The sequence below is a fragment of the Marmota flaviventris genome, chromosome 2, assembly GCF_047511675.1.
Source record: "Marmota flaviventris isolate mMarFla1 chromosome 2, mMarFla1.hap1, whole genome shotgun sequence".
Lineage (NCBI taxonomy): Eukaryota > Metazoa > Chordata > Mammalia > Rodentia > Sciuridae > Marmota > Marmota flaviventris.
Genome location: NC_092499.1, coordinates 106,154,631 through 106,226,719, shown reverse-complemented (window position 1 = coordinate 106,226,719; position 72,089 = coordinate 106,154,631). Strand labels below are relative to the sequence as shown.

Sequence of the window (72,089 nt, the reverse complement as noted above, 5' to 3'; positions counted from 1 at the left end):
GGAGTGGGATGGGGATGTGGCTCACGCGGTAGCGCACTCGCCTGGCATGCGCGGGGCGCTGGGTTCCATCCTCAGCACCACATATAAATAAAATAAAGATGTTGTGTCCACCGAAAACTAAAAAATAAATATTTAAAATTCTCTCTCCCTCTCTCTCTTAAAAAAAATGTTTTTAAAAAAAAGCAGTGGGAGTAAAGAAGCGCCACGGGACAAAAAAAATGGTAGAGAGCGGAGCAGATCACACTGGACCTGGTAGATTGTTTCAGGTACTGCAGAGGACACCATTGGAGGGTTTTGAGTGGAGAAATGGCCTCGCTTATTTTAGGTATTGAAAGGACTGCTCTGGCTGCTGGGTGCAGTGTGAGGTCTGCTAAGAGACTGTGGCCATCATCTACTAATTTAGGATGATGGCCACAGTACCTAAATATTCTTTTTTTTTTTTCCTTTGGTACTGGGCATTGAATCCAGGGGTGCTTTGCCACTGAGCTATACCCCCAGTGCTTTTTATTTTGAAACAGGGTCGTGCTGTTGTTAAATCGCTGAGGCTGTCCTCAAACTTGTGATCCTCCTGCTTTAGCCTCCCAAGTCCCTGGGAATACAAGCATGCACCATCAGGCCTGGCTGAAGTAACTGATTTTTTTTTTTTTTTTTTTTTGATACCAGGTATTGAACCCAGGGGTGCTTAACCACTGGGCCATATCCTCAGCCCCTTTTTAAAAAATATTTTATTTAGAGATAGTTGCTTAGGGCCTCACTAAGTTGCTAAGTGGCTTTGAACTTGCGATTCTACTGCCTCAGCTTCCAGAGCTATGCCACCACACCCAGCCTGACTACCCTTTAAGAAGTTCTCCATAATCATGTTTTCTTGCAGACTTTGTGTTGGTGCTGCTAGAAAATAGCAGTTGTGGAGGCAGCTCAGAGTGTCCTAGGGTTGAATTGTCCACAGAGCTGAGAGGATGAGCTGAGGGAGCTACCAAGACCAGAGACCATGGAAACAACACACCCCCACTAGGCAGAGTGGAGCAGAGAAATCAGGTTCATACTGCTCTAAAAGATGGAAGGAGGGTGAAGAACATCTCTGGGGTGGGGCTGCAGCGCCTGTTGCTGAAGCTATGCACATAGCAAATATAAAAAAAACTTTTATCTCAGCTTTTCCATTTCAGTTACTCATGGAACACATGGTTCTGAGAAAAGTTATTTCCTCATGAGCCCTCCAAGACAAACTAGCACCTGAAATCAAAAACTGGTTTCCTGAGATTATGATAATCAACTTAAAAGAGATTAAAGGACAAGGAACTGTGAACGTGGTAAGGGCTTGGAGAATAATAGCTCTTTTCTTCTGTCCTGAAGCCAAATGTCTCCAAGTGTGCCAGCTGTTAAGGCAGCTGTATAGGAAGTGCCCCCCACAGGTGACAGGTGACCCAAGTTTCTGGGCACAGTGTGGAATGGAAGAGAGCCTCAACTTTGCTGCTCCCTGGGTGGCTAACCTGGGACAAGTCACTCCTCCTCCGAGGGACATACTCATCTCTAAAATGGGAGTTTTCTGAGGATTGGAGGAGATTAATAATGTAAGAAACACAACCAAGTTTACCATAGGAACTCCCTTATTCATAGTGGTTGCTTTGGCTTTGGTGCACAGAGATTAACTGGGACAAGGCCACATCAAGTCCCTCTCCATCTCCAGCACAATTGACTGCTTTGTTTTCTGACTCCTCTCTCCCCAGGGCTGGTTATGAAAGTCTGAATCATTTCTGAGAGCAAGGCCCATGAATCCCACTCCATGACTTAATCAGTTTGTGTCTAAGGCAGGTCAGGTAGATCCCTGGCCCATTCCTCCTCTGACCAACACTCCTCCATGCACTGCCATTTCCCACATATACCCCAACCAAGGAGAAAGCAGGCAGGCAGAAAAAGCTCCCAAGAGAGGTGTGGCCCCTCTGAGTTCTCAGGAAAACCCAGATGCCTGGAAACTTGATAAAAATAATTGTCTTGAGTTTTTCTCTCTGCCAAATTGAAAAAAAAAAAAAAAAGTGCAGGTTGCCTGAAAAGTTTCATGTTTCAAGCAAAATAGAAAATGGAAAATTCCTTTGTGGAAGAAAAGCACTTCCCTGGGTATTTAATACACAAAATGAAGCATTTAAGCCTGAAAGAATGTGACTTGCCTAATGTCTAAGAGCAAGGGGAATGAGGTCATCTCCTCCAGTGCAAAGAGACTCTCTACATGCTGGCCTCACTGTGCCAGCTGCAAAGAGGCTGCGGAGCCAACTGACCGAGAGAAGATGCAGAGGCACAGAGAGGAGCTGAGTCACAAGATGGACCCAAGAAGAAAGATGTGTTCATCATTTCTAGCAATCAGAAAAATGCAAGATATCATCTAAGATATCATCTCACTCCAGTCAGAGTGGCAGTTCCAAGGATACAAATAATAATAAGTGTTGGTGAGGATGTGTGGGTAAAAGGTACACTCATGCATTGCTGGTGGGACTGCAAATTGGTGCAACCACTCTGGAAAGCCATATGGAGATTCCTCAGAAAACTTGGAATGGAACCACCATTTGACCCAGCTATCCCACTCCCCAGTTTATACCCAAAGACTTAAAAATCAGCATACTGCAGTGACGCAACCACATCAGTGTTTATAGCAGTTCAGTTCGCAATAGCTAAACTATGGAACCAACCTAGATGCCCTTCAACAGATGAATGGATAAAGAAAATGTGGTACATATACACAATGTTATATTGCTTATCCTTAAAGAAGAATGAAATTATGGCATTTGTAGATAAATAGATGAAACTGGAGAATATCTAAGCTAAGCTAAGTGAAATAAGTCAATCCCAAAAAATCAAAGGCCCAGTGTTTTCTCTGATAAGTGGATACTGATCCATAGTGAGGGAGTGAGTAGGGAAAAGTGAAGGAACTTTGGATTGTGCAGAGAGGAGTGAGGGGAGGTGTGTGGCTGTAGGAACAGGAAGGACAGTGGAATGAGATGGACATTATTACCCTATACATATGTATGATTACACTACTGGAGTGACTCAGCACCATGTACAGCCGAGGATTGAGAAGTTATGCTCCATTTGTGTACAATATGTCAAAATGCATTCTATCGTCATGTATAACTAATTAGATCAAATTTTTTTAAAAAGTCATGCTATTGACACGTGTGAGCCCAGATCTCTCCTTGAAGTCTCGTCACAATGAACCTGTATTGCTTGAAATACTTTACTCTAATCCTTCCACCCCAGGAAGTCATGGTACTTCTGCTCACCCTCTCTATTCAGGTTTCTGTTCAAGGCACCATCACAGGCCACAGAATCAGAGCCCTCTGTTTGGTGCAGGAGAAAAGCTCTACCGCAGTTCTTGGCCTCCTGTCTCCTCCCTTGTCATTCATTACCTAAGATTCAGAATGCAGCAGGACAGGTAAGGGCCTTTGGGGTCACTTCTGCTAGATCTGGGGGTGTGCAGTCTCCTCCCACATACCTTTGAGTAAGGCACTTTGCTCTCCTCCTTGGACATCTCCTCCCATGAGGTTGGTTTTCGCTGTTTCAGTCCTAAACACTGTGCTTTCCGTGACCTCACACCCAATTCAAGCACATCTTACCTCATCTCCAATAGCACAGGCTGCATCTCCAGGTGACCTTCCAGCCTGTGCTTGAGAATTCAGAATAAGGAGGAAGCATAAAAGCCATGGAATCCTTGCAATGCAGTCAGCAAATTCGGTCCTTTAGTACGAGTATAGGTCCCACAGCACTAGGGAGGCCATCGCCACCACTGTGAGTGGGGTATGACAAGAAATCCTCCTGCCCTTCTGGTCCCCCCCTGGGGTTGTTTGGACCTTAAGTGTCCCTCAAAGGTGTTGTGTTAAAGGCTTGGACCCTAGCTGATGGGGCTATTGGGAGGTGGTGGAACCTCTAGGAGGTGGGGCCTAGTGAGAGACAGCTAGGTCACTGCCGTGCACCCTTGAGGGATATTAGAACCTTGGCCTCCCCTCTCTTTTGGCTTCCCAGCCGCCATGTGGTGACTAGTTTCCTCTGCCATGTGCTCCCACCATGATGTACTCCCTTGCCATAGGCAATCGTTCCAAGTGACCACAGGTGGAAATCTCTGAAACTGGGAGCCAAAAGAAACCTTTCCTTCTTTAGGTTGATTTCTCAGAAATGTTATCACAGTGACAGAAAGCTGATCGACACCTTAGAAGCTACAAAGTCAGTCCCTTCTTCCTTCCCCTCCCAGGGCTAAGGGACATTTGCATGCCTCCCTTTGCTCTTTCTTCCCTCTGCTGAGCTGACCATCTTCAATTCCTTCCATCTAGGCTCAGATGCTTCATTTTCAAGTCCTACTCCCTCTTCCCTAAAGGTGCCCTAAGCTCACAGTGCTTGTCACACTTCAAGGGGCACAAAGCCACCCAGCCTCTCGTTAGTGTTCATTTCTGGATCCCACAGGTCTGGGCTGGAGCCTATGCGTCTGAGTTTCTAATAAGCTCCCAGGGGATGTTGATGCCACTGGTCCACCACTCAAAGTAGTGACTTCCACTGGGGTCGCCTTTCCACCTGGAATCACCTGGAGTTTATTAGAAACAGGACTGTTGCACCCTAAAGCATATCTCCTGCATCAAGTCTTGAAATTTTTTTTAGTTGTAGTTGGATACAATATCTTTATTTTAATTATTTTTATGTGGTGCTGAGGATTGAACTCAGTGCCTCACACATGCTAGGCAAGCGCTCTACCACTGAGCCACAACCTCAGCCCCAATCTTGAATTTTAATAAGATCCTCAGATGCATAGGATGCCCCTTGAAGTTGGAAAAACTGGAGCAGAGGGTGGCAACAGGGACTGCCCATTAGAATAACCTAGGACTCTAGGCGTGCTGGTGCACACCCATAATCCCAGTGGCTCAGGAGGCTGAGGCAGGAGAATTGCAAGTTCAAAGCCAGTCTCAGCAATTTAGCAAGGCCCTAAGCAACTCAGCAAGACCCTGTCTCTAAATACAGAAGGGGACTGGGGATGTAGCCCAGTAGTTAAGTGCCCCTGGGTTCAATCCCCAGTGCCAAAAAATAAAATAAAATAAAACCCTCAGGAAACTGGAAAACAATTCCAATGTCCAGCAGCACCCCAGACACATGACATCAGGACGTATGAGAAAGGCATCAACAGTTTTAAAAACCCCCTCCCTCAGTGATTTCAATGAGCTGAGTCTTAGCATGCAGGCTTTACATTTGAGGGCACTGCCTTAAAGACAGTGACCTCTGACAGGCAGCTCTATGACCCTGAACTTCAGGAGTCATGGTCACAAGTCCCTTTCACTCTGGCATTGGCCCACACTGCTGGCTCTTCAGGCAGGTCAGAATAGTAGTTGGGAGCTCTCTTCTGGAGTTCAGCAGAGCTGGATTTGAATCCTAATTCCTACATCTATTAGCTGTACCCTCTCAGAAAACATACCTGATTTCTCTATGCCTCAGTTCCCTGTGTGTAAAATGGAGACAATGTATCTATCTCTCCAAGTCTTCCAGAGGGTTGAATTAAATGAGCAGAAACACAGGCAGTGCTTAGAATAGCGCCAGCCCTGTGGAAGTGCTCAATGATGTTTAGTTACCGCTCATTAATATTGATGCTAAAGCTCCATGGGGTGTGCGTGGCTGCTGTCTGTGCTCTTGCTGAGCCACAAGGACTCACTATCAGCTAAGGTTTACAAGCAATTCCTGTATAACCAGTCCTGGGGAACGATTCTAATACAATCTACAAGGTGGCCAAGTCACAGAAGGACCACTGAGAGTGAATTTTGTGATAATAACTAGTGTTCTATATAGTTTAATGTCACCTGCTGATTCACTAATGCTTCAAATAGAAACAATATCACCCGTTCCTGTTTCAGTGTATTTTCAGTAAAACAATCCCACCCTCATCCAAGGTTTTGTTTTCCCTGTCAGTTACTCAAGGTCAACCAGGTCTGAAAATATTAAGTGGAAAATTCCAGAAATAAACAAGTCTTAAGTTTGAAATCAATTTTATTCCAGTATGTTGTTATAGTTGTTCCATTTTATTATTAGTTATTGCTGGTGATCTCTTACCATGTCTAACTTATAAATTAAACTTTATCGTATATTTGCACAGGAAAACCAACATAGTGTATGTGGGGCTCAGGCATTCTATTGGGAGTCTTGGAATGTATCCCTCATGAGTTAATAATCATCTATTTAACGATGCTCATTAATTATCTATCTATCTCTTCTAGGTATTAGAATAGGATTTGTATTCTGAGAGGAATTCAGGGTATAGACAGGGAACTTCTTGCCATCAAGGAACATTTTCAGTGAGGGAAACCCAAGAATAAAGAACTGCCTGGCCGGGTGCAGTGGCACAAGCCTATAATCCCAGCGGCTAGGGAGGCTGAGGCAGGAGGATTGCGAGTACAAAGCCAGCCTCAGCAATGGCGAGGTGCTTAGCAACTCAGTAAGACCTGTGTCTAAATAAAATACAAATAGGGCTGGGGATGGGGCTCAGTGGTTGAGTGCCTCTGAGTTCAATCCCTGGTACCAAAAAAAAAAAAAAAAAAAAAAAGAAAGAAAGAAAAAAAAAAGAAGAAGAACAGCCTGGAGGCTTTCTTCAAAGGCCAGCCACCCAACTCCTTGCAGTGGACTCAGAGAACAACAAGGCAGTCTGAAGAAGGGATCTTAGGAGCAGGGTAGAGGACAGTGAGGTGAGAGGGATTTCTCAGGCTGGAACGAGTGAGTGTCACACAAGGATGCTCTTTTCTCATCCTCCCTCTTACTTTCTGCAGCTCTCAAATTTGGGAAAGGCAGACCTAAGGGGACCTGGCCACATGGCAAGGCTCCCACACAGGCCTTTCCTCCTGGGAGCTTTGAGAATATCCAGGTACAGTAGGAAACCTGGCAGGCCTGGGGTCAAAGGAGCTGGGTGCCCAACCTTGGTTTACCCATTCAATGGCCTGAACTAGATTTCCTTGAGATTTCTTTTTCCTATTTGTGAAATGGGAATGATAATATCTTACTCATTTGGCTGTTATCCAAATTAAATGAGATGCATATTTGAGAGTGTCTGACACATAGAAGACGTCCCTCTAAAATTAGTAACTTTGCTTTCTTCCTCTGAGAATGAGGTTAAATAATACTATCACAGTGTTATAAAAGCTACTTATTTTAGGTAGAAGTGTTTTGTGAACTACAAAGTTCTGCACACATATCAGATCATCATTATTTAAGATATTTATAGGAGGGGCAGTGGACAGTAGGTTCTTAAAACTTTAGCTGATTGCTCCCTCTAGTGACAGATTCTGGGTGCATTTTAGAAAAAGCTGAGATGAAGTTCAACTGAAATGATTTCTGCTTATTGAGTCTTACAAACTAGATAAGTCTACACTCTCTAGCTTTCAGAACACATGCATATGGGGGGCGGGACATGGGGGCATTTCACCACCTGCATATGGTGGAATGAGATGGACATCATTCCCCTAGGTACATGTATGACTGCATATATGGTGCTCCTCTACATCTTGTACAACCAGAGAAAGGAAAAGTTGTGCCGCAGTTGTGTACAATAATCAAAATGCATTCTGATGTCATATATACCTAGTTAAAGTAAATTAATTAATTTTAAAAAGGAACGCATGCATAAGAGAGACCTGTGAGAAAATTTATTTTTCATATCGCCCAGAAATAACGTGTAGATTGGGTGCATAATAACGTGTAGATTGGGTGCAGTGGCACACACCTGTAATCCCAGCAGCTCAGGAGGCTGAGGCTGGAGGAGCATGAGTTCAAGGCGAGCCTCAGCAACTTAGTGAGGCTGTAAATAACTCAGTGAGATGCTGTCTCTAAATAAAATATTTAAAAGGGGGCTGGGGATGTGGCTCAGTGGTTAAGCGCCCCTGGGTTCAATTCCTGGTACCAAAAAAAAAAAAAAAGAAAGAAAGAAAGAAAAGAGGCAATGTAGATGTACACAAAAGCACTTTGCATGGATAAGTGCTCACTGAGGGATTTAGCGGTCCTCAAGATTTTTACCTTATTTTTTAGAAGATTAGTTAGTAAATTGTCTAGGTTAATTCATTTTATTTTACTCAAAGACCCTAACCCATTAGTCAAAGATTTTAATCCATCTGGAACTACTGATTGTAGCTTCTAATGAGTATGGGACAAAAAGTTTCAACACAAAGAGCCATCATGTGAGACGCTTAGGACACGTGAGATCTTAGTTGAGCTTCAAGTCTTTCAGTGGTGTATGTCTGACTTCTGTTAGACATTTCAAGAAATTTGGGGAAATGTGGCCTCACCTTCAAGTAGATCAGTGTAGGGAGAGGACACTCGCACGCACACTCGTGTGTGTGTGTGTGTGTGTGTGTGTGTGTCTGTGTGAAAAACAAGGATGATGGTTTTGAAATATATCAATTTGCTTGTGTTATTTGCCTTTTCTTTCCCTATTCAGTGAACACATTTGTTTGCCCAAAAGGAAACTAGGATTGCTATGGCAGGAATGCAAGGAGAAGTCATTCCACATTCAGGATGAAACACCAGGCTTCATGGGGTGGGGCGGAGGCTCAGTGGTAGAGCACTTGCCTAGCAACCGAGTCACTCAGTTCTGTCCCCAGTCCTACAACAAAACAAAACAAAAATCAGGCTTTGTCATGAGAGAATTTTCTAAATTCCTTCATCTGTCAAGAACACAAATTCAAGTTTAAACCAGTTCATAGCCCCATGCCCATGAAAGAACACACTCCCAGTGTGAAGGGGCCCAGGTCATCCTCACCCCAGGAAGGAGGAAGAGCAGAAGGCCATTCCAGAAAGGAAGCACAAACAGAATCCCAACTCTCTTCCACCACAGGAGAAGTGGGGAGGAGAGAGGATAATGGAAGAACATGTCCCCCCTCTCCTTTCTCTTGAGGGGACTGAGGTAGAGAAACTGGCCCAAATGCCCAAATAGGCCTGAGGTAGTGAGGTGGGATGTGAGGAGTGGAAAGGCTGCAGATGTATTGGGTGTGCATTTGATAATCTGTGCATGGAGCTGTGATGTGGAAATCATTTCCCCTCAGGATTTTTGAGGCCTCATTTTATTTATTTATTTATTTATTTATTTTGTGTGTGTGTGTGTGTGTGTGTGTATGTTTATGTTTTAGTTGTAGATGGACACAATACCTTTACTTTGTTTTTATGCAGTGCCAGGGATTGAATCCAGTGCCTCAAGCGCTCTACCACTGAGCCACAACCCCAGCCCCTTCATTCAGTTTTTCCACTTCCAGGGTCACTGTTGAGAAGTCTGGCCCGCACGGGAATCCTGGTCCTTTGTACATGATCTGTTTGTTTCTCACTAGAAACTGTTAGCATTTTCTGTTTATCCCTCCTGTGTGAAATATCAAATGGTGTGCTTTCACGTGAAGTTATTTCACTGGGTATTAGGTGGGCTGTTTCAATCTGGAGACTAGTCTTTCAATTCTGAGGAAATACCTTAAAATAACATAAGAGAATTTTTTTTCCTCCTCAAATCTCTCTTCTGGAATGTTCACCCTTCTTGACTGATCCTTATTCCCCTGTTTCAACCGCTCTACTTTTTTATTCTAACTTCAGAGAGCCTCCTTAACTTCATCTTCCAATCCTTATCCTGAATTGTTTAATTTGGGCTTTTCCTTTCATGCAAGATTTTTTCCTCCAGAGCCTGGCAATTCACAGCTGTCTACTTTTTAAAGAGCAGGACACTGAAAGAATGGTCTTAGTTGATAAAACTGCTCTTCTGGACAGAAGAATACAGCTGATAGAGAAATAAATGATGAAATGATAGTGTTTCTATCATTTCATCATTTATTATTATGATGTTTCCAGATAGGATCAACAAAAGTAACCGTTGAATAGCAGACGGAATCAATGGTACAAGAAATCACCCCTGGACCTTTGCTGATAGATAACAAGGGAACAGCTATAACTTCACAACGGCTAGACCAGGCTGCCGCCTCCTTAACCTAGAGGTCGGGGTGCATAGCATCATTAAGGGTGAGATTCAAGACATGGTGTATTTCCCCATCTGATGCAAACTGATGAGAATACTTAGTGCAGCCATTAGATGTAATTCTAGCTTGCAGGAGGAGCGAATTGCAAGATAGCACAGAAAAGCAATCACACAAAGCCAAAAGGTGGGACACCAAGAGGACAAGTGCTCGAGGTCTTTAACATTCCAGATCAGGGGGAAGAAGTGACAGACTTTTCTAGATCAAAAAAGACTTAAGAAACATAGTCACCAGATGCAATATCTGGCCCTTGATCATATCTTAGATGCAACAAACCAGCTCTACAAGACATTAGGGATGCCTGGTAGCATTAGACAATATTTTGTGAGAGACGTTAAGAGAAATATTTTGAGATGAAATGTCATAATAATTACAATTTACTTTAAAATATTTCAGCAAAATAAAAATAGATCAAAATGATGATAAAGGTTAAATCTAGGTGAGGGGTATATTGGTATTTATTGTACTAATCTCTTTAGGTTGTCTGTTTGACATGATCATATAAACAACAGTTGTTTTAAAGGACTGAGAGGAAGGGAGCAGTGTGCCCTGTAAGGGACAGAATGTATCCATCTTGTCTGTCACAGAAAACAGCTCCTAGCACAGAGCCTGGCATACAAGAAGTTGCTCAACAACTATTGCTTAAGTGGTACATGGTGATTTGACCACAGGGAGATAGGGGGACGTTGGCAAGAACAATTTCACTGGAGTCGTGAGGGTGGAAAGCAGGTTGAGGTGGCTTGAAGGATTAGTGAGAAAGGAGGAGGAGGGAGAATAAACAAGATTGAGCAATGGCAAGAAGAAACACCCATGTCCATGTGCAGACATTGACATTAACTCTTAGGGGTGTGAAAAAGGAAGAAAATTGGTTGGTTGCCAGGTTCAGGCCCCATCCTTCCCTCATTCTTCTTTGTGTATTTCTTTCATGGGGGGGGGGTGTTTGTGGCTTTATATGCCTGTGTCTCTATCTAGAAAGGCAGTTCCTTAAGGATTTATCATTGTGCTCAGCACGTATCACAGTGTCGGGCACAAAGTAGGTGTACAAAGTTTAAGGCAAGCTGAGGATGACCCAGAGGGAGAATACGGGTTAGCAGGCATGAGGCACTGGGTTTGATCCCCAGCACACGGGAACACATACTCTTCCAAAATAAGTTTGTGGCACAAATGAAGGAACAAGGTGAATAGTGACTACTTCATTTCTAAAGGAATTTGCTGGAATGCAGAGACTCTTTTAGGTGTTAGAGGCTGTAAAACACCAAAACTGGACACAGTTCCTGGAGGTGAATAAAGAAAGCTGGTACGGTGGCTGGTGGAGAAGTGACATGCAGAACAGATCCTCTACACCTCACTGCCCCAAAGATGAGGAGAAAGTGAAGGAAAATTGGGTCCACACTTATCAGCAAAAATATCCTTTCACAGGCAGCCCAACACCAATTTCCTGCTTATCCTTCTCTCTCTATTGTATAATTCTGAAGGGGGTAAAAATTGATCTGCAGACCGATTCACTCTTCCCATTAGCTTCCATCAGAGACAACTCCTACAGAAACTCTTCCACCCATTATCACATAGAAAGTACCCTTCAGAATATGTTTATGGAAACTTTGGAGGCAGCTCAGTGGTGTGGCAGGGATATGGGTGCTGGGCCAGGCCTCCTCTCAGGGAAGTAAATAAGTAAAATCCTCCTCTGAGGAAGTAAATCCCTTCAGCTCCTCATCTGTAAAATGTAATTAATCAATCTTGCTCAGTTTTGTTGTTGTTGTTGTTTGGTTGTTAAATGAAATCATACTTTTCCCAGGGCCTTTGTCTTGTTCCTGCTGCCTGGAAGTATTTTCCAACAGATTCCTGCCTGGCTTCCCTTCCATCTTCACAGGTCTTTGCTTCCAAGTCCCCTTCTCAGCAAGGACTTCCTGACCATCCTGCCTTGACTTCCACCTCCTCTCCTGGAACTCCTTCCCTACTCTGCTTTGCTTTCCTCCAAAAGAGTGACCATCACCCACCACACCTGGGCTTCACTTCCCCTTTGTTTTCTCTCCTGCCCCCACTTCTGCCCAGGTGAAAACCCCATAAGGGCAGATTTTTTTGTCATTTGGTTCAGATTTGTCTGTTTTGCTCAGATTTGTCTGTTTTGCAGATTTGGTACTAAGTCGGCATTATGGGTGCAGCCTGTTTCTCCTACGATCCAGCCTTTCTGTTTCAAACTTCTCTGATACTTAGTTTCCTGTTCTAGAAAATGAGAGTTGAGCCTACTAATCTCCAAGCGCGCCTCACTGAGGCAGTCTGGTTCTTGCTTCTCTCAGTGAAACAGAGAAGTAGTTCCCATTCTCTCCATGTGGGGGCAGAAAAGGCCAGTGAACCCCAGAGAGCCTGGTGGGGTTGGGGAGGTCGCATACTTCTCACAGTGGCCCGGTGTGAGTGATGAAATGAGCAAACATATTCGCTCTCCTCCCTCTTTCCTCCACATCTTTCAAAGAGGAGTCAACACAATTTAGAGTCAGATCTTTGCTCTATTTGTGGCCCAGCCTAATTTCAAGAAAAGTCACAGATTAACATTAAACAGAGATGAGAGGTGGGAGGGAAAGGGAGAGAAAAGGGGAAATTGCATGGAAATGGAAGGAGACCCTCAGGGTTATACAAAAGTACATACAAGAGGAAGTGAGGGGAAAGGGAAAAAGAATACAAGGGGGAGAAATGAATGACAGTAGAGGGGGTAGAGAGAGAAGAGGGGAGGGGAGGGGAGGGGGGATAGTAGAGGATAGGAAAGGTAGCAGAACACAACAGTCACTAGTATGGCAATATGTAAACCAATGGATGTGTAATTGATGTGATTCTGCAATCTGTATATGGGCTAAAAATGGGAGTTCATAACCCACTTGAAGCAAAGTGTGAAAGATGATATATCAAGAACTATGTAATGTTTTGAACAACCAACAATAAAAAAAAAAAAAGAAAAGTCACTGAGTTTGAAAATTAAACAAAGCATAGCAATTAGGGATAAAAACAGACCAGAGACCATCTAAAGCAATCGGATAACCCCCCAAATAAGCTAATTACAATAACTGAGCCCTGAATTTAGCTTCAAATTTCTAGGCATCGTGGCAGGACCAGGATTAGAGAAAGGCAAGTAACGCATTCACCTCCAATGCAGAATGTAAGGAAGGGTCAGTCAGCCCAAATCCACAGTGATCAAGTTAAATAACAGTTCATTGTAATATTACTAAAAGCCAAAATCAACAACAACAAAATAATAAACAAAATGTTCAGTTTTTACATAAAATTGCATAAAAACATAATAGGGGCAGACATTTCTCTTTTATCTCACTTCCAAAATGACACTATGCAGAATTGTTGGATCTGGCCTTTAAATAAGATTTGATATTTTGCTCATGCATTTTTGGTGTTAATTTTGATCTTTAAAATATTGCATTAAAATATTAATCTTAATTATGGCATCTTTTTGGTGCACCTCTCAATTTTCCAAGATAAATGCCTCACTTTGCTTCACTCTAATCTCAGACCTACCAGGTAACATCAGAATCACTCAAGGGTCCCCCCAAAAAACACCCTTTTCCAACACACCTAGAATGTTCTGGGGTAAAGTTGCAGACAGACTGCGGACAGGAAGGTGCCCTTCTGTCCCTCCGTGTGGCTGGTACACCTTGGATACTACCCTACTTTGATGCCAGCCACCAGGTCCTTCTCAATGAAGTCTCCGGGCACCTCTATCTACTGATCACAACTGACAGATGAGATTAAAAAAATCACTTTTTAAATTTTATTTTATTATGCTAAGAACCCAGAACATGAAATCTACCTTCTTAACAGATGTTTATGTGTACAATCCATGACTGTTGACTCTAGGTACAATGTCATATTGGAGATCTGTAGAGCTTATTCATCTTGCTTAAATATAAATCTTACACATAAAGCCCTGCAAAATTATCTCTAAAGGGGAAAGTTAGCATCACATTTCAGGAATGAGGAGGCAGCAAAGGCCAGTGGAAGTTCCAGGTCCAAAGCTCATTTTAGGCTGACAAAAGTTGCAAAGTTGTGGGTAGGGTTATAAGTTGAAAGAATGAGAAACCAAAGCTCTAGACCAGGACAGTCTGATAGAACTTCCTGTGGTCATAGAAATGTTCCATATTTGCACAGGATGATACCTCAACCTCTAACCATATATGACTAGTGAGAGCTTGACATGTGGCTAGTGCAACTGAATAATTGAATTTTCAAATTTATTTAACTCTGATTAATTTATATTTTAGTTTAAATGGCCATGTGTTTCCTTTTGGCCAGCAATGACGTTTTATAGTGATTCACCAAAATGACTAACGTAAAAAACAGGAAAGGTGCTTGTTATATGTTCTCTCGGCCTTTTAGAGAGCAAATTGTTCCTTTGGCCACATGCATACAAATATACAAGAAAAGTGATATTGCAGACATTCAGGGAATGGGTGATTTTTTTTAAAGGAATGCCCCACAATTGTTTCATGGCAAAACTGGAGTCTGCAATGGTATCCCTCACGCTGTTAGCATTGTAAACAAACACAGTAAGGGCAAGATTTCTGCCAAGAGGACTAGAGTGCATGTTGAGAATATTAAGCACTCTAAGAGCTAACTTCCTAAAATCTGTGAAGGAAAATTATCAGGGGTGGGGGAGGAAGCCAGAGAAATGGATCCTTGCTTCACACAGAGAAGCACACTTCATGAGAACCAATGGAAAGGAGCCCAAACTGATGGAACCTATTCCCTATGAGTTCATGGCATCATAAGTATAAAAATAAATAAATAGCCTCTGGATTAGGGAGGAAAAATAAAGGCCACCCGTGACTACTGTCTGTAGACAGGGTACCCTAGATCAGCAATGCTCAAATTGTACCTAATGTTGGGATCATCTGCAAGACTTGTTGAAACAGACTGCTAAGTCCTTCCTCAGAGCCTCTCTCTGTCTAGGAGGTCTGGGCTGGCACTGAGAGTTTACATTTCTAACAAGCTCCCAGGTGATCATGGCACTACTGCTGGTCTTAGGACACTTGGAGAACCATTCATCTAGACACTCTTCTGACACCAAAGAGCAGTGGGACATTGGACAAATCACTTTATGTTTCAGGTGCTGGTTTTCTTATCTTGAAACAAAATGGCTTCAGAGACATAGATATGGATTCAAATCTCTTATCCACCATTAATTGTTTGTCCTTGAATAACTGTTTAACCTCTCTCTCTGTTCTAGCTGCAAATTGAAAATAACAGTACATACCAAATAGGCTAAATGCAAACATTAAATGTGATTATATGCCACTTAATGTGTTTGTGAAGGTCATTTCCTGCCTCAAAAGTGTATTGGATGAGATTGTAAATGTGAACAAATGGGCTAGGGATATAGCTCAGTTGATAGAATACTTGCCTTGCGTGCTCAAGGCCCTCGGTTCAAACCCCAGCATCCCACCCCAAAAGAGTGAACATGTAACTTGCAGTACATCTAGAAAGAGATATTTTTACAACAAATTCTATCAAGTTTCCCCAGTGCCAGCAAATTGGTTATTGTTGTGATGACAAATTACCCCAAAATTGAGTGACTTAAAACAAATATTTATTATCTCAGTGTATGTGGGTCAGAAATGTGGTCAGAATGTGCACAGAATCTGTGACTCAGTTTCCCCCATCATAGTGAAAGTCCTGGATCTGCAGCTCATCAGAAGGGACAGGAGGCCCACTGCTTTTCCCTTTTTCTTTTTCTTTTTTAAATTTTTTTACTTGTTCTTTTTAGTTACACATGACAGTAGAATATATTCTGATATATTATACATACATAGAGTATAGCTTCCCATTCTTACAGTTGAACATGATGTGGAGTTACAATGGTCATGTATTCATATATGAACATAGGAAAATTATATTTGATTCATTCTACTGTCTCCCTTTTTCTTTTGTTTTTTAATTTGGGTAACATATACATGAAATTACCACATTGGCTATTTTTGAGTGTACAGTTAAGTGACATTAAGTACATGCACATTGTTGTAAAACCACACCCATCTCAGAATGTTTTCATCTTCCCCACTCGAAACTCCAACCTCATTAAACACTAACTCCCCATATCTCCCTTCCCATCTCCTAGAAACTGCCACAATCCTGTCTGTCTCTTCAAATTTTGCTATCCTAGGTACTTCATATAAGTAGAATCACAATATTTGTCCTTTTGTGATGCACTTCTTTCACGTAGCATAATGGCCACAAAGTTTTCCATGTTGTACCCAGATCAAAATTCCCCCCCCCCCACAGTATGGGGATTGAACCCAGGGGTACTTAACCACTGAGCCACTTCCTCAGCCCTTTTTATTATTTTTTTTTTTGAGACAGGTCTCTCTAAGTTGCTCCACTGGCCTCAAACTCACCTTCCTCCTGCTTCAGCCTCCTGAGTACTTGTGACTACAGACATATGCATGGTGCCCAGGTAGAATGCCTTCCTTTTTAATGATCTTGTATGTACATACCACATTTTATTTATCTGTTCACCAGTTAATGAACCTTTGACTATTGCAAATAATGGTGTTATGAACATGTGTGTACATATATGTTTGAGTACCTGCTTTCAATTCCTTTTGTGGGTAGAGATCCATTTCTAAGCTCACTCACGTAATTGTTGGAAAGTGTCAATTCCTCTTGGGCTGTTGAACCAAGGGCTTCAGTCCCTTGCCACAGCATATGGCGCCCCCCTAGAGATTGCTTACAAAATGGCAATTTGCATCCAGTAATGCCAGGAATGACAAAAAGTGAAAACAAGAATCAAGCCACTATCTTTGTATAACCTAGTCGCAGACGTGACACACCATCACTTCTGCCATTTTCTCCATGAGAAGCAAATCTAGCACATCCTCCAGATTACACAGAGGATGAATACCAGGAGGGAGCCCATTGGGAGACATTGTAGAGATTGCCAGATCCTGACTGTAATAGTTAGGTGGGTCTGTGGCATAGGGTCTATATAAAAGGATATCTAGAAAGGCCCTTGAATTTTGGATTCAAAGTAATATGTATAACAAAATTCTGAAACTAACTGCACCAAAAACCCAGAATGAGAATATAATCTACCATACATTTTAATAGGTATAATTCTGCACAGGTAATGCCACTATTCAGTGGGACTGCCAGTTTTTTTTAAGGGCTGATGTAGCTACAAGCTGACAACACACACACCTGTCAGTCCAACAAGGCCCTACAGCCTCCTCCTGTTTGTATTGGCTGGCCATTTGAGCCTCAGTACCACTTGTTCTGGCTGTCATTTCCCAAATTGAGCTCTGGGTTCTACACCCCTACCTCTATCCATATGAGCCCTTGCCCCTCCTGTTGGGGCCTACCTTTACCCCACAGCTGACCCCACTGGATGCTCTACTTATGAGACTAACTAGCCCAGCTCTTTCCCATATTCGGGGATTGCTACAATCTGGTCCAGACTATTTCTCTTCATCCAGGCCCTACTGCTTTCCTATGTCTCAGATGGGGATATCACTTTCTTGGAGATAAGATCACTTCCCAGATTTGATTCCAGCAGATAATGGAATATTTTGAACCAAAATATGAACCCCATATACTTTTTATGTCACATCACTGATATCTCCCCTCCCAAACTCCACTTTTCAATATTTGATGCTAATATTGCATAAACTAGCATTTTGAAAAATCACAAATCAGTTCTCTCTTTTTTTTATATTTATTTTTTCGTTTTCGGTGGACACAACATCTTTATTTTATTTTTATATGGTGCTGAGGATCAAACCCAGCGCCCCATGCATGCCATGTGAGCGTGCTACCGCTTGAGCGACATCCCCAGCCCAAAAGACTTGTAATTACTTTTTTTTTTTTTTTTTTTGCCATGCTGGGGATTGAACCCAGGACCTTGCGCATGCAAGGCAAGCACTTTACAACTGAGCTACATCCTCAGCAAAAGGAACTCTTTTTGGGGGCAGTGCTGGGGATTGAACCCAGAGGCTTATGCATGCAAGGCAAGCACTGTACCAACTGAGCTACATCCCCAGCCCAGCCCTCTCTCTTTTAATTATATTCTCCATTGTGCAGATGATTAAGACTCACAGAGATTTAGATTTTTTTTTTTTTTTTGGTATTGGGGATTGAACTCAGGGGCACTCTGTCACTGAGCCACATCCCCAGCCCTATTTTGCATTTTATTTAAAGACAGGGTCTCAGTGAGTTGCTTAGTGCCTTGCCATTGCTGAGGCTGGCTTTGAACTCAAGATCCTCCTGCCTCAGCCTCCCGAGCCACTGGGATTACAAGCATGTGCCATGGCACCCGGCTAAGACTCACATTTAGAGAATCACCCAAGTTACACAGCTAGAAGAGGACTGTGTCAGAAAAACTTTATATACTTACTATTGATATCATGAATGGTGTGTGTGTGTGTGTGTTTCCAATTTGAAATCCTAATGGGATAATCACAAATTTGAATGGAGGCTTTTTTCCCGTTCTACCCAATACCACCCATGTCCCAAAGGATGGAGCCACATTCCACTCCCTAGCTTAGTCTAAGCACAGGAGATGAAATGTCTATGATGATTCTACAGTCTGTGGCACCATCTTACCCCACTTCCTGTGTTCCCATAAATACAACAAAAGAACTCAGACCCAAGGAAAGCTAGAAAGATTGCCAATCTCTTTATTTGGATTTGGGGCATTAAAAAGCTAAGGTAGGGCTGGGGTTGTGGCTCAGTGGTAAAGCACTTGCCTAGCATGTGTGAGCACTGGGTTCCATTCTTGGCAGTGCATATAAATAAATGAATAAAATAAAGGTCCATCAACAATTTTAAAAAATGGGGAAAAAAAGGCAAGGTAGTCAGAAGCTGACTGTAAAGGTAACAGAGAAGGAGCTGGAGTTGGTGGCCTGGCAAGTCAGTCATGGGGACATTAGCAGGTATCTTTTGATAGTGTGGTACACTGGTTAAAAGTGCAGGCTGTGGAAGTAGGTGCCTGGTTTGACTTGTGGCTCCCACTTATTAGCTGTAGGATTAGGGGCAAATTGTTTAGTTAGGTAACTCAGTTTTCCTGTCAGTAAAACAGGTAAATGATCAGTATGAAACCCAACTAGTTGTTAAAATGAAATGAACTAGTACACATGGGACGCTGCACAAGCACAAGGCGTATGCCTGGCATCTGGGGTGTGAATGAGTCAGGGAGACTCTAGAGGCCAGAAGGCAGCAGAGAAGGCCCCTTGTCCTGGGACCCACAGGTGGAGCAGGTCCAGTTCCCATAGGGCCTGCCAGGCCTTCAGCACTTTAACCATCAAAGGTTTTCCAAAGAAAGCACAGAGGGTATTTCCTAAAACATTTTACCTAATTTTTTCACCTCAAACTAAAAGACTTTTTTAAATTTAAAAATCATACACCACATTTATTTGGAAATTTTATTCTTTTTATTGCAAATTTCGGGTAAAGGAAAGAACACGGAAGCTGATTCTCATTTAAACTTTGGTGAGAAAAGTACTCTGCTGTCACCGGTGGCTCATCATCCCTGACGCCACTGAATAACCAGGGGGTTTGATATACACTGATGCCTGCCTCGCGCCTCCCAGAGGTGCTGACTTTACCTGGTCTGGGGCACAGCTCAGCATCAATAGCTTTTTAAACTCCCTCAGGTGAGTCCAACAAACAGCCAAGGTGGAGGGTCCCTGTGATACTTCATCTTTGGGGGCTGGCAACATCAGAAGCACCTGAGAAAATTCAGCTGACAGCCAAAAATCACCTGCTTACATCAGCCCCTCAACCAGAATCAAACTGGATGTCCCCTGCCCCCACCCTTCCCAGGTGTCGGATGTGCCTACCCTCTCTCTTGAGAGACCCTGGGGGGGAGGATGCTGGAGAGGGTGGTGGCTCACTGTCCTGTGCCTTGTGCTTAATCATGGAGAATTCCATGAAACATGGCTACTCTATTACAAAAAGAAAGTAATTTTCTGATTGCAAAAGAATATTGATCTTATTTTTAAGTGGAATTAGTCTTCCTATATAGATATGAAAAGACTTGTGGCAAAAAAGAAAAAAAAAAAGGAAAAGGAAATATATTGTTGAATGACAGATTCCTTATATAACCTCTCATGTCCGAATTAAAAAAAAAAAAAATTTGTCAAGCCATTGAGAGTAGAATATCATGTACTTTAGCAGCATATTTTATATGGGTAAACAGTAATAGCCAGTTTGATACTTCATTTGTGACTTATTCTAAAAATAGAAAATGTTTTTATTTTCCTGAGTCCTTGGTGAACGGAAAAAAAGTGGGGGATGGTGAAAAATCTTTTTAAGTATTCCTATTCTTTTTCCTAGGGCACCCTCACAGTTTAGAACGGTGTGTCTCGCTGTCAGTTTTTACATATACAGGTGAACAAACGGCACTCATTTGAATTTTCAACGATTAATCAAATATGGCATTTGAAAATAAAACACCCGTCATCTACAAAGTTACTCAAGATGAAAGTTTCTTGACCATATTATAAATGCAATATCAATTTGATTATTTGTCCATACAAAAGTATGAATTTCTATTCCATTAATAATACTGAATGATTCATGTCTTAACAGTGATAAAATTTTTAGAACATTTAAAAAATACATAGGATCCCATTTTTACATCATAATTCTGATGTATTATCATGCCTTCTATTTTGTTGGCAAAACTTTTATAGGGTACAGTGCATTGACATGATAAAACCAAGGCACAAGATTACAGTTACAATATGTATATATAAACCTTAGCACTTTGTGCCAATTTTGGAAACATTTAGAGAGACCATAAAGTCTGAAAAATTCTCACATCTTATTATGATTTAATGAGCAATTAATTGTGCAATAAACAGACTGCTAACCACTATTCCATTATGATATGGCTATCGCTATACAAGTTATGGATAATTCAAAAAGTTTTAAATATTAAAACCTGATATATCTAGGTGGATATAAATATTGTGCCTTGTATTATCTAGATAATTGTCTTATGTTTCCATTTAATTTGCAAATTGTATGGCAGTTATCAGTTCTTAGCTATTTTCATTACATAAATAAAGAGTTAGGTATTTTCCAAATGTTAGATTTCTTCCCCCTACAAAAGACAGAGATTTACAGGAAGATAACCAATATAAGAAATGTACAGACAACGTAATAAAATCCAAATATGGACTCAAAGGTTGATTTCTAATCTATTGGGACATTCTCTTACTTTAGGGTGAGGAGCAACACATTCTTGTGAGAATTCAGTTTCTTAATTTAAAAAAATCACCATGACATTTTTCAGAATAGTAAATAGTGTTGGTAGAGCATCAAGCATTGGGGAAAATCTAAGTCTTTTCATTCATAAAATGGAGAAAAGCATTTCAAAATCTTGAGGGGTAGGTTTCCACTGAATTTAGAGAAGTGGTAAAAACTGTGTTTTTCATATTTTTAAAGAGTGTTTTCAAGACTCAAGGTAAACATTTAGACCCATGAAAACACGTTTCTTGGCACATGCACGCCATAGATAGAACAATCCAGAATGCAGCACTGGCCTGGCTACAGAGGTATCTAGCTCCCAGTCCCACTGGCAAGACCTTCTTTCAGGTCCTTGTCCCAGCTCCCTTCACACGGGAGCTTCTGCCTTCTGCATTTGTTGGATCTGCTTCTGCAGCTGGTCCTTGTCCAGCTTCATCTTGGCCTCGAGAACTTGCCTGAGGGATCCTATGCTTTCATAGATGGCCGTAAACCCTTTAAGAAGAGGTAAATTTCAAAAGTTAATATTTAAAAAAATAATACTGTATCAGATTCTATAGTATATGCAATAGTTACTTCTGACAAACATAAATATATGATTAAACTCTGGGGGTAAAAGTTGGATGGGGAACATGAGTTACATAGTTACCTAGTATCACCCTAGATATTACTCCTAAATTACAAAGGGGGAAAAGGACCAATTACAATGGACCAATCTGGCAGATAACACTTTAACCAAGTGATACAGTAACACTGGGAGAAACCAATGTCATGTACCTCTGATAAGATGCCCCTTTAGAACACAACATTCCCTCCTGGGGCATTTCTGTCCCAAATCATATCACAAGGAAGCAAAAAACAAGTAAAGGACTTTCTACAAAATACTGGCCTACATTCTTTTGAAATCTCAAGATTGCTGAGGAACTGCTCTAGCTTAAAAAGACTAAGAAACATGGTAACTACATATGATATATAATTCTGGATCAAAACCCAAATGCTATATGAAAAGGTGCTCAACATCACTAATCATCAGGGAAATACAATCAAAACCACAATGAAATATCACCCCTTACTTGTTAGGATGGCTACTATTAAACTGACAAGAGATGGCCAGTGTGAAGAAAAGAGAACCCTGTATACTGTTGGTGGGAGTATAAAATGGTGCAGCCCTAGTGGAAAAGAATTCAGAGGAGCCTGGAGAAATTAAAAAATAGAATTACCAGATGACCCAGCAACCCACTACTGGGTATCTAACCCAAAGAAAGGAAATCATCATCTCATAGACATCTGCACTCCCACGATCATTGCAGCATTATTCTCAATAGACAACATACGGAAACAACCAAAATGTCTGTCAGACTGTAGGACACAATAAGTGAAATAAGCCAGACATAGAAAGAAAAATACTGCATGATTTCCTATGTGGGATCAAAAAGAAAAGGAAGTCAAATACACAAAGAATAAAACGGTTGTTACCAGGGGCATGGAGCCAAAAAATAAGGAGGATAGGAGATGCAGGTCAAAGGATACAGACTGCAAATATGTAGGATAACAAATCTAGAGATCCAATATACAATATAGAAGGAACATAATAATATTGTATAGACTTCAGGATTTTTGCCAAAGGTGTGGATTTTAGGTGCCCTTCACACACACACACACACACACACACACTTATGGGAGATGATGGTTTGAATATGGAAACCATCATTAAATTTGCTTGAATATAAAAAACAATTTCACTATGTATGTATGCATTAAAACATCATACACACCTTAAATATGTATAGCTAATTTTTTTATTTAAAGAAACATTTGAGAAGCCCAGGTTGTATCTCAGTGGTAGAGTGCTTGCCTAGCATGCATGAGACACTGGGTTTGATCCCCAGCACCACATAAAAATAAAAGTGAATAAAATAAAAGTATTGTGTCCATCTACAACTAAATATATATTTATCTATTTAGTTGTAGATGGACATAATACTTTTATTTTATATATATATGTAATATATATAAAATAAAATATATATATAATAAAAGTATTGTGTCCATTTGCGTGTGTGTGTGTGTGTGTGTGTATATATATATATATATATATATATATATATATATATATATATATGAAACATTTGATTAGAAAAATAAATTCAAAGAAAGAACCCGACTGGTGAAGGTTTGTTGTAAAGGAATCAATGGTGAAATTTGAATATTGAAAACACCTCAACAATATTGTGTGGTACTGTAGTCATGTAGGAGAATGTCCTTGTTTTTAGGACATATATATTGAAACAATAAAGGGGTAAAAAAGAAACAGCATGACTACTTCAATGCCCAGATGATTCAGAGAAGAAAGTTATTATAGTCATACACAGAGATATTAAGTATATTTCCAAAATGTCAACAATTGTTAAGTGTAGGACTTATAGAATTTTGGGATTATTCTCAGTTTTCCTAAATTTGAAATTATCTCTTTTTAAAATGAAAAACTTTTTAAAGAAAAAAAATCACCATTGGAAGCATTTCAAGCCAGGTACAGTGACATACACCTATAAACCCAACTACTCAGGAAACTTAAGGCAGGAGGATTACAAGTTCAAGATCAGCCTCAACAGTTTAGGGAGAGTCTGTTCCAAAATAAAAAATTAAAAGGGGCTGTAGCTGTAGTCAGTGGTAAAGTGCTCCTGAGTTCAATTCTTGTACCACAAAAAAAATCCTATTATTCTATATTCCTATTGGTTTTTACATTTTTAAAATTTAAGTTTTAACTTCATTAGTAAATTTAAAATTTTCATGTAAAAATTCATAAAAATTATAAATTCATAAAAATTATCATTAAAATATTTTTGACGTGAAAAGACAGAACATATTACTAACTAAATAAAATAGCAAGTTATAAACCAGCATGTGTAGTATGTGCTTTTATTTGGAAAAGAGCACATAAATGTCCTACATGTATAGAAATATATACATAAGAAATAACCTCTGGGTGAGAGAAGGTCCGAGTATTTTAAAAATATCTTGTGTTTTATTATTTTCCATTAAGAAATGTATTATATGGAGGTGGGATTGTGACTCAGTGGTAGAGTGCTTGCCTACCATGCATGAGGCACTGGATTCAATCCTCAGCACCACATAAATGTAAGATAAAGATATTGTGTCCACCTAAAGCTAAAAAAATAATTATTTAAAAAAATAATCCTTGTTATTACATTAAAAAAATAAATATAATTATAATTAAAAATATTTTTTTAATTTAAAAAAGACTCACATATGTTTCTTATTAGGAACCAAATATTAACAACCTCAATGGTAGGGTAAGTAGATGGCAATAAATTCATTCTGGAAATGATACAAAGTTAAACATTCAGTTTAACTGAATGAAACATTCAGTTGCCATGTTCTAATAGCCCAAAAGCCTAAAAATAAAATTAATTTTTATCTGCATAAATTCTCCCATTCTTAAGTTTAATTGTACTTTCTACTTAAATAAAATAATAAACTTTTGGTGGAAACAAAATCATCTTTGAAATAACTATTTTTATTTCCATGTGGCCAAAATAGAACAATTCCAGAAAAGAAAATACAGAGTCACAGAACTAGAAGGAGCTAGGAGATAAATTAGTCCCACTCTTACACAGGACTTGTCTTCTCTTTCCTAACCAGGGTCCACCAGCCTCTGCTTGACAATTTCAGTAACAAAATGCTCTCAAACTCGTAAAGCCACTAGTGTCTTTAGGACCATGAATTCCAAAACAGTGTTGCCTCATATTGAGTTAAAATCTGTCCTTGGGTCACTTCCACTTATTGGTCCCAGTTCTGTATTCCTGAGTTCAGAGTGTAAATCTAACCACTCTGCTGATTTGAATGTCCTCTCCAAAACTCATGTTGAAATTTAATTGCCATTGTGACAGTATTAAGAGGTGAGACCTTTAAGATGTGATTGGATTAAGGCCATGATCATGGGAATGGGTTCCTGCTATAAGGGTGAATTCAGCCTCATTTTTCTCTCTGTCTTGTGTGTGTGCTTCCCCATCATGTGATGACCTCCACTATGATATGATACAGCAGAAAGGCCCTTGCCTCATGCTAGCACCATGCTCTTGGACTTCCTGGCCTCCAGAACTGTAAGAAATAAACCTCTGTTCTTTAGAAATTATGCAATGTCTCAGGTATTCTGTGGAAATGAACAGGTGCCAGTGGAAAATGAACTGACACCTCCCTTTACAAAGTAGCACTAGGACCTTGAAACCAGCTCTGAGAGTCACCTGTAAACAAGGTGTATTCATGGGCCTTGTTGACATCTGAGTGGAGGGAAGTCATTACCAAGTTAGTATATGGTCAGCAGTATAAAATAAACCCTCACAAGCCTCTCAAAGATATATGCTTATTTCTGAGATATGTTGAACTTGATTAGAAACAGAAAAGAGTCAGCAGATGGCATTGAAGAAAACATCTCAGCTGCAAGCATGTACAGTTTTGTTTGCCTGTGCCTCAGGGTGGCTCTTCATATTTGGAGTCTTTAGTTCAATACAGTACAGCTACTCAGAAAAGCAACCAAGAACATCTCACCGTTATTACATTTAGCAAGGTTCATAAGTAGTTGTAAGGAGTTACTAATTAAAAGATTTTCAGATAAAATGGAAAATAAGCCATATGAGCTGTTGGTTTTGGCCTACCAGCATTAACTTCTGCTTTCATTTCCTTCATGTCCTCATTCATCTGCAACTCCAGCTTGCTGATTCGCCCGTGCACCTTCTCTTCTTCTTGCTTTGTTCTCTGCCCTTCCATGTTCTTCTTTTGACTCTCTTCTATTTTGTCAAGTCTGGCTGACATCTGGCTGAGCTTCTTTTCCATGTCCCTTTCATTGGCTCCCTAAGATCCATGATAAGAATTGTACTTTATTACTCTGAAAAGAAAGTCTGCATTGCATTCATATCATTCATAATAATCTGCTGGGACAGAACTGCAATGGCTACTTGCTGCCTATTCTAATATCCATTCTCAGTTGTTTCTTCTTTAACAGACCCCCAATTTTTAGTTCAGTACCAGGTCATCCAGAACACAAACTACATCTTCCTCTATCTCCTGACTTTGTGATTAAGTCTCAGCTAATGCAATGTAACTACAAGTATGTGTGATAGTTTCCAGACAATGTTACAAGGCAGTTGATACTTATCCTTATTTCTTCCTTTCCCCTCTGTTTCTATAATTCAGACAATTCCTGGAGCTCTAACAGATCTCTTGAATTATAAAAAATGAGGATCATTTTCTGGGATTGGCAGAAAGTTAATATAAAAGGATCCTGAGTATCAATAAGTAACAGGCCATAACATCAGTATGGCCTAGCCTACGTCCCTATGTCTTTTTTGTAAAAGAGAAATAAGCTTCTATCTTATTAGAGTCACCATTATTCCAGAGTTTACTGTTAGTTATTAAATCAATCCACATGTAAAAATAATAATAAAAGTAATCCAAAGACCCAGAAACCTACAAATGTATTAGCATGAATCTAAGTAAAACATTCAGTAGATCTGATGAAAATACAAGAAAATACTAAAAGAAGATATTTGAAATATTAAATATTTTCTTTCCTTTCCTTTCCACCATGCTTGGATTTGGGAGGAATCTTTGTCTGCTGGTGAGCTTTGGAGGTCCAGACTACAAAGACCAAGCTGTAAGTTGCTACAGCATGATAAAGCTCTCTTGATGTTACTCACTGCAAAAGTCTGCAATTCAGCAGCTGTGCAACTGGAGAAAGCACAGTCAGAGATGCAAACTGTGCTCACTGTTTCTGGCCAGTTAAAGCCCAACAGGAGGAGGAAGTGCAAGAAAAGAGAAGGGAAAAGGAAATGGTCATGCTAACTAAAACCAACAAAAATTTGTTTGTCAAGTACTGGTTTCAGAGTCTACTGGTTTTGAACACCATGTACACAACACTTTCTTGATATGGTTTTGGAGCAGTTCTGCAAACCTCAGCTTTGTGAGAGATTGGGGCAGAAGGAGGAGATAGCAAAGACAATGATGGATACAGTTATATGTTGCACTGGGATGCCTCATACTGTGATTCCAGTGTATTGAGGGGTCTGCAGAGAGAAATCTATTGGACACTGGTAAAAAGCAAAACCAGGTTATGAAATTAAAATCAATAAAGATCAAGCTGGGAATGGTTAGTTTTATTCAGAAAGACAGATAGGCAAACTGAATCATTAAGATCTTGACTTCATTTTATCTTAACTGGAAATACTGAAATTTTCTTTCCAGCCTGTGTTAACCAAAACAAGTCAAAATGCTCCACCACCTCTTTACAAAGAATACAAAATCAGGAGCTACATGCATAGCTTACTGGTAGAATATGGACCAAGTATCTGAGAGACCCTGGGTTTGATCCCCAGAACCAAAAAAAGAAGAAAGAATATGTACCACCAGAATGTGATCAAAGGCAAGAAACAACGGAACAGCTTTAAGTGGTACCAAATTCATCAGTAATAAGTCAGTAGGCATTATATTAGTCAAACATTGTAGCCCCCACCCTCTCTGAATAACTGCTAAATTATTGCTAACCATTAATACCTACACTGTTTTCCTTAACAACCAAGGAAAGCTGATCAATTTTCTGTAAAAGTTCTTTTTCTATTCGTTCTTGCTCCTGTTGTAACCAACTCCGTGCAGATAAAATCTGGTTACTGAGTTCTTCAACTGTACCTTTAAATCTAAAAAAAAAAAAAAGATGTATATAAAACAATTTTTAAATGATATTAAGTAACCTCTGACTATCAGATTTCTGATAAATTTGCCAGCATTAAACTCAGCTTGACCAAATGACATGCTCCCCTTTTCTTAGGATTGTACTCAGCACCATATTGGGAAAGCAAGGAGGGCAAGAAGATACAATAGAAAAGCATCTGATGCTGCTGCTACCTGTAAGGAGCTGGCAGTGTGGGCACTGAGGTGACATGGTGACCCCAAGCTGTGCCAGGTGCTAAGTTTTGCAGTTCCCAGGGTTTGTGGTGCTCTTGGAGAACACAGCGTCCCTGATCTACCCTTCCAGGCTCCCCGGCTTTTCTGGGCTCTTCTTGTTCCTTTTATCTCCTAGGACTGGAACCTGGCTCCCTTTCTCTGTATTGTTCCCCAAATTACTCTTGCCCCATATGGACACATCCTAATTTAAATCAGAAGTAAAATTAAAAGGGGGAAAAAAAATCCTCCCAACCTTCCACTCCTTTAGTCTTCTCCCTTTCCAAATTCCTAAAAGTAACCATTATACATGCTACCTCCCTTAGTTACTTTTTACTGTGATATGAAATAAAAGTACAGACTAATACATGTGATGTAGATATGTGATTTGAATAATAACAACACCCACTGGGGCACAGTTTCTAATTGTCCTGCAATGTCTGTTCTCTTATTTCCTTTAAGAAGACTTCATCCGGGGTATAAGGCTGTCTAGCCACAGACCACACTTCTCAGCCTCCCTTGCAGCTGGATGTGGCCACATAATTAAATTAGGCAATGGGACATACCTGGAATTGATAAGTTCATATATCTGGTCATATCTTTAAAAACAAAACTTTTGCCCTGGATTCTCTCCCTATCTCTCTCTATCCAAATGACTGAGGAGGGAAGAGGTCTGGAGCAGTGGAGACACCACACAGTAGGGTGCTGTCGCTCCTGACGTGGACACTGATCTTGGAACTGTTATGTGGGAGCCATGGCACTGAAGCTAGCCTTTCCCTACACTAATGCAGCTGTACACCCCTAGTCTGCTTAAAACATACAATACCACCAGGACACAGAAGCCCCAAGTGTGCTCTGAAATTGTCCTACTCACCAAGAAATAAACATTATCTGGAATTCTACTGTTCTTTCTAAGAGCCTTCTCCTTATAAGGACTTTATTCATTACATCAGGCTTCCCTGGATAACCCAAGATAACCTATCCACCTCAATTAAGATCCTTAACTTAATCACATCTGCGAAGACCCTTTTTTGCCACATAAGGTAACATTAAAAATTCTAGAATTAGGATATGGAGATATTTGGGAACCATTACTCAGCTGGTTCATTACTCAGAAAGTTACAATCATGTAACTTTCCTTCAAAATACTTATTAATAATAATATAGCATAGGTTTATTTAAGTTCCTACTTGATTAAAAGTCATCAGCTCCCTAGATTATAAACTCTATAAGGATAAGAATAGAGTCCATTTTTCTGTTCATTACTGGACTCTTGGCCCCTAGGGCAGTACTCAACAAATGCTAGTTGAACAAATACATCAGTTATTATCCAACAACTAAGAACAATAATTATGAAGGAATGGACACATACTACATGTAAACTTTCCCTTTTAACTTCCATTACTGATTTCATTATGTGCAATAAGTAAAAATCAAGAGGAAAAAATTCTAGTAGCACCTAAATTCAGAAAGAGCGTCAACCAAAACCTTTTTTTGATAAATTCATGCTTACTTAGTATCTAAAAGCTGAAGCTGGTGGTTACTGTCTCTATGGGACATCTTCAATTTGGTGCTCTGCTCTGATATTGACAAGTCCACTCTGTTCAAAAGCTGAGAAATCTGGAAAAGAAGAGACTTGCTTATAAATATCGCACTTCATCAGATATAATTTCAGAAAACATCTCATCAGCTATAATCTAATCAGCATCATTTTCAGTCTAATAAATTCACTTAGGAGTTCATCTCATATTTTCACCTCTGTTTTCTGTCTTACACAGCCATCAGAAATCAAGACTAGTAGCATTAACAAAATACTCATCCCACACTGAGCATGAACCTTTTCCATTTTCTGATAAGCAAGCCCAGCTTCTGCCCATGATAAGCATTTCCACCAGGTGGCACAAAATACAGGCATCTTTACCTTGGAATTTCAAGTGGCTGTTAGGCACAGAAAATGGAATTCCTATTGCTTATAAAATCCATCAAGGACCCAGAGGGGACTATAGAGTCAAGTCACCAGCAAATATAATTTTAGACTATCTCCTTCTTGGTCATTTTTCTCACTACCTATCCATTTCCCTTATATTTTTACTGAAATGTAACCTAAAACTTGTCCTGTGTGAAGTGTTCACATTTTCCAGAAAGAAAGAAAGAGAAGAAGGAAATTGTGTTCAATTGTTCAACATTCTTTACTTAAAGATTCATGGTATCTATCAGATCTGGAACCAAAATTTAAAAAAAAAAAAGTATGCTTTATTTATTCATTTTAAAATTTTTATTTATTTACTTTTCAGTACTGGGGATTGAATCCAGGGCCTTTCACATGCTAGGCAAATGCTCTACCACTGAGCTGCAGCCCCAGCCCTAGTATGCTTCTTTTGATGGGTTTCTGGGTGTATTTTACTTGGCCTGGCTACCAGACAGCTTAAGATTTATTTTGCATCTATTTTCTGACATAATAATTCCATCCTCAGTTATTCTTAAAAAAAAAAAAAAGTGGACTTGTCTTTATTCTTTTTTTTTTTTTTCACAGTTTAGTAATGTCTGTGTCTTTCACATCAGTACTTCAGATTCTTACTGGAGGTAGTTAGGAGATAAATATTTTTAATCCAATAAATGGACCAGATACCCCTATTTTTCTAGAACGGCCTCTCTATGAATGAAGAATAATAAATAGGGCAGATACTATGGGAAAAGTTCTAGAAAACAGGTCCTATTATTATGACAAAACGGACAAAAAAACCCCTGAAATGCCAAGAGTTTTGCTTTGTGAAATTAATTTGTCAATTTCAAGCTAGAATAGCCTAAAATTCTGAGCAAGTCTCTCTTCTAGCTTAGTTCTGATTGTGGTCCTACATACAGACCATATAATGAGGAAGCACATGTAATGAGTCCCAGTGCCACACCTGAATCAAAAACTGAGGTGAGTGGCATGTTAAAAAAAAAAAAAAATCTCTGGATCACTTACCTGTGCAAAAGGTAGTTTTGGAGACAAAATTTGAAATTACTGGGTTACATGAATTGTTTTAGGATTGAGGGGGACGAATCTTTGCAATTAGGATCATATTGAAAAATCTTGGTGGTTTGCTTACCAGACTCATCAAGAGCCACTCCAGTGAAAAAGAGAAGAAAGTAGTAGAGAAAAGACACGCTTATTTGCATAAACCTAAGCTAGTTGCTCCTAAAAGAAATAACCAACACCATGTTATTCTTTGCTAAGAACAAATTACCTGCTTTTAAAAGCTACCTGAAACAGGTCATACCTGTCCTTCTGCATCTTTGATTTTCGTTTCCAAGATCAGTTTGGCAGCTTGCTGTTCTTTGTTTAAGTGCTGGAGCCCCTCATAGGTTGTTTTGTGCTCTGCAGAGAGTCTGGCTATGCTGGCATCACATCTGCCCAGGCAAACAACAAAGCTACTTCTTATTAAAATTTAAAAACATGTGCAAAAGCTTCTTTACATACCATAAAATGCAAAGCCCTGCTCACAGAAACTGCACAGTCAATCATGTTTTTTAAGGGGTTCAAGTGGACTCAGAAAGCTGCCCTCGATTATATATCATGACTGAAAGAATCATTCCAAGAATGCAAGTTTGATTCAACAACAGAAAAGCAGTTAATTGGATATACCATATCAACAAGGTAAAGGATCATCTCAATAGGTGAAGAAAAAACATTTGATGAAATTCAACACTCTTCATGATAAAAGCAATCAACAAACTAGGAATTGAAAGGAATTTCTTCAAACTGAAAAAAAGAATATACAGGGCTGGGGTTGTGGCTCAGTGGTAGAGGGTTCGCCTAGCATGCGTGAGGCACTGGGTTCGATTCTCAGCACCACATTTAAATCAATAAAGTCTATTGACAACTGAAATAAAATTTTTTAAAAAAGAATATACAAAATATCCACACCTAGCCAGGTCCAGTGGTACATGCCTCTAATCCCAGTGATTTGGGAGGCTGAGGCAGGAATATTGGAAGTTCAAGGCCAGACTCAGTAACGTAGTGAGGCCCTAAGTGATAGTGAGACCCTGTCTCAAAAAGGGTTGGGAAATTAGCTCCATGGTAAAGTGCCCCTGGGTTCAATACATAGGACTAAAAAACAAACAAACAAACAAAAAAAAAAAACACCAAGCATCATCCTTAATGGTGAGAGACTGGATGCTTTCCTCTAAGATCAGGACAAGACAAGGATGTCTGCTCTCACCACTCCTATTCCACATCCTACTGGGGGTTCTAGTGACAAAATTAGGAAGAAAATTAAATAAGTGTCACTCAGGTTGGAAAGTAAGAGGTTAAACTATATATGCAGATGCCATGAAAATCCCAATAATTCCACCAAAAATTATTAAAAGTAATAAATGAGTTCAGCAAGATTTTAGGATAAAAGACCAAAATCCAAAAAAAATCAATATTTATTGATATATAATATTTCTATATAGTAGCGATAAAATTGAAATTAAGAAAACAAAAATAAAATGCTTAGGAATAAGTTTAAAGAAGTATAAAAGTTATACTCTGAAAACCATATTAAACCATGTTAAGGTTAAAGATAACCTTAACATATGGAGTGATACCCACATTAATAAATCTAAGACAATATTTATAGAATCATGATATTCTCCAAATTGATCTACAGATTCAGCACAGGCCCTATAAAAATTCCAAGTTACCTTCTTTGCAGAAATTGATATGCTGGTCCTAAATTTCATATGGAAATATAAGGGACTCTGAAGTGCTAAAAGAATCTTGAAAAAGAACAAAATTAGAGGACTCACATTCCTGGATTTCAAAACTTACCACAAAGCTGCAGTAATCAAGAAAGTGTGGTACTGGCATAAGAACAGACTAACAGATTAATGGAATAGAACAGAGAGTCTATAAATTATCCTACATATCTATGGCCGAATGGTTTTCAGCTAGGATTACAAGCCAATGCAATTGGGAAAAAAAAACAGATTTTTCAATAAATGACTCTGAAACAACTAAATATCCACAAGCAAAAGAAAGTATTTGGAATCTTACCCCACACCATATATAAAAAAGTTAAGTCAAAATAGATCAAAGACTCAAATCTAAGAGGTGAATCTATAAATCGAAGAAAAAAAAATGTAAATTTTCATGGCCTGGATTAAGCAATGGTTTCTAAAATATGAAACCAAAAATACAACCAAAGAAAAATAAATATATAAGTTGATATAATCAAGATTAATTTTTTGTGTGTGTTTCAAAGGACACAATCAAGAAAATGATGTAATCCCAGCTACTCAGGCAGGAGGACTGAAAGTTCAAGGGCAGCCTCAGCAACTTAGCAAGACATTATCTCAAAAATAAAAAAAGGCTGGGGATGTAGCTAAGTGGTAGAGCACACCTGGGTGGTTCAATCTCCAGTCCCCCCCAAAAAAAGAAAAAGAAAGTGAGAAGATGACTCCATGACTCTTAGGAAAAAAATGAAATCAGATATGATAAGGAAATTGTAGCTAGGATCTATAAACAACTCTTACAACTCAATAATAAAAAGACAATCCAACTCAAAAATGAGCATGCATACTGAAAAAACATTTCTTCAAAGAAGATATACAAATGACCAATATACATATTAAATCATGTTCAACATCATTGGTCATTAGGGGAATGCAAATCAAAACCACCATGAGATACATGATACAGATAGGTGTTAGGATGTGGAAAATCTGAACCTTCATACACTGCTGGTGCCAGTGTAAAATGGTGTAGCCACTTTGGAAAATGGTTTAGCTGTTCTGTTCCTTGAAAAGTTGCATATAGTTACCATGGTACTCAACAATTCCTCTCTAGGTGCATATCCAAGAGAAAAGAAACATAATCTCACACAAAAAATTGTACACAAATGTTCACAGCAGCATTCTTTATAACAGCCAAAAAGTAGAAATAATCTAAACATCCAATTGATGAAAAGATAAGACATCCAGGCTGGGGATATGGCTCAGTGGTAGAATACTTGCCTGGCATGCATGAGGCCTGGGCTTTAATCCCTAACATGGCAAAAAAAAAAAAAAAAAAGGAATGAAGTGTTCATACATGCTACAATATGGATGAACCCTGAAAATACATGCTCAGCCTAAGAAGGCAGTCTCACAGGACCACAAATGGTTCCATTCATGTGACATGTCCAGAAGAAACAGAAAATATTCAGTGGTTGCCATGGACTAGGGGGTGAAACAGGAGGAATGGAGGAATAGGGATTGGAGGGTAAAGATGGGGAATGACAGCTAATGAGTGTGGGGTTTCTTCTTGAATGATACAAATATTATAAAATAAATTATGATAGTTACACAACTCTATAAATATACTAAAAACCATGCACCTGTAACCCTAGCTACTCAGGAGCATAAGGCAGGAGAATCACAAGTTTGTGGCCAGCCTGGGCAATGTAGCAAGACCTCCCGCCTTAAAAAACAAGAAAGAAAGAAAAAAAGAAATCTATTGAATCATATATTTTAAATAGGTGATTTCTATGGTGTGTGAATTATACTTCACCAAAGCTCTTCATAAAGAGCAATAGAGAAGAAATAGAGAGAGGGGGGGGTCATCATGCATCTCTGCTGTGCCATTCCTGAGGGGCTGGCTCCTGGTATTATCCTTCTCCAGTTCCCACTAAGCACATAGGAAGGAACTCGGGCACCTGCCTCAGCATGCGACATTTGTCCTGTAAAGCTCTCTGACCATGCCAACCAACCTCACAGAGGAAAGTGGAAGAAGCCACTGAATCTTGGAAAAGTGAAAACAATGTACCAGATGATGGTCCAAATGTTCTAGTAGGAATTGGAAAGCTAAACTCCTGGAGCTCTGCTTTTAGGAGAAATGGGAAAATCTTTGACCAAGTCCTGTTTAGGATATGTTATGCTCAATGGGATAAATGTGTCCCTCACCTCTAATGAGAATTTACCTGTGCCCTTCTGACTTTAATTTAACAGGGAAAAATCAGGGTCTGTTTGCTATTCATGATATCACCAATGTACCATAAAACTACAAAATTAAATACCAACACTGCAGTCTAGTCACTTAATATCACAGCCAGGTATGGTGGTGCACACCTGTAATCCCAGCTACTCAAGAGGCTGAGGCAAGAGGATCATAAGCTCAAGGTTAGCCTGAGCAACTTAGCAAGACCCTTTTCAAAATAAAATTTCAAAAGTGCTAGGGATGTAGCTCAGAAGTAGAGCACCCCTGAGTTCAATCCCCAGTATGGAAAAAAAAAAAGGAATATCACTTATAAATTTCATACCCCTTCAATACAATTACATAATAAATGAAAGAAAGTAAAAGCTTTGCCAAAGAATTTTTATTTCTCATGAATTCATTTCAACAATCAAACTCTCATTAGCATTCCAAGGGAAAGACAAATATAGCCACAAAACAAAGCAAAAATATCTGGTGCTCATAACAAATGTTTTTGACAATTTTAGAAGTATTTTTGTTACAGGGAAGGAACAAGTTGGGTAGAGAAATTGATAGGAAACTGAAGAAAATGTAAGATTTCTAAAAGTATCTCAAAATAATTTTTCTACTTGGTGTTAGATCTAGTATCGTGAGGATAATTTCAATTTTCACTACTGCCCTTGAGGTGACAGCTACCATTCATTGCAAGCTCACTCCATCCCATGCTGTGCCTGAGGGCTCTTACATATATTGCTTCACTTAATCTTCAAGAACCTGCAACTAGAGGGGCTAGGAAGACCCTCAAGGTTCTCCTGAAGTCCCTACTTTGCCCTGTTGCTCTAAGGTTCTTCCAACTCCTTGCCATTCTGAGAAGTAGCACAGAACTAGGGCTTCTTTTAAGCCACCCAGCAAGTAAGGATTCAAGGGTTTTTAGTCCTATAAACAGTGATTTTTCTAGATCATTCACTCATCCAAACATTTGAGTACCTACTGCTTTCCAGAGACTGTCCCAGGAACTGGGCTACAGAAGTAAAAGACATGGAACCACACTCCAGGACGGTGATTGCAGGAGTGAGCAGGAAACAGAGACTCAATGGAATGTGCATGCGAAGGGAGCCTGGTGGAGAGGTGGTATCAGGAGAGACTCCCAGAAGAGTGCATCTGAGCAGAAGCTAAAGACCAACAAGAAGTCAGAAAAGGAGGAGGACAGGCAAGCTAGGTACAAGGACAGCAAGGGCAAAGGGGCAGCAGGAGGAGCTCCAGGGTAGAGCTTGTGAAGAGGTCAGCAGGCTGTCCACCACCAAGGCCCATACTAAGGAAACAGGAGTTCATCCTGATGAGGATAGAAAGCCACAGGAAAGTGGTCAAGTAGTCCTTCATTCAATCCATGCAGCCCTCTGCTACTAAACTGATATTTAGCAAACCCAAACACACATACCCAGCATTCAAAGCCCTAAGTGTGGTTTCTACACAAATGCACTCCAACACTACCCCTCACTATTCCCAAGAGGCCCTGGATCCTGGGGGTCGCTATTCTTTCTTCCACCCTTCACTTACAGATCACCCTCATTGTCATCACAGGCTGACATTCACTCCAAAGCTCCTGTGTAGAAGCACATTCATGTGCTTGGCTCTTAATAGCAGCAGAGGGCAGAAGAAGAGCATAAATAATTTGGAAAACTTCATCCCAGCTAGATAAAAATAATCCTAGACACAGTCATGTGCAGTGCTTCTCAAACATTGGCATGCACGTGAATTCAAGGATCTTGTTAAAATGTAGATTCTAATTCAGTAGTTGTGGGGTAGACCCAAGATTGTACATTGCTAACAAGGTCCCAGGTAATGCTGGTGCTGCTGGTTCATGGAGCACACATCAAGCAGAGAGAGCAGCACTTTTCACATTATCTTAGATGGATCTCTATTTAAAATTTCAAGTCTATCAAAACCCAATACTTTCAGAAAACAAAAATAAATTATAATAAAAATAAAAAATTTTAAAAGGCATACAAAAATGTAAGTTCCAACATTGTATTAATTATGTTCATTTGGTTAAAATGAACATGTTACCTTACCAAATGCCACAGGTCAGTGGAGGGAGCTCTCTGCTCATTTCTTCCCATGAAGACCATGCTGATTTCAGAAACACAAGAAATCATGGCATGCTCACAACTAGGCTTGACTTGGATGTCTAATTTTATGGGCAAAGCAAGGAGGGGATGTGTAAAGACATGCAAGGAAGTTGGGGCTTCACAAATATATTGCTCACTAAAGCGGAGTTTATGAAACACAGCTTTTGACGAGCACAGACCCCAACATTTGAACACCTACCTTGCCACTCTTCCTCGGAGATCTCCCAAACCAGAGAGCTGACGCATCTCCAGGGTCTTTAAGGCAGAATTAGTTCCATAGCTAATGTTGTCCCTGGCACGGATCTGCTCCTGGAGTACCTAGAGAACACAGAGACCACTCAAGGTCATTTGCAAATTTATATGCAGCCACAAAAGTATTTTGTATTTTGGGAAAAAAAAATAAAAATGTTTAACAACTTATTATTATTATTATTAATATATTTCACAAGAAGCTTCTTTTTAACAGTCACCTGATAGAAAGAGGTGGGTTAGGGGGAAATCAGGAGGCTTAGGAAGAAAGCAAGAGACCTTAGTGACCACTCTGGGTTAAGTCCCTTAATTCACCAGTAACAACTAAATTCCTTTATATTATTTTTTTTAATAATGAAGGCATTTTAGGTATAATATCGCTGTGCCCAGAGGTCAAGTATGAAGTGGGTTTGTTCAGTTTTTTTTGTGTGTGTTTGTTGTGGTAGTTATTTTCTTTTTTATTGTTTTAATTTCAGTTTTGGATTCCTCTTTGACATAAGAATATCTAGATATCTAAGGATTACTTAGAATTAGAATTGCAGTCAACATAATGAGGCCCTATCTCAAAAGAGAAAACAAATTAGAATTGACATCTTCTTTTTCAAGCAGTTAAGTTTTTGTAGTCATTTTTATCATTTAATTCTCATCATATTGGTTTATGATAAATATAGTATAATTCTGAAATATGTTAAGGCTTGCTTTGTGGCACAATTGATTTTTTTTAACATTCCATAGACATGCAAGACTACATATTTACTCCTGGGCACGGTGGCCCATGCCTATAATCCCAGCGGCTTGGGAGGCTGAGGCAGGAAGATCATGAGTTCAAAGCCAGCCTCAGCATCTGCGAGGCACTAAGCAACTGAGACCCTGTCTCTAAATAAAATACAAAATAGGGCTGGGGATGTGGCTCAATGGTTGAGTGCCCCTGAGTTCAATCCCTGGTACCAAAAAAAAAAAAAAGTATATATTTACTACTTGAGGAATGTAAGGTTTGAATTTGTCTACTCTGAGTTTACTGATTTCATTATTCATTTCCCTTAGATCTTATTTACTTTTGTTTTTTAAATCTTATTTGTTTTTACTTCATTTTTTTCATCTGTGAAAGAATAACTATGAATTCTCCCACTGTAAAATATATTCATCAAGTTCTCCATTTAGCTGCCATTTTATTTGGTACACATGGATTTAAGATAAAAGCATTTATTATCATCCTCTAATAACCTTCTTTAGTACCTTTAATATTAAGTTTCATCTTACCTGATATGACTATTGCTAGTATTTTTCAGAAACAATGAAGCAAACAGTAGCTTTGTGTTAACTGCTTGGTTTGATTGTATACCAGGCACTGTTCTAAGAACACTGTTCTAAGTACAACTGAATCTTCACAGAGTCCCAAGAAGAAGGTACTATCACTATCCCCATTTCACAGATGGGGAAATCTCTAGGCAACTTGCTTAAGTCCACACAGACACCAAGTGTCAGAGCTGGGATTCAAACCCAGGGAGTCTGGCTCCATAGTATACTCTCAACCATGACACCACATTGCTTTGGTTGTCTGCATTTTCATCTCACTGTATGTATTCAATGTATGTCACTGTGTTGTTCTTTATCCTTTTCCTTATTTATTTCTTATTTTTATCTTTTTAATATTTTTAGATAGACACAATACTTTTGTTTATTTAGTTTTTTTATGTGGTGCTAGGAATCAAACCCAGTGCCCCATGCATGCTAGGCAAGCGCTCTACCACTGAGCCACAACCCCAGCCCCATTCTTTTCCTTATCTAAACTGATTTAATCAGGTTACATCCACGCTTTCATCTTGCCTGTTAATGGGGGAATGTTCCAGACATAGCCATTCCATGAGTAGTTACTTTCCATTCCCCATGTTCACACTACACGCACGTCTATTTCGGGCTCTGCTCTTGCAAGGCTGTCCTGATATGGACACTCAGCACATCTGCATGGCTACCTCCTTCGCTCTTCAAACCCAGATGTCTTATTTGGAAAAAATTTACTTTGTTTCCCTCCTGCCCTTTCCCCTACTCCCAATAGGCTTTGCTAAAATATCTTGCTACTTTGGATTGGGCTATCATTAGAATTTTGCTTGCAGAATCTCTCTAGCATTTTTATTTTTTTATTTTTTTAATGCTTTCTTTACATAGTCCTAGGCATTTATCAATATATATTTGCCTGAAATTATATAGATCTTTTTTTAAGGATCATAGATCATCTTTGTGCTTTTCCTCTGCCCAACCTCAGGTTCTCTGCTCATGTGTACTATACTTGGTGTATTCGGTTGGAGTCCTTTCTCTGACATATTCATCAGATCAGGCACCTGAGGAAAGACTCTTGATCCCAGCCATATGGATTACCATCCTCCCCCACCCTGAAGGTGGGTGATCTGCAGATGGGTTACAGAACTCTTGGGCCTTTCTTCTGGGTGACCTTTGAGGGTGCCAGAGTGTCCAATGCTTCTTTATCTGCAAGTATTTTGGCTTCTGGTACCTAGAAGTAGGTACTTCATCATTGGAGTTCAGAAATTTTACCAGAATGTACCTGATTCCTGATTGTGGGACTTTTTTTTTTTCCTTTTCTTTTCTTAAATTCAATTCTACCTGGACCTCAGTGAACATTTCAATCTACAGTCTCTGATTTTTCTTTAACTTGGGTAAAATTTCTTCTCCTATGGAACTAATACTTCTTCTCCATCTGTTTATTTTCTCCTTTTGGAACCCTTGTCATTCACATTCTGGATGTCCTACATCTGTCCACCAACACCTCTCTCTTTCTCTCCTGGTTCCTCCCTCTTTACATTTGGCTCTGATGTCTCATAGAATTCTTCTACTTTGTCTTGTTTGACAACTAATTGCTTCCAATTCATCTGCTCACTTTAAAAAATTTGAGTTTAAGTAACAAATTTTATGTTGCACTAGGGTCTCCTAAATGGGCAAATTGTTTTTTATTCATAGTCCATCTGCTTCCAATGTTTATGGGGCTGTTCTTACTCTTCCTTCCTCTGGCTGCTGGGCCCCTTGAGTGTGATATGACCTTCCTTTCCCTGTTCATTGGAGTGCCTTAAGTAGGTGCTCCTGAGTGTAGGAGGAGCTTTGGGCTGGAAGTGCAGCCTGGAAAGGCACAGGGCAAGGCTCCAAGTAAGGCATAGGAGGAAGGCTCTCTGCATCCTGCCCCAGTCAGGAGGCACTGGGGACACAGTCTACCTCCACAGGCCCTCCAGGTCTCCAAGGGCAGGAGACTGGCTCAAGTAAATAGAGTGAGGCCATGAGATGGACCCTCTCCTCCACGGACTCCTGGCTATGGGTTCTAGATCCTGGATCCATGGCTCTCCCAAGCTAGGTCTCTGCTGGGTCCCCAGGGCCTCCAGCCTGTTTAGCACAGCCATTTTTAGGAAGGTGGCACTAGGATGGGGAAGTAGGCACTAACCCACCACCTCCCCTCACCCTTCTGTACCAATATAAGGAATTCCTAAGGATATGGTCCTGGGTATCTACATGCTGCTGTTTATTTCTAGAAATATACTGACAAATTTGTGGTCCCGCTTGCAAATGAATAGGGAAACCCAATTCAAGACGATGCAATTACGCTTACAGAAATCATTTTTGTGCACTTTTTCTCAACTCTTTTATCTTCTCTCTCTGTCATAATGTACACACAGAAAAGTGTATTTAATGTACATTTTTAGATTTTCAAACTTCCTAGCAAAAAGCAGAAATTAGGAATGAGAGTGTTCTGTTTTCCTTATTGGAAATCTGATGGGGTCATTTTGGATGGAGTGACAATAAGGATAAAGAAATATTTCACTGATAGGAATCTGTAATTGTCAGATCCATCTGTTATTTCTGTAGTTTCCAACTTTTTTTCTGAATGAATTTGCTCTATGAAAAAGAATGCAAACTAGTTACAATCACCTGTGAATGACAAAACATTAGTCATCTGAACATATTCCTGCAAGAACACTTCAGATCTGACTAATCAGGTCCTGGCACTCTCCCACTGAATGGAAGGCTGGTGAGCATTCTCTCTTTCTTAATGGGAAGTAACACCTATTAGTTACAGTTAATAGAAACTAATACTTACACTTTCTGTGTGGAATGTTTCAACTAGTCGATCTCAAAGGTCTTTGGGGTGTATAAGTATCACTCAGGTGGCTTATTCCACATGCAAAGTCCCAGGCCCCATCCCCCAGAAAACCAAAGTTAAGGAATTGACCCAGGAGTGTGGCTGTTCAGGGTCATGAACTGCTCCTGGAGATAGTAACATCGCATTAGACATCATAAAAACAGCAAAGGCTATAGCCGGTCCAACTTCATTTGGGTTGATTTTCAATCAGTAAGCAAAGAAAATGGAAAGTGATTTCATAAAAGAGAAGCTAAAAATAATTAAACAACATATTTTTTTAAAGATTCAACCTTTCTAGTAAGCAAAGAGTCAGGAAATAAGATCACACCATTATCATGTACCACTCTGGGGCAGGATGTAGATGGTGGAGGCGGCTGTGCATGTGTGGGAGTAGGGGCTAGATGGGAACTCTCTGTACTTTCCGCTCAGTTCTTGCAAACCTAAAACTGCTCAAAAAAGATCAAGTCTACTTTTTATTTTTATTTATTTATTTTTTTGTTGTATATACTTATTTTAAATAAGTAAATAAGTGAGTTGGGAAACAAACCCAGGGCTTTGTGCATACAAAGTATGTGCTGTTACTCAGCTACATCCCCAGCCCAAAGTGTATTTTTTAAAAAATCAAAATATCATATCGTCTTTATTGGTTGAAGAAGCGTATATTTTTAGGTCAGGCAGCAGCGCATGCCTGTAATCCCAGGGATTTGGAGAGGCTGAGGCCGGAAAATCACAAGTTCCAGGCCAACCTGGGCAACTTAGTGAGGCCCTGTCTCAAATAAAAAACAAAAGGGGCTGATGACATAGCTTAGTGGTAGAACATACTGGGTTCAATTCCCAGGAGAGAGAGAGGGAGAGAGAGAGAGAGAGAGGGAGAGGGAGAGGGAGAGGCAGAGGGAGAGGGAAAAGCAGTAGCAAGTAGTTTTAACTTATAATACTAAAAAAGTATATCAAAAATCAAAAAGGCACAGTTGGCCCTTCCTGAAACAACTTTTCTGAAGAGTGATGCAGCAAAATACATTCAAAATGTTCATGACTTTGACTCTGGTTCTGATTCATGACTCTGGTTCTTAGAATTAATATTAAAGGAAATATTAAGAAAAATAAAAATGTTTTCATAGGGTGATACACATGAAGTCTTTCATTATACAGCACTAGGAGGTTCACAGAGGGTTTTCTTTTAAACAAAGCAAAATGTGTATAATCTAATATTAATCAAAAAGAAAGGGCACAAAATAACCACAACATGATTCCAGCTATGCGCTGAAATCCTCATAAAGTACTAGAATGTTCAAGTTTTGTTGATTTCTAGTGGGATTATGGGTGATTCCTTTTTTGTGTATTTCCCACAATGGACATACATTACTTTATAACCAGTATAAAAGAATGCATTTTGTTTAATGCTTAGAAATAAGAAAAAAGACCATTTATCTTTCAGAATTCTTATGCAGGTGAATAAGGTATTGTATTAGAAGTGCTTTGAAGAACACAGAAAAGAATTCTATCTGAACTTAACATAGTATGCATATTACTGAAAAGCTACATGAAAACAGAAGGCACTGCAGAGCTTACTATTTAATAGAATTTGAGAATGAAGCCTTAGAAAAACAATCCCTCTGTAAAATCAGTGATGTGCCCTAACTTGTCATTTTGGAGAAATTTATCATCATGATGCATTTACTTTAAAAAGGTTATCCTTAAGTAAATCATCAATTCTCCATTACTGTCAGTTCAAGAAATTTTTTGTCGGCCTACTACATTCAGAGCACCAGGCATAATTTCAGGGAGCTCATTTGCAGCAGAAAAGCCTACAGGGTGGGTGAGTTCACAACCAAGTCCATCCAGTAAACATGAGTTGCACACACACAGAGAAGAGGCCAGGCACCTTGGAAGAGGGACCTTCTGCTGTTTTGTTTTTGTTTTGTTTTGTTTTTGTTGTTATTGTTGTTTTTAAGTTATGGCCTATCATTACAGAACCTCCCTTCCCAAAGACAGCATGGAACAGGACTCCTGTGTCAGGCTCTATAAGGCTGTCTATACAGAGGTGTTGACAACCCATGCCCTGGGATCTCCAAGCCATTAGCCAGGCTGGTGCTGCCTAGGAACAACCAAGAAAGAAAGAGCTCTCCATATTTCTCCTTATCCAGCTCTGCCTAGATTGATAAGGATTTGGAAATAAAAGTATAACTCCAACATCACTAGAGAAAGACCCAACTGCTCAGGGCAGAGCCTTGCAAAGTAGGACCTCCCTCCCTGGCTCCTCATCTCCACACTGAGGCTTGCAACTCCCCAGAATTCCAGCCCCTGTACCAAATGGCCTTCTTGGTATTCATTTCCACTTGGGTATTCAGTGGGCCCCTAAAAGATGCCAAGTCCCAAATAGACTCCAACATGCAGGAAGTCCTGCCATTTCTACCTCCAAAATAAGTCCAGAATCCACCCACTTCTCTCCACATCTACACTGACTCTCCTAATTCAAGCTGCCATCACATGTTCCTTGAACTTCTGCAGGAGACACAACCCAACTCCCTGCTTCTGTTCTTGCTCCCAGATGACCCCTTCATCTCACAGTAACCAGAGTGCTCCTTCCTGAAACATTAATCAGTCTGTAAGTCCCACAAGGGCAAGGGCTTTTATCTGTTTTGTTTACTAATGTATTGCCAGCACCATGTGTGTGAGTGAATTATTTAAAGTTCTTGGCTTAAAACTAAATAATAAAGCCAGGCACAGTGGCGTGTGCCTGTAATCCCAGCTACTTGGAAGGCTGAGGCAGAAGAATTGGGGTTTCAAAGTCAGCCTGGGCAACTTAAAAGACCCCCATCTAGAAAGAAGGAAAGAAGGAAACTTAACATCTTCCCACATCCAACCCCCAAACTTCTTATTAAGAGCCTTCAAGCCTTCTGACTGGCCCTTTCCCTCCACTCACGGTACTCAGGTCCCTTGCTCCTCTCTGCTCAAACACACCAAGTTCTTCCCTGACTATGGCCTTCTTTCTCTCTGAAATGATCTCCCCATTGTCTGTTCCACCTTTGCTGGCCTGACCCCTTTGCCATTCCAGTCTCACTTCATGGTCACCTTACCATCCTTCCGTCCTTTCTAAACAGCCCACAATTACCCACCATTATATTATCTTATCAGACCATTGACATGGGCTGATGTTACCTTGGTTTCTCAGTTTTTACTCCCTGTACACACACTAGAATGTGGAGTAGGGCTAAGGGAAAGGACCTTGCATGCTTGGGTAAGTACGTAGTCCCTGTCACCTTTAACAGTGCCTGGCTCACCCTGGGTAACTGAGAAATTTAGCAATTAATTTAATGCCATGATATAGAATCTGGCCTTTCAAGTTGAAGGTTCAGAGACTATCTCTAGCTTGTACCAGAGGTGACCACACACCCTCAAAGATGAACTCAGACAAGCTAAGATGTACTAGAGATGAGGCAGATACCAAATACCAACTTATTTACACTGGAAAATTTCCATCACCAGAACTGAATGAATATTCAAAGTCTACTCAATTCATTGTCTTCTTTCCCTTGACTCAAGTCAAATCTAGTGGGTAAAGTTAAAATGAATTTGGGTGATAATCAAAATCCCTCTGCTGAATACAGGGGCCAGATCTCAGCAGCATGCTTTCCAAATAGCCTTTCTAGATTCCATATTTAGGTACAATACATGAAATTCAGTAGTCAAAATTTCCTCCTCACTGGCAGTGCTGGGTACACATTGAGCCAAGCTCCTCTGCGGTCCAACTGCACAGTAGCATCATTTTTACCTTGACATGTTAATGACATCCCACACTGCACTCATCGCATTAGCTCAGAAAACTCTTCAGTAGTTCATTTGCAAATTGTTAAACTACCAAACTTTACATGACCTGTTCAGTTAGAGGAGGGCTTGGTATAGTTTTCCATAACCCCACTAGGTCAAAGCCAGAAAGCCAAGCCAGCAGGACACCATGAGGTCTGAGCACATGAAAACCAGGGGTAGGTCTCCAGATTCTAACCACAAGGCCCCACTGCCTGGTTCCCCAAAGGCCAAAGACACAATTAAACCTCTAAGGGGACACAGGGGGATACAAACTACTTCCCAAGCCATCAAGTTGGCACAGAAGGGAAAGCTTACCACTCAAAAAGGGACTATAGACTACTTACCAGAACTTGGCTTCTGGGGATGATGGTGCTTAAACCAAAGACAGTATAGATAATCCAGACATGTATAATTCATAGTGACTACATTACCTCTTCTAAATTTATAATGACAATGATAATTTGTGGAAAGTCTTGGGGGAATAAATAATTGATGACATACAATTATGTACAAGGCAAAATGCTAATGGAGATCATGGGCGGGGATGTATTAAAACAATACAGTCTTCCACCCAGCACTTATTAAGCACCTACTATGAGCTAGTGTACAAGAGTCATCTGTTTTCACATTGGAATCTGCACATGGAATATGGGCAATGATTATGGGGTTCTAGAAGGGCAAAAGACCCTGGAGCCTTTAATTGTGAAACACTGATTGAGCTCTTACTGTGTGTTGAACACCATGGTACACACTAAAAATAGAAAAATTAAGACTCTGTTCTAGCTCTTGAAGATCATGCAGGCTAGTAGCTTGACAACATATTTTACTCTTTTTCTAGTGTACAACTGTATTCAGAGCCATGTGATAGAAAAATCTTAAATACTTATCTAGGTACATTTACCCAGATGCAGATTTAATATCTCTCAATTTGATCAGCCCTGTCAGAGAGCCTAGAGTGAGCTCTGTATATTAAGAATGGTTTTTACTTTAATTTTGTAATGCAAAATCACCTGCAGGATGATTCTTAGAAAACAAATGTCCAGTAAAATTTTACTGAGTGAACTGAAAAACAAGTAGAAGCCAGTAATAAAAACAACAAAATGCCAGGCAATTTTCAGAAGAAATTCAGAATCTATAGATAAAAAAGACACTTTTCACATCACTGAAATATAATTTAAAGCTGGTCATGGTGACACATGCCTGTGATTCCAGCTACTCAAGAGGCTGAGTCAGTAGGATTGCAAGTTCAAGGGCAGACTGCGCAACTCTGTGAAATACTATTTCAAAATAAAACATAAAAAGGGCTGGGAATGTGGTTCAGTGTAGAACCCCTGGGTTCAATTCCCAGTACCCTCGCCCCACCCAAACACACAAAAGAATGAAATACAGTTGGAATATTGTCACATTTATAGTTTTAAAAATTCAACTATCATCTTTTATATAATACCCACCCTCCCAATTTTTATACTACTTATATATAAGGACTTCTTAAAATTTTTACCCTATATTACAGTTATGGACTATGATTATGGATACAATTTGTATCCCCCAAAATGCATACATTGAAATCCCCACTACTGCAATGGTATTAGGAGGTGGGATTTGGGAGACTTTGGGGAGTACTTAGGTAATAAGGGTAGAGCCCTCATGTGTGGGATTAGTGCCCTTAAAAAAGGAGACCCAAAATCTTGTTTCTGCTCTTGCTCTCTGCCCCATGAGGACACAAGAAAAGAGCCACCCACAAACCAGGAAACAGGGTCTCAGATCTGCTTCCCAGTCTCTAAAACTGCAGGAGATATAGTTCTGTTATTTAAGCCACCCAGACTAATTTGTCATGATTTCATTTTGATGAAGTTTGGCTACAGTATAGCAATTCTTATGTTTCATGAAGCATTCTAATTTTGGTTATGTTTGGGTAGACATGCCTAAGTTCATAATATACACAAGTACATATAATTAGGGCTTCATAGCAGTCTTACACTTCTAAACTTTCTTGCTGTTACTTTACTATGATATGTAGTTATTGCCAGTTATAAAAAAAGTAAACACTCACATGGCCAAAGTAAATTTTTTGTCAGAATTAGATTTTACTCAGTTTTCCCTCTCTACAACAGAAATCATATTTTCATTTGCAAAATTTGCATACTCTAAAAATAAATGGAAATGGAAAAAAGTGCTGTCTGGGTGAGGAAGGCATAATCAGTATATAAAATGTGTTTCAGATGTTGGAAAAACGGCAAAATTGCAATTACTTTAAAACTCAGTGCATTGTAAATGGTTCAAAAAATTGTCTTAAAGAAATATGTTTGGGGAGAAATAATTAGCAAAGCATAAAATGATTGATGATATATCTGCTACTGATCCCAGTTCAGGTGAACTCTCATCAACAGAATGATGAGGCCAGGGAGAACTAGTGAGAACCACAGCTGGAATTACCTAGTTTCATGAACAACTCTCTGGAGGGTCAAATCCTCGGAAAGCAGAGAATGGCTACAGCGGCCATCCTGTCACATTTGAGAGTTGGTTACATAAGATCAGGGTTCCAGAACAGCTCCCATGAGGAAAAGAAGAAAAGGGAAAGGAACATATTTTTGGAGCTTTGAATCCCCTGGGTTTAGTCCCAGAACTACCACTAAATGGTTTTGAGACTTGAGGCCACTTCAACTGGGCCTATCCTGAAAAGGATGCACTTTGTAGAGATGATCCAAGAGTCTCTACTAGGAAATCTACAACTGCCTTCACTCTCAATTGGGTGTTTATTCACTAATACTCATTTGCTATGATTTAAATCATGGTGTCCCCTCCAAAATTCATGTTGAGACTCTGTCCCCACTGTGGTAGCATTAAGAGGTAGGGATGCACCATGGTACACACCTATAATCTCAGAGACTCAGGAGGCTGGATAATTGCAAGTTCAAAGCCAGCCTAGGGAACTCAGCAAGATCATCTCAAAATGAAATTTTTAAAGGGTTGGGGTATACCATGCTTGAGGCCCTGGGTTCAATCCCCAGAACTGAAAAAAAAAAAACAACATACACACACAATACGGGTGAGGCTATGTAGAAACTGGAACACCCCCCACACATTACTAGTGGGATTATAAATGGTATAGTCACTTTAGAAAATTGTTTGGCTATGCTTTGAAAAGTTAAACATACATCTTATAGTGATAAAAGATCCAGCAATTCTACTCTTAGTAATTTACTCAAAAGAAATGAAAACTTTTCCATATCAAAGACTTGTACACAAATACTTATAGCAACTTTACTGGTAGTAACTAAAAATTGGAAACAATCCAAATATCTATCAATTAATGAATGGATAAACAGAAAGTGGTACATCTAAACAATAGAATACTACTCTGACATCAAAAAGAACATGACACATGTGAGGATATGTGTGAACTTCAAAAGTATTATGCTCCGTGAAAGAAGGCAGATGCAAAAGACTTCATATGGTATAATTTCATTTATATGAAATGTACAGAAAAGACACATTTATAATTATAGAAAGTGGATAAGCCCTGAGCTGGGGTAGAAATAGGGCTTGTATGAATTTTGGTAGGTGAGGGTAATGTCATAAAACAGAACTGTGCTGACAGTTGCACATTTCAATAATATACTAAAAGTTATTTAATTGTACACCTACAATGGGTGTTTTTTGTGGTATTTAAATTATACCTCAATAAAACTGTTTAATAACAACACAAATCTGACAATGGAAAAAAGGTGGAGGCTTAATTTCAGAAAACACCATTAATGTACAATCCCCATAAGAAGAAACAAAGATTCTCCTTAATTTAGCCATATACATTTATTCCTATATTTAATAATTACATGTGAAGTCTATTACCATTATGTAGCGATAGAAACCCAGGCCCTAAATGATCTGTTTTCTGAACTAAATTGTATGGTCTCTGTGACTGCCCAAAAAATAGCAGTAAACCTTTAAATTCTACAAATAGACAATATTGACTTTTTCATGGGGCCCATTTCAGAGCAAAATAGAGCAATAATGGAGAGTCTGAGAAGCAATCCAAATACCTAAGCTCTCTGAATAATAAATTGCATAATATATAATCATTATGGCCTAGAAACATCTAATCTGGAGTAGCAAAGGCTGACCTAGTAATTGATTTAATAGCTATCTTCACAGGTATGAGGGTTTTACAAGGAAACTTTTTGACTAGTTCTCTCTCCCCATTGAAAGCCAAACAAAACGAAGTGATTTAATAAACAGCAAGGCAATTTTGGAATAAACACAAATAACACTGACAGAAACTGCTATCAAATACTGGAATAACTTTAATTAGGATATTTGTGCAAGCTGTTTCCTTGGCGATCATTACAGTCAAGACAGACAGCTTAGGCCTACGTGCACACTGCCTGAGAGGTGGGAATTAGAGTTGGGTGACGATAAGGATCAATTGGGACACAGGCCACATGACTTGCACACACCTTACCTCAATGTCCCGATTAAGTTGTTTTACTATGGCAGTTATGTTCCTGATGTGCTCCTCCAAGAAAAGCCTGGCCAGGCGGTCACCACCCCCTTTGTTTTGCATTTTCTGCAAACTGCTGACAATATCGTCTTTAATCCGGAAAGCATGCTCCACCAGGGCAGCGGTGGTTTTCTCATGGCAGAGGATCCTGTCTTCTAGTTGCTCCACGAGGCTTACAGAGGAGTAGGGTGCCATGGTCAGGGACTGGCTGTGTCGGGGCATGGTTCTCACTCGCCTGCAGAAGGAAACCACAGGATGGGGGTGGCTCATTGGGAAAATATAATTCTTAAAGCCAGATTCAAGACTTCACAGAGAAAGAAATACATACTGCCTACCCCTACAAGGTAAATAGGGTTTGAGGCAAGGTTTCTGCCCCGAAGAGTTTCCTCCATTAACCAGACAGGATCTTGAGATAATTGTGCTCACAGGCTTAGGCTCTATGACCTCTAAGATCAAGAGGCTGGCAGAACCGGGCAGAGTGGTATCCCCAGCTCAAGTTGTGAAATCAAGATCCAGCTGACTAACACAGTCTCCTGACAGGATCTCCTCCCCAGCCCTCCCCCTGAAGCAATGGTTACAAAGTCAAATGCCTACAGGGGTCAGGCAGGTGATATAAATGAGTGAAGCATGCCATGCATGGTGCAATAGGGAGTGATGGGGACTTTGGAGAACTCGACAGGGCATTTCCCAGCTAAAAGGGAGCCACAATTCTGCTCCTCCTATAAATGATCATCTGGGAACGCAGGTCCATCTTTTCAGATTATTTGGTATTTTCAAATGAGCCAGAAAATTCAGACTTGTATGTGACACTGCCCTATTTTTAAAAGTTGACAACTCATTAAAAAGCATTTAAGATCAAGCAGTCCATGCAATGTACTTCCAAGAGCCAATTTTGTCATGTAGGCCCCCAATATTTTATTTAAAAAGGTAAAAAGGACCAGGCTTGGAGGCATGCACCTATGATTCTAGTGACTTAGGAGGCAGGAGAATGTCAAGTTCAAGGGCAGCCTTGGCAACTGAGTGAAACTCTGTCTTAAAGTAAATAATAAAAAGTATTGAGGATATAGCTCAGTGGTAGAGCATCCCTAGGCTCAATCCCCAGTATGTATAAATTAATCATCAATCAATCAAATTAATTAATTAAATAACAGAGACATTAACCTCAAGCCTCCAGAGTTATATTTCACTATTGATAGAAAGTTTAATCCTACTATAGGGAAACTATGAAATCTCCACCTCTTGGGGTCATGGAGCGGTCCAGGGTATCCAATAAACTGGAAACCAGGAGTGGGGACACTATAATACTTCTCTTGCCCTTGGACAAAACTATTCTTGGATAATGCAACAGCCACAAAGCTTCACTTATAAAGACCATCACACCCACTAGCAGCCCTCATGGGATTGGTGTAAAGGAAAAGTATACCTTAGATGCATATTTTCCATATATTATACCTTTCCTCGGTGACAAGATTAGGAAATACAGTGTTCCGTTGGGCCATTTTCTATTTAATAATTCACATCTGTTGAAAAAACAAGCACTAAATTATTTAACAGTTTATATCTGGAACTTTAAGTGACCTCAAAGTTTATTATGAAATTAGTACTAAGTGGCTCATAAATTATGCTGACACACTGATCAGTTCTATTATTGGATGGCTGTATCTCATAAATGAAATAAACAGTAAATGTTTCCAAATAAGGAGAAAAGAACTTAGCAAAATCAACATGCTTCTGAAGTTAATACTACAAAACTTTGCTGAACCAATCAACACAGACTGTCAAATGGAGTTTCCAGAAGTTTCCTAATCCCACACCTATATCTCAAGTTGAAAAACCACTTTTCCAAGCCAGGCACAGTGGCACACGCCTATCATCCCAGTAACTGAAGATGCTGAAGCTGGAGGACACAAGTTTGAAATCAGCCTCAACAATTTAGTGAGATCCTGTCAAAATAAAAAGATACAAAAAGGTGAGATATATTTCAATGGTACAGCACCCCTGAGTTCAATCCCCAGTACCACAAACATACAAACAAAAAGCCACTTTTCAGAAAGAAGAAAGAAGAAGGCAGTTTCTTTTTCTTTTCCTTTTTTTTTTTTTTTTTTTTTTTTTGTACTAGGGATTGAACCTAAGGGAACTCTGCCACTGGGATTTATCCCCGGCTCTTTTTGAGACAAGGTCTCACTAAATTGCCATGGTTGGTCTCAAATTTGTGATTCTCCTGCCTCAGCCTCCAGAGTCACAGGGATTATACCATGCCTGCTGGCAAGGTAATTTCTTTAATAGATTTTTTTTTCAATCTTATACTTCCCTGTAGAAATTTGCAGGAAACTACCTTAGTAAATTTGATCTCAGTAAGTTTCATGGCAATTAAGAATGCTTGTTTCTAAATCAAAAATAAAATAACTCATGATCAATGTGATATGATTTGGGAGAACTTAGCTATCCACTAACAGAATGAGAATAATATTCTTAATTAAAGCTGTAAAACGATAAGGTATAATCATACAGATTGCATCTAACACATAAGGAACATTTGATCATCACAACTCATTAGAAAATAGAGAGTTTTTAAAAGATTTCATTACTTCGGTTTCTTAGCTGTTAATTGGTTTAAAACAATGAATGCCTAGTAACTGGGATCTGACTCAGTCATTGTTCTCAGACACTGAATTCAGAAGGCATTTCTGATTGACACCATTGTTTTGGCATCATCTCTCTGGTGTTTTATTTTTAGGGTTTCAGAATGTGAACATTTTACTTTCATAGACAAAGAACTTCAAAATTTAAACAATTGTCATTTAAGAAGAAAAGTAATTCATGCCAAACAAGCTATGATGCCCAGGAGTTCTTAAGTGTCAAAGATAAGAATTGCTGCCATTTAGACTAAATAAAATTAGACTGGTATAAAGAATGCTATTATTCAGAATCATAGAATCGTTTACTTTTAAAATTATAAGACACCTTAGCTGAAATTTTCATTTACAGAGTAGCACCACTTAAGAAACATTTATGGTCCAGGCACAGTGGAGCATACCCATAATCCCAGTGACTCGGGAGGCTGAGGCAGCAGGATGGCAAGTTCAAAGCCAGGCTCAGCAACTTAAGGAGACTATAAGTAACTTAGTGAGACCCTGCCTCAGAATAAAAAATTAAAAGGGTGGGGGATGTGGCTCTGTGGTTAAACGCCCATGGTTTCAATCCATGGTACAAAAAAGAAGAAGAAAAGATACATTTATTAGCATCTGTTAAGTAGCCCAGCTAATGCAACCATAAAGCAGGGAGATAAATAATAACATGAACAAAAACACATGGGGAGGACAAAAAGAGAGGGGTGCATTTTTTCCTGGGGGGCAGCCAGGTCAGGGAAGAACTGATGCGAATGAGCAGGATTTCCCAGAGTAGGGAACAGAGAGATGATCCCAAGCGTCTCTCCTTGGCTTCCTAACACTGGCTCTCCTCCTCCACTCTCAGCTATGGCCAAACTGTTCTTCCAGCCTCACATCTGGCCGTACCTTACCACAGACACCTGCTCCTGTCAACATCCCCTCTGCCACCCCATCTGCAATTGTGCTTGCAACAGTCCTGTGCTCTGCAGGCATCACAGGTTCCTGTGCTCTCTGGAAAAGCCTTCCCATCCCTGTTTGCCTCAAGAACTCTTCTTCATTCTTTAAGAGCCTCCAGGCCCTCGTTGTAGAAAGTGTCTCTTTGTGTATTTCTCCAGCTCTCTACCTGTGTGTTCTACACTAATTATTGTACACCATTGGTTTTTAGCTGTTTAATAGGCTGCCTCTTCTATTAAACTGCACATATTTCAAACCTTAATAGGCATAGAACTGACCTAGAATATGCCAGACATGTTTGTTAATAAGCAAATGGCTACTGTTCCTGCATCAGAAATAGCAGCAATAAAGACATCTGAAAATATGCTTTAGTTAAAAAGTAGAGTTCTTTATGGAGATGGAATTTCAACAGTTAGAAACCCAGAAAGGATCTGTGAGTGAATGGACACTTTTGCTACCCCCCACCCCTTGAAGTTCTTTTCATCCATTTGGAATTACCTGGCCTGTGCCACAGAAGCCCACCCACAGATCAACTTTCTGAAAAAGCAGTCTGTACACCACTACTTGTTGCAAACAGGTTTTCAGTAGCAAACCTTCCTTATAACCAGTGCTATGGCTCTAGCTCTATGACAGGAAGTTTCATGTGACACTGCTGTCTACTCGGAATTGTGCCCTTTCGTGAACGTGGTGAGGATCTGTTCATCTGTTAGGTCACTTAATCAGTTAGTATCCTGATATTTTGCCAGAACAATGGGATCTATATTGCAGAGGAATAAGGGTTGATGATAAATATATCACTGAATCCAGTGACAAAAGTCTCCATTCACTCACAGATCCTTACTGAGTTTCTAACTGTTGGAATTCCATCTCCGTAAAGAACTCTACTTTTTTTTTTTTTTTACAAAGAATCAACTTTATTAGACATTTGTGGTTAGTTTCTCTTCTTGCCCTTGCCGGTGACTTTGGCTGGTGTGAGGACTGGAGCTGTGGCCTGGTACAGAGTAGAGGAGATCTTGTTGATGTAGTACAGACCAACCATGAAGAAGATGAAGCAGGTGGTGACACAGACTCGGTGGATGAGGCCAGATGCAAAGAGAGCCAAAAGGAGGCAGAGGAGGATCTCAGGGAAGACCTTTGCTTGGAATCCTTTGCCAAAGACCATATTCTCCAGATTATTGAAGGCTGTGAGAGAGAAGACGAAAAGGCCAGAGCCCAGCAGGCCCCCCTGGATGGTGAGCCACTCGGTGGAGGCCAGCTGGCAGCTGTACATCTGCATCCCTGCGAAGAGCAGCAGGGACAGGAGAGAGGACAGAGCCAGCGAGGTGCCGGTACCCACCACCATCATGCCCCAGCAGTGGGTCAGATCCGAGCCTCCGGCCAAGAAAGAGGAGAGCCGAACTGGGCGCGGTTAATTGTGCACATAAGAACTCTACTTTTTAACTAAACCATATTTTCAGATGCCTGTATTGATGCCATTTCTGATGCAGGAACAGTAGCCATTTGCTTATTAACAAACATGTCTGGCATATTCTAGGTCAGTTCTATGCCTATTAAGGTTTGAAATGTGTGCAGTTTAATAGAAGAGGCAGCCTATTAAATAGCTAAAAACCAATGGTGTACAATAATTAGTGTAAAACACACAGGTAGAGAGCTGGAGAAATACACAAGAGACTTTCTACAACTGAGGCCTGGGGGCTCTTAAAGAATGAAGAGGAGTTCTCGAGGCATACACTGAATCCAATTTAATCAATACCTCCTCGAGCAGCATTTTCTTCCCCGTTGTCAACTCTGGGTTATCTGCTGAGGTTATCATCTCCTGTGCATTTATAAACCTGATCACTGATACTGTGAGTGGTCCACAGCCTTACCAAGCAGGTCTATGTAGTGTGCTGTGCTGATTGTATCAGGTTCACTATTACAATAAATGATCTCCACTTTATGATTTGGGGGAAATTAGGGGATGGGACAGGTAGGTAAAGCAAAAAGAGAAGAAACAAAAAGCATAAGAAAGGCAAACTCATAATGCCCCAAATATGCAATCCATTCATAGAATTTGGAGGCTCACACAACAGTAAAGGGAAATGCTACTATCTAATCAAAAATTTTTTGTCAATATGAGGATTCTGTGAAAGAAGATGCATAAAGGCAGCATGTGTGTGTGTGTACATACTTATGAATATTTAATACCTCAATGACCAAAGAAGACATTATTGCCAACTACTATATTTTTACAAGTAATGTGACACTGGATAGAAATGCTATGGAAATATTCTAATGTAAAACAAGGATGAATTTAACCAATTAAAATGACAACTTGTACTGAAAACCTGAATATCAATCATGTAAAAATGTCGTTTTTCACTTCACTATTAAAATATAGTGCTGATATGCTATGCCAAGTGTCAGATTTTAAAAAATCGGCAATGAATTTATGAATAAAATGATCGTAATTTGGTAGTAGAAAAAAAAAGCCCATTTCCTTATAGTTAAAAATAGAGTGAGAGAGGGTGGGAGCAGCTGAAGGTGTGTGCAAGACAGGTGGGAGCCACTCTAACTCTGTCTGAGGTGCCTCTAGCCTGGGCTCCCCGGGGGCATGGGTTGGGGGGGTGTCCTGGGGAAGTGTAAGAACAGGGTGGGGAGGGCAAGCTCGGGAGCATCCAGGCAGGCAGAAGTCGGAGGAGGGCAGCACAGGAGCCAGGCCAGGAATCCAGGCACCCGGGATGGGATCCTGCCGGAGCAGGACTGGTCCCCCGAGCTGCTGCTCCCACTCTCCTCCTGCCCCCTCCAGCCCACCCTAGCTCCCTCCATCTCTCCTCCTGCCTCCTCTCTGTCCTTTCTTACTCTTTTGCTCCACTCACTTCCCTTTGCCCTCTCCCTTGCCTTCACTTCCATTTCCCTTCCTTCCACCACCACTTTTCCCTCCTCTCACTCGCCCTTTTCCTCACTACAGTCCCGCCTAGCTTTCAGTGGTGGAAAACACGGACAGTGTGCAGGGAAAGGCCCTGTGATCTGAGCAGGCTGGCCGTGCACACTCACCTAAGGCTTGACCTAGGTCAGGCACTCATGAAGTGTGTTTCTGAGCATTAGTCTTATTCATTCTCACAATCATTTATTCTATTTGACCAAAGGAAACAGCCCGACAAATGTTCAGCGACTGTCCAACATCCAGGTCAGGGAGGAGGAAGGCAGAGATTCGAACCCAGGGCCTTGACCTCCTCATCAGAGGGAAGCTGTGCGGGCCTCTAAGATAGTGTCTGGCCTTGCGCTTCTGGATAAACTTCCCAAAAAAGGCTGGTTCCTTCCCTGGCTAATGTCTCTTCTTGCACATCTGATAGAAAACATTTCTAATAAACTAGATGTGTTTTCTAATAAAACTTTTTAAATAAAACTTTATAAACTAGATTCTAGGAAACAGTATTCATTGGTATATTTAAAGAAATATTATACTGTTTTCTGTTTGGGGCTAATGGAAAATTGTTAAGAACCTACTATATAGCCTCCTTGTGGCCAAATCTGTCTTTTCTGGGTCCCAGTGTGCTGGGGTTACAGCTGGACTGAAGCAATGGTTACTTGGTGGTTGGGGAACCAGAGCACACACATGAAAAGAACAATTTGTAACATGTATTTTGTTTGAAGAAATTTGGAACATTTTGGAAAATACATCTTCTTGAACTAAAAAACAGGGTTTTTCTGTGATTAATAAAATATTATTAAGATTCAGGGCCTACATAGACACATAAAGAATAAAGCGAAAGCTGACACTCAGAAATTGCTACTGTTGGGGCTGGGGATAGCTCAGCGGTAGAGCATTTGCCTGGCATGCCTGAGGCTCTGGGTTCAATTTCTAGTACCAATAAAGAAAAAAAAAAAAAGAGAAATTGCTGATGTTATAACAATTTACTTTTTTTAAAAAAATCTCTCAGGTACATATAATTTTCCTCTTAAAATAATGAAAGCATACTTCACACTATATGTGTACTCTGCATTTCCTAACTTGAACTGTTATGCCCATCTCTCGATGTTGATATAAAAAAATACAGATCACTTTTTTGGGGAGGTGGGGGTGCTGGGTATTAAACCCAGGGACTCAGGCATGCTAAGCAATCACTCTACTACTGAGTTACTTCCCCAGCCCTATATCACTATTTCTAATAACGGCAAAATAGTCCCCCAAACAAATATATCATAATTGTTAGCCAGCTCCTTACTGATGGACATTTACACTGAAATACTGTTTATAATCATGATTTAGTTCAGCTTTTTGGCATGTTGTTTTCCTTCCCTTTGTTCTACAAAATGATTCAGGTATGTGGAAATAAATGGAGCAAAGTACAAGCTACATGCAAAATTCAAGTTAAGATGAGATGCTGCTAATGAAATCTGAAGAATCAAGAAGTGATAAGCCAGCTGATCTGTAAAAATGACATGGGAGACTGAAACAAGGCAAACACTCACGCTGGTTTCAATGTCTGTCTCGGGCTCTGTTCTGTTTGCTCAAAGAGGAGGAACTATATTGTCCAGAGTCATATCCCCAAAACCTGGCACATAGTAGCTGACCGACAAATGTTTGCTGGATGAGTGAATCTCAGGGACTCGTGTCTAAACTGAAGTAATTTAATAATGCTGGGTGTGATCAACTGAATTATACTTTGACCAGCAAATGAATATACAATAAGAAAGGGGATTGGGGGACAGGGTTGTGGCTCAGTAGTAGACCGCTTGCCTAGCATGCGTGAGGCACTGGGTTCAATCCCCCACACTACATAAAAATAAACAAATAAAGTAAAGGTAATGTGTCTGTCTACAACTAAAAAAATATTTTAAAAAAAAAGAAAGGGGATTGATACATACAGCATGTCTAGTCAAAACAAATTTTCTTCTTTTAATTTTTAATTTTTTAAATTTTTACTTTGAGATAGGGTCTTGCTACACTACCTAGACTAATCTCAAACTCCTGGATATAAATGATCCTCCTGCCTCAGTCTCCCAGGTAGCTGGACTATAGCATGCTACACTGCACTGGGTAATTTGAAGAGATAAACTGTTTCCAAGAACCTAAGAGTTCAGAGCAGCAGGAAGAACAATGGGCAGCTGTAGTTAGCTGCAATTCTGATACCAAATCACCTGGGATGTAGTTCTGTTCACTAGAAATAGAATAGCTATTTTATAATTTAATTTTTAAGTCATTTCACAAATTTCAAATGGATATCTTGCTTAAAATATATAAAAAGAAGACTGAAAACAACAAGAACTTTAACAAGTTTTTTTCGTACCATTCATACATACCTCTGTTCTGGCAGTGAAAGTAAATTACAAAATGAATCTAATTTACCACCAGAGAAAAATCACAAGAGATACCATTTCTTCCACTGCATTGGCAAAAATCATGTCTGATAAGATTAACTAATGACAAGAATCTACATGGAACAACAGCAACACCAGATGAAAATGAGAATTGGTATCACTCCTTTGGAAAGCAATGCTCAATATCTACTAAAGCTGAAGATGCAGAAATCCCATGACCCCAAAATTCTACTGCTGAGAACTACTCAAAAAACTTTACAAATATGTTCATAAGGACACATTTACAAGGATACTTAAGATAGTGTTGTTTCTTAACAATTATTTTATTTCTGATTAACATACATAAATTTTACATAGTAATGTGGTTCAGTGTGCTATTTCCATACATGCATATAGTGCTCACTAGTCAAATCCAACCTACTTTTCCCAGCCTGCTCTCTGAGATAGTGTTGTTTCTAATACAAAAAATGCATTTGGGAGCCAGATACCCATTATTAGGCCACTGGTGAACCTACTGACATATTCATGCAATGAAATAATAAAATAATAAACAGTATTGAAAATTAACTAATTAGATTTACAAGCCAAATTTGAAAGAATCTCACAAATACATGAAGTGAAAAAGGCAAATTAAAGAATGATATGGACACTATGGTGCCATCTTAAAATATATCAAAAATAAGCCAAATCTATAACAAGTAAAGAAGGTGAACATGGAAACAACCAATACCAAACCAGGGTTATGTTTTTTTCTGAGTTGGAGCTAGAGGGAATCAGCAGAATACTGAGGGAGTCGAATAAACAGACAGATGTTTTACTTCTTTTTTTTAATATTTATTTTTTAGTTGTAGTTGAACACAATAACTTTATTTTATTTATTTATTTTATGTGGTGCTAAGGATTGAACCCAGGGCCTCGCACATGCTAGGCAAGTGCTCTAACGCCGAGCCACAACCCCAGTCCCAGATGTTTTACTTCTTAAGCTCAATTTTCTACTCTATCATTTAAAAATAAAGAAAATTACTTTTTCCATTTCCCACTTTAAAAAAATGACAAAATATGTAAATTTTTGTGACACTATTAGACTCTCCAGGACATGCCCAGAACTCAATCTTGCCCTACACATTCTAGGCCCACAAATGGAATTTCATGGCAATGGTAACTAATCTGCACTAAATCTCTACCCTTCAAGCATTTCATCCATACTTAATAATATGATATTAACTAGATGTTAATATTTCTATAAGTGGCTACAGGCTAAGTGTCTAGTAATAGAAGAGGAGCTAATTAGAGCATCAATGGCTATTTATCAAAGACATCTACAGCTATTTATCAATAGAATATCAATAGCTAATTAAAATTATGGTTATACAGACTATGAAGTAACATAGGAAATATTTATGTGCTAGTTATAATGCCAAGGTTTAAGACCAAAACAAATTGAATCTACAGTATTATATACAACCATAATCAGGGTCTGGAATCCCAAGCTTTGCTCCTTGGCATTGCAATTTAGGTGGTACAAATATTTTAACTTACGTTTAAAGAATCCTGCCAATTCTCTACCACCACTACCAATGCCACTATTGCCATACCCCACTTTCTTCTTCCTCTTCCCTTCCTTCTCCCCATGGTGAGAAGTCAACCAGATCCTAACCCAGCAGAGGTGTTTGGAGCAGGAGATCCAGGGCCAGAGCCAAGCAGTCATTGTCATACTGTGTGCACAGAACACCAGCTATCTGCCTTCCCCCACTCCCACACCAGCTCCTGTCCCTTTTCCAAGCATGGATGCTTTCATGGACTCATGCTACTTTTAATGCTATTTCCCTTTTCTCCCTCTCTTATACACCATTCCACTCTTCCCATGCCAAATTTCTGGAGTTTCCCCTGTGGTATGGGTAGTCAGTAACTGGCTATATCATTTGTTTTTGGTGAGAGCAGGAGGAGGACTGTGCAACTGAAGCCTAGATACCTACTTTGCAAGGCCAGTGTACCCAGCATGATGAAGCCAAGGGAAGGGCCACTGCTCACCACAGGAGCTTTAAGTACTCCAAATTGTGTACCAAGCAAACAAAAATGGCAAGTAAGCATAGCTACCTTCTTAACAGGCAGCTCATCTCCCCCCAACCCTGACTAGAAATTTGGAGAATAAATGAGCAATCCTGGATGAAATATCCTGTGTTTGCATAATCAGAGATGTAGAATGCATGATGGATGTGAGGTGGATCTAGGGAATTTTTTGGTAAGTCCTCAAGGCCATCCCTGGCCTCTAAGGTACTGGGTATCCTTACCAAAGGGTCTGTCTTCAGACAATATTAGACCAATGGCAGATGAAGCATCCATTCATCTGTTATACACTGATGCTTTTTCGAACTTACATTACCCAGCAACCCAGAAATCCCTCCACCATCTTGGAAAGGACAGGGCAGGAGTTCCACACTGGAAATTTATTATAGTAGTATCCTTGTAAATAGTGGAAAGAAATAAGACAAAATGTTAATCGTGGCACAGAGTACATTTTTATTCTGCTCTTCCTTATTTTCAGAACTTTAATAAGTGGGGTACTTCTTGAGTAAAAGAATGGACCAATGAACAACAACAAATGCAGACAGTGCTCATTTAATGCTATCAAAACCAAGAAAAGGTCTGAAAGAGCTTACAGTTCAATTAAAACAACTGTGCTGTCAATTTTTACCTTCACCTAATTCTCTTGTGGGCACATAATAAGGCTTGAGCCTGTCACCCTCAGCAAAGTCATGATTGCAGCCTGGATTGCCTGTAGAAGAAGATCAGGCATGTGGCACGGATACAGTGGTTCTGGAGTGCCACCAGCCAGCATTCTAAAAGCCTTAGTTCCAGGGAAAGTATGATCCCTCTACAGGGTCCCGGGGCACATATTACCAATGTCCTTTGCAAAAATGACCTGATTCTACTTTGTAAGACTTGCTTTCTTTCCCCTCCACTCTGTTACATTCACAAAGGGAACTCCATTGGAGACAGAAAGATGAGAAGAGAATGTGTTTGATTCACAAAAATGGATTTCAAAATACTTAAAACATTTGCAATGGTCTTCCAGCCAGACCAGTGGTCACTGCATAACTGAAGGGATCCAGTAATCCTGCAACATACATGTGGCCTCTGCCACATACAGACAGGCTCACAAATGAACCCCCGGAGCCCAAAGAACAGCCATTGATGTTGCCTTAAGCCACTCTCCACAGCTTAGAATGTTAACATTTCTAGGAGAACCCCAGTAAAAACATGCTGGTTTTTGTTCTAATCTATTAATAACAGCTATTTTGAAATACTATTTAAATCTTCTATTGTTATTTGAACTTTTCGTGGATTATGTCTCCCCAACTGAGCTGCTTCAGGGCAGCAGGGACCACATCCTATGTAAGCTGCAGAGTGCCTCTTCACAGATGCTCATAAATATGTGTTCATTTGCCTTTTTGTTTTTCTAATTTGGAAAGGCCCATCATTTTAATTATTTAGTTGCTCTGCTCAAATGACGTATCGATGGTTGACTCAAGGTGCCCCTCCAGCTGTGAACTTGGCAGACTGCTTGAGGTCACCCTGCAACAGGCACAGGCATACACACGTGCACACACCCACACCAAAAAAGAAATGTCTTAATATTACTTTTATCAACAGCTATATTTGGCAACTTTTCTTTCTAGCATTACAGAAGACACATTACCAAATGTTAAAAAGGGAATCTGCCAAATGAAACAGCAAGAACAGAAAAAAATATTATTTAAAGCCGGCATAAACTCTCTACCTACTGAACTCTCTACCTACACCCCCAGATGCACCAGGGCTCACATGGGAGGGGAAGACACGACTTTGTGTTCTTGTGCAGGCAAAATGCTAGTTGTGGCTTTGTGGAATCGCTGAGGGAAAAGCCAAGGGTGTGGGCTTGAACAAGGACCCTGCCCCAGCCTGTGCCCTTTCCTCACATGCAGAGGGAGTGGTGGCACTGCTCTGCCCCACATGGGAGACTCCAGGAGACTCTTTTATTTGGAGTAACAACTGGAGCGCAGCATATTAATTTTATAACTATTTAGAGAGAGCAGGGGAGGACTCTTGAGCTCTTCCACAGATAATTAAAAATGCAGGAAAAAAAAAAAGAAATCTGAACTAAACAAAAAACAAGCTGAAGACACCAGGGGTTTCTGAATAACATCTTCCCGGTTAAACAATTTTAAGAATTCCATAATGCGAAAGCAACCCCCACACATTCTCTCCCACACAAACTCGCTCTTTATTGAAGCCACTCTGAGCTGCAGCAGCAGGATCTCTGCCTTCACCTCTGTGGTTCCTTGTCCAGGGAGGACGTCATCTCCATAGAAGCACTAGGGGTGGCGGAGCCCACCACCAGTCAGCAAGGGCAGACACACCCTGAGGAGGGACGTCAGCAGTTCCCCACAACCTCAAACACTCATCATCCTAAAATCTGATTTTTAACTTCAAGAACAAATGTTGCTTTAGCAGAGACTAAAAAATTCAGGTCTTTTGAAGCTTGTCAAACAGCAAATTCCCAGTAACTTTCCTGGTGTTCCAGAAAGAGCTGATTATTTCTGAAACAAGTATTTGATGATCACCAATAACTACATCTTTAAAATAGTAAAGGGGTTGGGTGGTGCACTTGCTTAGCATGCTGAAAGACCTGCGTTATCCCCTGTACTGTAAAAAGTCAATAAAATACCAAGAACCACTGAGCCATGGAAAAGAATCAACAAAAGACAACTGAATAGTCACACACACACACACACACACACACACACACAATTGAGTTTCCTATTTTTTCAAAAAAAATACCTGCTTTTATATTAAAAATTCATGGAACATAAAACCACATCTGATCAGACAAAAATGAAGTAACCAATGTAGGGAAATGGAGGAAACCGAAGCATTATTGACCAGAAGGAACAGGCAGGAAAAGTGAAAATAAGGAGGAAGAGGGGATGAGCAAGGGGAAGGCTGAGGAGAAGAGGCAGCACTGAGGGAGCCCGAGGAGGGACAGAAGGAGGCCAGACAATGCAAAGAACAGGTGGCTGGGGCTCCAAAGGGAGGACGCCTGAGAAACTACTCCTCTCACATTCAGCTGCTCATTTGGGGTGTGAAGAACTAGATGGGCCATATTTAATATGCTCTGTGAGGTTTGTCTACTCATTTTCTTAATCAAATATGCTCTTTCTTTGTCTTGACATAAACACAAAATTAAGACATCATCAGGGGAAATCATTTTTCCCACTTACAACATGGAAATACCTTCCCAAATTTTCCACCACTTTCCTCAAAGATCCTAGTTTGAACCAATGCTCATCTGACTCCAAGGGGAAGGCACGGGTCTGACATCCTTCATCAAGGACTGGATGGTAGTGGACAGCTCTACCGTCACTGTGTGCGCTCACTTCATGATTTAACCAAATACTTTAGTCAAGTCAACAAACATTCATTGACACTCTTCAGCGCTGAACAAGACACAGTCCCTGCACTGCAAGAGCTTTGACTCAACGGGGAAATAGCAGTAGCAGACCACCAAGCAAGACTAGAGAGGCTGCTAAGTGCTCCAGGAACAAACCAGCCAAGGCTATGGAACAAAAGGATGGCTGGATCAGTTTGAACTATCAGGAAAAGCCTTTGAGGAGCAGGCATTTGAGTCGGATGTTCCAAGGGGTGGGCTAAGTGAACTCAGGGCAGCAAGGGGAAAGATGAAGAGGGGACAAAGCAGAGGAAATACTGACTGGTGGAAATCAGCAGGTAAATAGTGGAGGTAAGGTTGGAAGAGTTGAGTGTGGCCCATGTGCAAAGGCCCTCACTCCATGATTGCTAGAAACAGGAGACAGAGCAGGAACAGAAGGAAGAAACAAGTTGAGAGAGACTGCACCTCGCACTAGTTGACAACTAGATGTGGGAGAGGAAAGAAGAGCAGAAAGCTTAACCCCAAGGGAAGAGAATGTCAGCTCTAAATCATCAGCAAGGGCACCACAGGGCCACTCAGAAGAACACACATGCAAGCCCAAGTCAGTGACACCCTACAGCCAAGGGCAACAGCACATGTCTATAATCCCAGTGACTTGGGAGGCTGAGGCAGGAGGATCACAAGTTTGAGGCCATCCTTAGCAATCTAGCAAGACCCTGTCCCAAAATAAAAAATAAAAGGGGATAGGGAAGTAGACCAGGGGTAGAACACTCTTAAGTTTAACTCTCAGTGCCTTAAAAAAAAAAAAAGGAGGAAAAGGGCATCCTACAAAATAACCAGCCTGTGCCCTTCAAAAGTGTCAAGGTCAAGGTCACAAAAAACAGAACAACTTGGGAAATATGCCTCTAACAACTAATGTAACAAGGATCCTGGATGGACTCCTGGACAGAATCTTTTTGGTTTTGGTTTTTCAGTTTTGAGATCTTTCTTCCCCTCTTTTTGTATAAAGGATGTTATTAGGACAATTGGTAACACCTGAATAAGGTCTGTAGCTTAAATAACAGGACTGAATCAATCTTAGTTTCCTGATTTTGACACTTGTTATACAAAAAAAATGACCTTTTTTAAGAAAGAAATATTCCCTTATGTATTTAGGAGGGTAAAGGTATATCATGTCTACATTACTCTGAAATGGTTCAAGGAAAAATTGCGACATCTGTATGTGTGTATACGGACACATATGTGATGTATATAGATTCCGAGAATGAGAGAATGTGATAGAGTAAGAAAGACTAAGCAAGTGTAGTACAAAGCTAATATTTATTGAATTTTGTTGAAAGGTATATCAGAATTACTTAAATTATTCTTGAAATGTTCCTGTAAATCTCAATTTTTTTCAAAGTAAACAATTAAGAGACAGGAAAAATGCTTATGGAAGCCAGATGACAGAACAGTCAGGCTTTCTGGTATTAAATTCTGAATGGAATTTGAGAGAAGGAGTTGAGGAGCTGAGCAAATCAGGGTTGAAAGCAGGGCTCTAAGGTCAGACTGATGCCAGAGTTCCTTTCCCAGATCTGCTCCCCAAAAGCATAGCCCCCCCTTGGCTTATTCTACTCCCCTCTACTCCAGGATCCTCACTATATGACAGGACTAAAAAGAGCTGGCCACACAGAGACGGATGGAGCACTAAAGGGTAACACGGATGAACCAGGCTCCCAGGGCAGCACAGGGAAAGTGCCCACTCCTCTTGGCTATCAGGGGCTGGCAGTGAGATTGAAGGTGGGAGGCAGAAGGGAGGAGGCCAGGAAAGGAGGAGAAACAGTCAAGGACAGGGTCTCACCAAATCCCTACTCCTAGAGGCCAGAAGAAGAAAGGAACAAAGGAGGTCTGAGTGGGACCTGGAGAGCCAGGCCTTAGAGACAGGGAAAAAGAGAAGCACAGAAGGAAGGCTGACACAGGCAGCAAAGGCAGGGGAGCAGGGCACCACCCAGGAGCTCTGGACAGCACAGGCTCAGATCTGCTGCCAAAACACCCCTGCTGGAGCCCTTCAGGGAGGAGATTCAACAGAAAGTAAGAGTGAAGCCATAAGAGACAAGTGGGCAGTCAAAGGAGAGAAACTTGAAGAGAGTTGGACAGGGCAACAGAGTAGAGGACTGTGCTGTCCTATATGCCAGCAAACAGCCCCATGTGACTACTCAAATTGTGTGGGGCAAGGGTGCTGGGGATGGAACACAGGGCCTCATGCACTCTGAACATGTGATCTACCAGTGAGCCCTACTCTCAGCCCTGTGGATGTAAATTTTCTTAAATTTAACCGAAATTACAAAGCAAGACCCATTTTGCAAGTTCAATAGTCACATATGGGTCAATGACTATCATATGGACAATCCAGTATTTTCCCTCACCACTGAAAGTTTTATTGGATAGAGTGGGGACTCTGGCAGGATTTGTTACACTAAAGATGTCCTGAATACATGGTGTAGTGAGGGCTGGAGCAGAGGAAGGAGGGACCAAAATAAAAACAGAGAAAGGGAATAACAACTGGAAAAAATTCCCAAAAGGGGCAAGAAGGAAGGAACAAAGTCCAGAGAATGGACAGTGTGGTATATGTGGGTTAATCTTAGTGAAGGGACTTATAGACATTTTCTTCCATTGAGAAAGAGAAGATAAAGGACAGGGAGAAGCAGAGAAAAGTGTTCAGAGGTACTGAGGAGGGTGCAGTGGGAATTTACATTGAGGTAAGGACAGTAAACTAGAATGTAGACATCCTTAATCTTAACAGTAAAAAGGGGCTACTTCCTGAAACGGAAGTACCTCGAAGTTTAAGTAATGGAAAGATATGGCATTCAACCTCTAAATAGATGCAGACAGAGTTAATAAATGGTGCTTTTTTTTTTTTGGTTTTGTTCATAGACAAGCAAGATCTCAGTGAAATTAGAACCAGCATAATTTGCAATGGTAACTAGTCTGAAGGTCTTTGTGATTTTTCTCCTGGATAACTTGGCAGGATGGGAGAAGAGTATACAGATAACAAGGATGATTTTGGATTGAGGACTAGAATATGAGAAGCCCAAAACGTTAAGACAAAGGATTCTTGATTCCAGACAGAACTGAAATGGCTGGCTACCTATACATTCCAAGTGGAAAAATGGAGCCATGAGGGGCTGAAGCTTTGGAACAGCAAGCGATTTAGGGACCAGAGTCTTAAGTGATGGTTAAAATAGTGCACAGTGAGTGGCAGAAGTCCAAGTTTCAGCTCTTGAAGGTAGAAAAATTCCCAAGTCTAAATAGGTCCAAGATATTAGCAGTTGAAGTAGAATGAAAACTGAAGCCATAGAAGTTAATGTTGAAGAACTTCAAAGTCAATGAATTAAAAGAGCCTCAACGTATCCACAAAGTCACTAGCAAGAGACAAGACAGAGAAGGGAAAGAAGCTAGCTGCTCACACTGTTTCTTACTTTTTTGTGGCATCAAAGGAAGTGATTCCCAAACCTGAGTGAACATCAGAACCATCCAGGAAACTCTGTTTTCTCTCTCCCTCCCCAATCACTCCTCCTTCTTTTGGGGTTTGTTATTAAAATAAGGATCTTTTAGGTCTCACTCATCCTCATGATTCTAATATGGTATATTTAACAGAGTCTAACAAGCCAGGCTTTTCAAAATGTTCCAGGTAATTCTGAGGAGCCACCAGGTTTAAGATAAGAAAGAAACCAGAAAAAGGAAGGTACTGGGAAAACAGAACTACTTTTAAGAGAAGACTTGGTTGGGAATGAGGTGGCACTAAGAAGCAAAGGGAAGAACATCCCCTTCTGGTGCAATGGAGAGGACAGTAGAGAGGATTCTTCTGAGTGGAGTTGTTCATTCAGGCTCTGATGTGAGGGGAGAGAGAAAAGATAGGCTCAGCAAGAAAATAAAGAAGTATGGCTGCAGGGTGCAAGAAAAAAGACACTGAAAGGCAGTCTGGAGTCATACAGGTCAGTGCCCTGCAGAGAGAGGAAGACCAGTTTGCTATGAGGGTTCCAAGTACAATGAGATATAGTTCATTAAAGAGTTTGTAGGGTTTAGTGGTTGAATTTCTGAACAGTAAGGATTTTCCTGTTTGAATGCTATCAGATTTCTAAGATGCAAACCATTAAAGATTATTAAGCCCTCAGGTAAACAAGCTTGCAGAAGCTTATTTAATATTGACAACTTTATCTTCCTAACTCATATTTTTATACAGATAAAATCAAATTTGAATGACTATCAAGGGCATCCTTGAAGCAGAAAGTCAAAAGGGGCATGCAACCCAAGGGATCTGTGAGAGGAATCCAGAACACTTCTTCTTTCCCTCTCAGGAGAAGGTTTATGGAAGCAGAATATGGAAAGGGGCTTGAGTATCTTTTTTTAGTACTAACTAGCGCTAAAGTAAAAGAAGTACCACAGCCTATTTGGCAACCCCCTACACACAAATACACACTTCATGACAGATACTATGCGCAAATCCTAGGAAAGGTTCTCAATAAAGAACATATTTACACTCACAGACCTCTTATCTAAAGAATAAGCTGCAAATGTTTGTCCCTGCTTCTGAGAGAGTTACAGCTCTGTGGATTCAAATAATTATTCTGATTACTCTTATGAAATAATTTCTAACACTGACATACAGATTTTAAGCTGAGGGTTTGCGCGTGCGCACTGTCACACACACGCACACACACAAAACCTCATGCACATTGAAGAAATGACTCACTTAATTTGCTGCTGCCTGCCACTACTGGGATTGATTTTACCTGTTCAAACACAAAGTTTTCTATTAGATCAACTTCAAGAAAGAAGTACTCCGGGAGCATTAATCCTGATTTTGTTCACTACGTTAGGGCACCTTAGGGGTTTTAACCTGTGCATTTTAGCAAGCACTCTCTAGACCACGACTGCTTTCTCCATTACTAACCTTCCATTAAGCAATAACATTTCTTGCCGTTTTGGGAATCAATTAACAAAACCCCTAGTAAAATTAATATGGTTAAGCCTTGTATATACAGTACCCGCAAAACCGTACTTTGGGGCCCTTTCTCAGCTCACAGTACAATGGTACAACAACCCCATGAAACTGCAAAGAACCTGAGTCCTTCTTTTCAAAGATGAGAAAAAGAAAAGCCGCGAGGGAACATAATGATTAACCTGCCCAAGGTCACTCAGCTCTGAGTAGTGGGACAGCTGACTCGCTCTTACCGGTAGCAATCTGTAGACCACCCCAGCGCCCCCAAACAGTCTCTCCCGGCCTGTTGGTTTGCTAGCATGCAACCCCCGCGAAAATGCAATGCCAGTTGCGCTCTGTGCCCAACTTCTCCCCTTCGCGTCAGCATGCAGTTAACCCTCTCGCCCGCAGCATGTCACATGGGCCACGCGCAGCTCTCTTTCTTCCCCATGCCTATCTACTAAGCTGGGGCCCCAAGGTCACCGGCGGTCCCAGGGAGCGCCCGCTGCCAGGACCCGGAGCGTGGCCGGCCGGGGACTCGGGGCGCGGCACTCACCGGCGCGGGGGGCGGGCGCGCCGCGGCTGCCCATATCCTCGCCGGCGCGGCTGGGTGCGGCGGCCACTGGCGCGGGCTGTGCAGGGCGCCCGGCTGCGGGCCCGCGCCGCGGGGAGCGCCGTCCAATCAGCGCGCGCCTGCCGCCTGGCCCCGCGCGCGGCCCGGCCGGGTTCCCGGCTCCCGAGGGGCGCGAGCCGCCGCGCGCAGCCCGAGCCGCTTCCGGGCGCGTTGCCTGGACGCGGTTGCCGTGGCAGCCCGAGCTGGAGGCTTTCCCCGCGCACCCGCGCCCAGCCCGGCGGCGCCGCCCCTCCTCCCTCCTCCTTCCCACACCCAAAATAGCCTCTCCTCATCGCTGCTGTTTCCCACAGAGCTAGCATCCAAGCGCCTCGGAGTTGGCGGGCGGGGATTTCGCTTATTGGAAAATAAATCCTGTTGTAGGACTGGTTGACTTGAATGTAGAGTTAGGTGTTGAAATGGTGCCTGATTAAACCATGGCGTTTGCATTGTAATTCTCCCCAAAGCCCTAACATCCCTTATTTATTAAATCTCTTCCCCACAAAAAATAATTATCTGCCCGCTCCTCCTCAAATCGGGGAGAAGTTAGTTGACGAGGTCACGGTCTGGTTAGCAGCTCGCGCGCTGATGCCTCACCTGTACAGGTGAACGAACACCCTGGGCCACCAAGTGCCTTTTAACGAATCACCCTGACACCCACAGCTGGGACCCAGGGTCACGTTTCTCGGCAAGATACGACGCAAGGAAGAATGCTACACCCCTCTTCTTGCCAGCCCTTCCTTCTCTCCTCTGCCTCATCCTCTTCCCAGGGCATCCCAACTCTTTCCACCTTCCTCGCAATGACGGATTCTCGGCAGGATGCACAAACCCATCCACTCATAATTTTGCTTCCTCTCCATGGGCGGGATTTGAGCGGAGCGGTAGACCCCCACCTTTGCCCGCCTCGCTGCGTCTGGTTCATACCTCTTTCGTGGAGACTCTCTCCTACTTACCCAGCGCGGGTCCTCCTGTCTGTCTCCCCACCCGCCTGAGCCTCTCCAATCCTGGATAAGGAGTGTGACACAGTAGGAAGAGCTGTGGAGTCAGGCAGAGCCGTCTTGGAATCCTTGCTTCAGCAGATATTTGTGTGTTGTCTAGGTATTCTGAGGCTATTTCCTTGCCTTTATAATAGAATAATACCCCCAACAAGGGGTTAAAGCATCTGTAACACTCATTCCGTCAACAATGTTTATTGGATGCCTGCTAAGTGCCAGAAACTATGCTTAGATCTAAGACAAACGGAAAAGAAGGAAAAAAGAAATGTGACCCTCTACTCTCATGGAGCTTGCAGCCTGACATATGTTAATCAAATGTCATAGACACAGGTAAAACTGCCACTGTAACAAGCAGGGTCCTGGCCTTGAGTTCTGTGATATGGAGATCGGACATCATAGCTTCCCTTTAGCACTGGAAAAACCTAATTATCATTTTTTCCTATTCTCTGGTAGATTCCCATAGCCTGGCACCTGATATGTAGTTAGTTAATATATATTGAACTGAATCCTATGTCACAATGATGACAATATCAGTCATTTTCCCAGTGACTTTCTGCCACTTAAAATATGTTTGAAACATACATAACTTGCCACAATGTCTAGAAGGACATAGATGTTACCAGAAAGCAACCATTCAAGCTCAGAGCCCATTGTGAAGAGTCCAGACACAGGTTAAAAATGTTATTTTTCCTGTCTCCATCACATCGCCTTCCAGGATAAGATGTGCATCTCAGGTGAACACATGACTGTCCCCTATTGTTTCCACATCTCTCCTTCCTAATCTACTATCTCTCTGGTCTAGCTCCATCCCTGCCAGGACCCACTTTAGTCAAAGCCTCAGGGTACCCACTCTTGGCTTTCTAGGAGGATGACAGTGGCTCTTTGTATTCCTTAGAATGAAACACCCATAAAAGAGAGGAAACTCCCTCTTGCTACTTCTGATGGCCTTCAAAACATAACTTTGATATTTTATCTACCACAAGACTCCCTCACACTGTAGGTAAGGAAGGTGAGTACCTGGATGGTGAGAAGGTAAAGGGTCCTTGCCACATGGATACACTCTTCTATTTAGGCTGACATTAATTTCCTTTTTAACAACTATAACAAATAATATAAGTAAAAAAAACATATTTAAAAAGATTTATTAACAGTAAAAAAAGTAATTGTAGTTCTTTCAGAACCTTGACTCCTCAATACAAGCCCTGAGAATTCTAAGTAGTCTTGGATTAAGCTCATGACTTCCCACTCTGATCTACCTTTTATTTTTTTCTTTCCAGG

General features: G+C 40.5%; 1 protein-coding gene and 1 pseudogene across 4 annotated transcripts; both read right to left on the bottom strand.

Moving 5' to 3' along the window:
* Positions 1 to 19,429: 19,429 nt before the first annotated feature.
* Positions 19,430 to 69,849, bottom strand: Fam81a (family with sequence similarity 81 member A). 4 transcript variants are annotated; one of them, XM_071608332.1, is made up of 10 exons: positions 69,763 to 69,814; positions 51,766 to 51,894; positions 51,404 to 51,471; positions 49,913 to 50,186; positions 37,453 to 37,571; positions 31,469 to 31,598; positions 29,719 to 29,825; positions 27,826 to 27,961; positions 25,928 to 26,123; positions 19,430 to 21,746 (listed from the first exon to the last, which is right to left on the bottom strand). In XM_071608332.1, exons 3-10 carry the CDS (start codon positions 51,448 to 51,450, stop codon positions 21,622 to 21,624), a joined length of 1,134 nt encoding a protein of 377 aa, XP_071464433.1. In that variant the 5' UTR covers positions 51,451 to 51,471; positions 51,766 to 51,894; positions 69,763 to 69,814; the 3' UTR covers positions 19,430 to 21,621. The 4 variants fall into 4 exon arrangements, with proteins under 4 accessions (XP_071464433.1, XP_071464432.1, XP_027781671.1 ...); XM_071608331.1 differs by lacking the exon at positions 51,766 to 51,894 and having other exon boundaries at positions 69,763 to 69,849; XM_027925870.2 differs by lacking the exon at positions 51,766 to 51,894 and having other exon boundaries at positions 51,375 to 51,471; positions 69,763 to 69,811.
* Positions 54,406 to 54,936, bottom strand: LOC114084822 (dolichyl-diphosphooligosaccharide--protein glycosyltransferase subunit KCP2-like; annotated as a pseudogene).
* Positions 69,850 to 72,089: the final 2,240 nt, after the last annotated feature.

Bases quoted from the DNA above. Each gene is read 5' to 3' on its own strand.
- Fam81a (XM_071608331.1), bottom strand. From the start codon at position 51,450: ATGGCCCAACGGAACACTGTATTTCCTAATCTTGTCACCGAGGAAAG. The intron at 27,962-29,718 runs GTAAGCATGAAT...TTTTTTTTTTAG, and splicing joins CTTCAGCTTTTAGATACTAA to ATTTAAAGGTACAGTTGAAG. The intron at 26,124-27,825 runs GTAGGTATTAAT...CATGGATCTTAG, and splicing joins TGGTTGTTAAGGAAAACAGT to GGAGCCAATGAAAGGGACAT.